This window comes from Schistocerca serialis, chromosome 6 (genome assembly GCF_023864345.2).
Source record: "Schistocerca serialis cubense isolate TAMUIC-IGC-003099 chromosome 6, iqSchSeri2.2, whole genome shotgun sequence".
Taxonomy (NCBI): Eukaryota; Metazoa; Arthropoda; class Insecta; order Orthoptera; family Acrididae; genus Schistocerca; species Schistocerca serialis.
The window spans coordinates 297,012,263-297,084,351 of NC_064643.1; positions in this window are offsets into that span (position 1 = coordinate 297,012,263).

Consider the following 72,089-nt stretch of genomic DNA (forward strand, 5'->3'; position numbering starts at 1 on the left):
GGTTTGTCGGCTACGTCTGGTTGTTTTTCTTTTATTTCTTGTTCAGTTATCATAATTAATTTTTTCTCCCTTTTGCAGCCTTTATTACATGATGATTTGACCATGATCTACTGAAGTGTCATGACAGTACCAGGTCATTCTGATAAAAAAATAATAATAATAATAAATGGCTAGCATTGTTGCCTATATTTCATGGAGTTCAGGGTTCGATTCAAAAGGGAAAAAAAAGGTAATGCGACCGCCCGCGATAAGCAGGAAATCCCAGTTCGAGTCCTGGTCTGGCACAAATTTTCATTGGCGTCATTCCATTCTACAGCTGATGGTTCTCCTTATTCGCAATTGCGAGTACATTTAATGTACACTTTTACTCAGTCTGACAGAAACAAATGGCGCAGTGGCAAAGGATTGGATGGAGCTTAGGCTCCCCGTCAGATCATCCAGGTTTTAAAGATTTCCTTAATCTCTGAATGAAAGTGCTGCGATGATTATATTTAGAAGGGCAAGGGCCATCTCTTCCCCAATCCTTTCCTAATCTCTGCTTCTGTTCTATCTCTAGTAACAGTGTCGCCGTCGGGTCGTTAACGTCTAACTTTTAAAGGCATTTCCATGTGGTTTAATATCTCTGGTTATTGGAAATTTTGGATATGTTTCGTAACAGATAAGATGAATTAACGGGCTATGGCTATTTCGGCAATGCAGCTTTATTATCATTTGAGGATTTACACATCTGACTTAAGGAAAGCTCCCATCTCCTTAAACTCCTGTTTTCTTTTTTTTTTTTCGCTGCGTCTTCAGTTTTACACTACAGTTTATAACCAATAAATTGGGGTCAGAATCCACATCTGCCTCTGCCTTACATCTGCCTCTGCCTTACATCTACCTCTGCCTTACAATTTAAAACAGGGTTTCCAAATCTCTGTCTTACCATTACATAACCTAGGCCTCTTCCACGTATACAACCTTCTCTCATGATTCTTAAATGATGTGTTAGCTATGATTAAGTTATCATCTGTGCTAAATTCTACCACGTGGCTCCCTCTTTCATTCCTTATCCCCAGTCGTATTCACCTGTTACTTTTCCTTCTCTACGTCTTCCTACTACCGAATTCCAGTCCCCCATGACTATTAAATTTTCGTCTTCCTTAACTATCTGAATAATTTCTTTTATCTCATCATACATTTCTTCAATGTCTTCTGCATATGCGTAGCTAGTTGGCATATACAATTTTACTACTGTGGTAGGCGTGGGCCTCGTGTCTATCTTCGCTACAATAATGCTTTCACTATGCTGTTCATAGTAGCTTATCAGCGTTCCTATTTTTTATTCATTACCAAACCTACTCCTGTATTACCCTTATTTGATTTTGTATTTAAAACCCTGTATTCAAATAATTTTATTAAGTATTAGTTGCACACGTTTATTAAGAAAGCATATAGAAAACTATATTGAAGGCGATACTATAATAGCCCGAATTTTGACTTTTAAGTGATGGCTCATGATTTGCAAGAATTTGGTCAGGTTTTCGTCAGGAAGACCTCTTTGCAATGTCAAAGGTATGTATCAGAAGTGAAGCTTCAAAGTTGATTCTACAATTGGTGAGAATGAGGTGAGGAACTACTTTGGCCTCTACAAAGCATTGAAACGAATGGCTGTCGCTTTCGAAAACAATGATCTTGGAGGGAAAAGGGAGTTACATTAGTGCGACTGCTAAATTCAATGTAAAAAATAAGAAAAATGTCTTGATCCCATCCTCTACGTCAACATCCACTTCGATATTCCGAAATCCACTTTACTGCTCGTGGCGGAGGACACCGCGTACCACTACATGTTATTTTCTTTCCTGTTCCACTCCTAAATAGGAGAGAAAAACTACTATCTATATGTGAGTCCTACTTTCTTTATCTTTTATTCGTGATCTTTACGCGCAATGTTTGTAGGCAACAGAGGAATCGTACGGCAGTCACCTTAAAATCCGGTTCTCTAAACTTTCTCAATAGTGTTGCTCGAAAAGAAAGTTACCTTCCCTGCAGGGATTCCCATTTGAGTTCGCGAAGTATCTCCGTGACAATTACGTGGTGTTAGAACCTACTGGGAACAAATGTAGCAGCGCGCCTCTGAATTGGTTTGATGTCTTTCTTCAGACCGAACGTAGTTCTGATCCCAAACGCTAGAGTACTTCTCAAGAATAGAACGCACTAGCGTCCTATATGCGGTCCCCTTTCCAGGTGAACTAGTCTTTCCTAAAATTCTTCCAATTAACCGAAGTCGACCGTTCGCATTCACTACCACAGTTCTCAGATTCTCGCTCCATTTCATGTCGCCTTGCAACGTTTCTCCGAGATATTAAAACGACGGTTTATTTTTTTCTACTCATCCGCATTAAGTTACATTTTTCTTCATTTACAGCTATCTGCCATTCATCACAGTGACTAGAAATTATGTCAAAGTCATTTTGTGTCCACCTACAGTCACTCAGTGACGACACCATACCGCGTAACACAGCACCGTCAGCAAATAACCGCAGATACCTGCTCACTCTGTCTGCAAATCATTTATGTATGCAGATAATAACAGTGGTCCTACAACACTTCCCTGGAGTACTGCTGACGATATCCTTGCCTCTGATGAGTTTCGCCGTCGGGGACAATATACTAGATTCTACAATTTAAGAAATCTTCGAGCCACTCGCCTGCCTGTCAACCTACTCCACATACTCGTATCTTCTTCAACAGTCTGCAGTGGGGCACCGTGTCAAACGTTTTCCGGAGATGTAGAAATTTACTGTCGCCCTTCATCCTTAGTTCGCAGTACATTATGTGAGAAAAGGGCAAGCTGCCATTTGCGAGAGCGAAGCTTTCTAAAACCATGCTGATCCGTGGATGCTAGCGTCTCTGTCCCAAGTAAATTTATTATGTTCGAACCGATAATACATTCAAGGATTTAGCAGCAAACCGATGTTAGGGATATTGGTCTGTAATTTTGCCTGTCCGTTCTTTTTTTCTCCTTATACACGGATGTGGCCTGCGGTTTTTTTCAGTCACTCGGGACTTTGGACTGGGCGAGAGAGTCATAATAAATTCAAGTTAGGTATCATACCGCCTAACAATTCTGAAGCTATACTCTGCATTCCATTACGGAGCTAACAACGTCGTGGAGAGACTGTCACATTGTTAAATGTTCTGCATCAGCAATGCAGAATGAATCTTCCATAGTGATAGTCATTCGTGGCAGCTAAACGTCATAAAGAGAATAAACAAAACGTTCATCCGTCGAAGAACCCTGATTGAGTGACAACAGGCAGCACATGATCAGCACTCTTCTTTATCCATACAACCAGAATATCATATTTTAAAGTCACATGGCGAATTTGTCACGGCGTACTTGAACTACACTGGCCATGTTTATGATATCTCGTACATACACAGTAATACAAATTATAAACAAATGCGGTATCATATTGGGAAGCCATAACTTACTGAAACTCCCTTAAGATCTTGTCTGCAGCTGCGAAGATGCTAGGCACTGTTCACCATCCGACACCTCAAGTTAACTCAACAATATCCATATACGAGGGCCATTCGGAAGGTGAAGGACGATCGGTCGGGAAATGGTAACCAAAGTGAAAATCAAAACGGTTTCATTTCCAACAGTTACCAACACCTGCCTGCTACTTCTCTATATAGTCGCCGCTCGAACTTCGCTGTCACGGCGTTATAATAACTTTCCAGTGCCCTCATCATAGAAGGCCGCCTCCTCTGCCTTCCGACAGTTTTCTGCGTGGGACTGCAGCTTGTTGTCTGCACCAAAATGTTGGCTTCATAGCCAGCGGTTCATGTGATCCAAGTCCGGATTCTATGGATTCTATCAAACACTTCACATCGAAAACGCTACCGGAGTATCTTCATTGCCCAGCAATGTGTGGATGAGAACTGTCATGAACAAGGAAATGCATGGCAATTACGTTATGTGAGGTTTCATTAATTCGGGCGAAATATCTGGCCAGACATTCATACTTGGTGGGAGACGCTATTTTCTAAGTATCTTCACGAGCTCATTGTGAGCTCAGAAGTGAGAAGAGAGACGTAGCACTATGTACGGGCGTACCAGAGAATTACCCAACTCATTTGTGCAAAGCTGCATCGGATTTTCACTGTGGTTTCCATTTCGCGACTGACCGTTTTTTACTTTCCGAGCAGCCCTTGTAACTGACGGGAATGCAACTGTGACGTCCCATAGAACCGCGATTGTCGACGACGTCACCCGGTAGCATTACCGTAAATTAACATTGTACACGCCAGGAAAACTCAGGTCTCTTAATTCACCAATAATCCGCAAAACATGATGTCCGTTGTTACCGGGAACTGTGTCCCATGCTCTTCTACTACAGAAATAGGTCGCCCTCCGTTGACATCAGATGATCAACATGTTTTCTCTCTCCACGTTCAAACGAGCGGCAGTCTGTGCCACTCAGTCAATGCATATGTGTTTTGCAGACTCCATGGTTAAGTTTCAGGCGTGTCATTACGTGGTGTATATTGTCTGGATTACCACTGTGTGGAAGGGATGAATGGATGTAACTCACTATAGGACCACCCCCTACAGGCGCTAGATGCTATCCATTCATTGTCCCACTCTTTTGATGCTTTCAAAGTTGCAACAATGTCTGAGTTCGGGGTCTTGTCTCACCGAATATTGCCAGTAACGGTTTTAACCTCGAACGCTAGGAGATAACTGTATCATCTATGATGGTAGTGTGATGTTAGCGTTGCTGCTTGTGAATCAGATAGCGTTACGGTAAAAAAAGCGGTGTTTTTGGATGTTTAGTTCGGCGCCTCCATCGTAACTGTTAATTCCCTTGTTATGATTCAGGCTTCATGACACACAAGCTCGTAAACGCATGGTCGGCAGCATTACTACTTTTCGATCAAATGGTTCAAATGGCTCTGAGTACTATGGGACTTAACTTCTGAGGTCATCAGTCCTCTAGAACTTAGAACTACTTAAATCTAACTAACCTTAGGACGTCACACACATCCATGCCCGAGGCAGGATTCGAACCTACGGTTCCAGATTGTAGCGCCTAGAACCACTAGGCTACTCTGGCCGGCACTTTTCGATCCATCATTACGATACAGTAGTTAAGGTTTCGGCATAGTCGTACATAATTATATTTTTTCCTCTTCTGTCTTAAAGTTAATGTTGCTGTTTACAGTCCAATAAATCTGAACCTGTCTCCGTCTACATTATTGTAATTGCAATACCATAATAACAACTGACATTGTAGCCCAAATATGTACAATGCGAAACCTGTTTGATTATTTTGTAATTATTCATGATTATTACTTGGTATTTATCTTGCAATGCCGTAACATTCTTCCTTGTGTAAGGGAAATTCAATAAATGAAGCACGTACTTGGACTAGACAGTGAATTGCTACAAGCAGCTGATTTTCACTTTCTCCTATTATTACGTTATCATCGACAAATATTAAAATACATCAATTACGCAATTAAAACAATTTAATTTTATGACAATCATCTCATTTTCACTTCTAAAGCACATCACTGGTATCAATAAAAGAAATGGATGAATAAGCCCACTTTCGCTCCTGGTCACACTCTTTGATTCTTTGATTATCTATTTTTTTTTTTTTTAAAAAAAACAGGCTCTCCGTCTTCAGGCCACAAGTGGCCCATTCGGACCATCCGACCGCCATGTCTTCCTCGGCTGAGGATGCGGATAGGGGTGGCGTGTGGTCAGCACACCGCTCTTCCGGTCGTTATGATGGTTTTCTTTGACCAGAGCCACTATTATTTGGTTGAGTAGCATCACGAGGCTGAGTGCACCCCGAATATCTTTCACCTCATCTGGATTTACTGGGCTTTACTTTGACGATATGAGCTTTTAATCGTCATTTTGATATGTTACAAATAGCCATTCTGACTCATTATTGGACAATTTGAACTGAGCTACTTGACTGGAAGCCTTTTTTTTACCTGTAATAGTAGTTTCGTCGACAATTATATACGTTTTTTTGTAAATTGGTCGCTGCAGTAGTTTCGTTTTCTAAAATCATCCTGATGATCTCAGAGGAGTCCTCAGCTAGAATTTGTATCCTACTACCTACTACCCATGATATTCAAGAAGGTAATGCCTCTATAATTTACAGATTCACTTCCTTCTTCTTTCTTGAACAAGAACTGTGATGCACTAATCCGGAATTTCATATCTTTGCCAGCAAACCTATTTCTCAAGGTCTCTAGTAATTGGATTGTAAACCAATTCAGCGTTTGTGTGACCACCTTTATGATCATGCTCACTTTGTAAGTCAAAGTTCTTAAGAAACTGCGGGAAACCACTGCGTACGCAGGTCTCCACATCGTAGACACCTGTCAGCTCTGAAGCCAATGTTTCTTTTCCTTATTTTGTTTTTATTCCAGTTTACACGGGTGACCGTGACAATGTATCACATTGTGTTGTAACACATTGGCATAAAAAGGAAACAAACTCAGATTATTAAACATTGAATCACGTAATTCCATAATTACAATAATATCGTTATTGGTACCTGTAGTAATAATAATAACAGTAACATCAATGGTAACAATAACCACAAATTAAAGAAATTGTCGTCATTTAAGTTGACTGTGTCCGCCATTACGTATTAGACACACCTGTAACGGCTTGGTGAAAACCAGTTTCAGCTGGTCTGCAGAGAATGGAATATCTAGACACCAGACGATGACTTTAATAAGGTTAATAACATGCTTCGACATGGCTTGTTGCGCAGCAGAACTCTTGTGAAGACCAGTAAGGAAGTAAAAATTTGCCATTGTCTGGCAAACGTGACTTGGTTGGAAACTCTGTGCCTCTCGGGTTTCGGCCTGTGTTGCTGCTTAGACCCAGTCTGGGACTCAAGTCACGCAGCGCAACCTCTGCGGAAAATCACGGCGCACCAATATCTGGTGAGGTGGGCTTCCTTCGATCTCGTTAATGGCGCATCCAATGAAATTAGCCCCCGCAACAGTAATTCCTGTGGGAGAGTACTGTATCTTTAACACTCTGAGTCCGGCAAACCCAATAGGCCTGCAATATATCAACGGTAACCAACAGGGACTGCAATGTGAGGACTGCAGGGACAAAGCCGTTGACAGCTCTGATTACCGTTGATTGTGTTGCTTAATGCCGCTACGAGAAGACAATGCAGGATAGCTACGGTGAAGACGATGATGAATTATTCCTACCGCATTCACTGTACAGTTATAGAGGAAACTCGCAGAGTTCCTCCACGAAAAAGTAATGAATTCCGCTAATGTTCATTCACAACTGTATGTAAATTGCCCCCTTTTTGTATCTGTTTGCTGGAATTGTTAAGAGACATCCGACATCGGACATCGGACACCTAGATTAGCCAGTTTCTTGAGGGGCAAACTTACTCTTACGCTAGATGCATCTATAATTAGAGTCTCAACCATGCAGGCTGCGAAAGCATGCCCTTGCTAAGACGTTCACATTATCACAAAACAGCCTCACCCAAAAGCTATTAAATTAGATAACATATTTGTACGGAACCTTCGATTTTATTCGTTTCTTGACTGCAATTCACTTTAACACGTTTCTAGTTGCACTCACACTACTCTTGCATGTACTCATCATTCACTGTATAACATGGGTTAGCCATTATCATTCGTTTCCTGCACGATCGCCTGTTCAATGTTAAACGTCTCATAATCGAAAAATTAATAAGTTTCCTTTAATTTACATCTATGGTCACAAACATTTTGTTAACAGATTACCGGTTTCGGTCTTTAATGTCCATCATCAGATCTGTTTCATAAAAACAAAGTCCCAATGTACAAAAAGTATGTGACCATAGACGTAAATTAAAGGAAACTTATTCTATATACGGGTCACTGTTCTTTCGCGACAATGTCGCAGCTTGCTACAAATTAATGTTTCTCACACAATTCTCAGGATCACGCACTCAGACATATTCGCGTCCTGCACACTTTATAGCTCCAGATATGGCTAGAGTGCGACCGACTCACTTGCTCCCGCCAACTGATCTCTAGGCGCCGAATCACACCACTCAGAGCTATGGGGCATTCTGTCGGTGATGCCGCCGCGCCTTAGCAATGACGTGCTATATGCTGCAGTGAGGAAGCGTAAGGGACAGATTCGATCCGTCGAATGCCGGACCGACAACTATACCCTAACACGAATTATTAAGTCAGTGAAGTATATTGCGCATCATAATCGTTGACAGCTCCCTTGAGAGTACAATATTGTGGCCGTGTATGACAATATAGTTTAGTTAACTGTGCATCAGTGTTACACTCTGGTACAAGTATTCAGTAATGTTGTAAAAACAGTAAGACTCTTTGAAGAGATGCAGCTGCGCTGTTAGACCAATTCTACACAGAGCTAAAAAAAGTCTTGTTATACCTCCTAATAGGGCATCGGACCTCCTTCCTCCGGCGTAGTGCAGCAGTTCGCCGCACGGAGTGGCCGCGCGGTTAGAGGCGCCATGTCACGAAGTGCGCGGTCCCTCCCACCGGTGGTTCGAGTCCCCCCTTGGGGATGGGTGTGTGTATTGTCCTTAGCATAAGTTAGTTTAAGTAGTGTGTAAGTCTAGGGACCGGTGACCTCAGCAGTTTGGTTCCTTAGAAAGTCACACACAATTGAATAACAGCAGTTCGACGTGGCATGGTCTCAGCAAGTTATAAGAAGCTCTACGCAGAAATATTGAGCCACGCTGCCTCTGTAGCCGTCGATCACTGCGAAAGGTTTTCCGGTGCAGAATTTTCTGTACGAAGTGACCTCATGTTGTGGTCTCATAAATGTTCGATGGGATTCATGTCGGATGGTCTGGGCGGTCAAATCATTCGCTCTAACTGTCCAAAATGTTCTCCAAACCAATCAAAAAACGATTATGGCCTAGTGACGTGGCGCATTATGATCCATAAAAATCCGATCGTTGCTTGAGAATATGAAGTCCATGAACAGCTAAAAATGGCCTCCAAGCAGCCGTTCGTCCATAGGACCCAACCCACTCACGTAAACACAGCCGACACCACTATGGAACCACCACCAGCTCTTGCAGCGCTTTCTTCACAACGTAGGTCCAGGGCTTCGTAGGATCTGCACCACACACGAACCCTACCATTAGCTCTTACTAACTGAAATGGGGATACATCTGACCAGATCGTGGTTTTACAGTCGACTAGGTTCCAACTGACGTGGTCACGAGACCAGGGGAGGCTGTTAATAAAGGTACATGCTACAGTCGTCTGCTTCCATAGCCCATTAGTGCCATATTTCGTAGCACTGTCCAAACGGACACGTTAGTCGTATGCCCTGCATTGATTTCCTTGGTTATTTCACGTAGCGTTGCTTCTCTGCTAGTACTCCCAGTTCTATGCTGTGGCCGGTTTGGGTGGCCGAGCGGTTCTAGGAGCTACAGTCTGGAACCGCGCGACCGTTACGGTCGCAGGTTCGAATCCTGCCTCGGGCATGGATGTGTGTCATGTCCTTAGGTTAGTTAGGTTTAAGTAGCTCTAAGTTCTAGGGGACTGATGACCACAGAAGTTAAGTCCCATACTGCTCAGAGCCATTTGAACCATCTATGCTGGGCTGTGGTGAGATGTGTTGCGTGAAATGTGGTATTCTCGGCACATTCTTGACACTGTGGATCTCGGAATACTGAATTCCCTAACGATTTCCGAAATGGAATGTCCCACACGTCTGCCTCCGACTACCATTCTGTGTTCAAAGTCTGTTAATCCGTTGCAGCTATAATCACGTCGGATACCTTTTCACATGAATTACCCGAGTACAAATGACAGCTCCGCCAGTACATTTTCCTTTAATAATTCCTCCCACTCAAAAAAAAAAAAAAAAAAAAAAAAAGAAATCATAAAACGATATGAAATCTACCTAGCTATCATTCTCATCACACTTAACTCTCTCACCAGCATCCTACATCAAATTTTAGTTTGATATTTGTCTGTTTAATAGACATAAATGTTTTAAGATAAGAGTTTAAACAGATTTTCTGTATGAGAAATGAGTGCCTCAGTTCATGACGCATATAACATGTTTTACACCAACTAATGCTAGAAAATAATAGTTCTTATTTTCCATTTAGGGACAGTAATCACTTTATATTCACAACTGGGAGAAACATATCATCTGTTGTTCTTAAATAAAATATTTTCGGTAACTTCTTATTCTTCTGAAGAAGAAAAGATTGCGGTATCGCAAGGTGGGTCAAGTCTAAAAATAGATAAAAATTAGCAGCTAATTGCCTGGGTACTTCATTAGTTGGAAACATAGTCAGAGTAGCCATGTTCACGGTTATGGAATTCTGCTTCAAGTTAAGATTTCTTTCACTTACTCAAAAATGCATATCTGTACCTCTCTCTTATCACAGTGAACTCGTGTCCCACTTCCATAGCCCTCCACTGACAACTCGCTTAAATCAGCACATCACATCTTTGTTTCAAGTCCACATTATTCCCCAGCGCAGTTCCAGTCACCCCTTTCTTCCATTCCACGAGATAATGCCTGAGAAGTGTTCTTCCTGATGTTTAAAAAATCTCAGTGACAATTCTTCTTTAAGAATAAGTTTTGATAAAAGACTTTCTGTCAGATACAGAAAAGACGTTGCACGAGAGACGCAAAAGAGAGAGTGTTGGAAAAACGTTATAATGAACAAAAAATATAAACAAGAATGTGAATTTTCATATCTGGGCATCAATGTAATTGATGATGGCCGGAGTAGAGAGGTTATAATGCCGAATGGCAATAGTAAGAAAACTATTTGTGAAAAATATGAGTTTATTAAAACCTAACATAAATTTGTGTTGCAGGTATTTCTCTGGAGTGTAGCCTTGTACAGAAATGAAATATACATGGTAAACAGTTCACCCAGAAAGAGAATTAAGTTCCTCGCCAAAGCATCAACAGGCTAATTAGTGATATGTAGCAACGCTACATTCATTCTCATTACGTTAAGTATTCATGGCTGCTTACTTCTAGTTTCTGACGTTCAAACGGGCTGTGACTGCATCGAAAATTTATAGAACAATTTATAGATGGACATGAACGAAACGCTCCTAAGTGCAGTAAAGTGAATCGTAATACACTTTGTACCTATTTTTCTTCCTCGCTTTTCTGGACCTGAAACATGTAACTGATGATGCAAAATGACAGTGCCGGATAATTCCATAATTCCTTTATCTCATTACCAATATGCATATCAGGGTATACGGAGACACACCTGCAAGAGTAAAGCGAAATTTGATCACATGAAATGTTGCTCAGCTAATTCCAATCAGCAAGGATTTTCTCTGTGTTCGTTCAGCGCGTAAATCCAACTGTCAGAAAGTTTTATCGTTATCATTTATACCAACTGTAATACAATTTCTTCTATGAGATAAACTGAGCTTCAGTGTGGAGTAGAAGGTAAGAATTAGCGTTTAGCACTGTCAAGGATTATAGAATACCGTGAAATAGTAGCCAAATGAACGAATTTCCACTGATTAACGAGTTATTGGAATCTCTTTAGAAGGATTTAGAGGCTTTATATCTTCGGAAAACAAAGACGTACGACCAGAAATAAAATGCGATGAGTATGATTAGTTGTTAAGAAGAGCGTTACTTTAGAGCCATCTGCTGAATCAGGAGAAGTTTGATAAACGTCACTGAAAGATAGCTGTCTTAAATATCTCACCATGTGAGTTAAACAATATACGAGAAACACTATATGTGTGGAAGAACCAACGTAGCTTAAAAACGTGTAAGTTTAAAAAATTACTTTGAAGATGTTTAATTACTTACAAAAACAAGAGTAGAACAACTACTAAACTGAATATGCATATTGCTTCTAACTTAACTGACTTTAAATTGAAGCAAAACGTAGTCCTTAGTAATGGTCAGCAAAAGAGAGATAATGATTAGTGGATAAACATCAAAATTTGTGATCGTGGAATACTAATAGTCACACAAAGAAAAATGGAGGAACTAAGCTATCTCAGGATGGTTGATACAAGAAAAATACAGAACACAGACTACTAAAGTAAAAAATTGAATCTTCTAGTCAATTATTCCACAAATTAAAGAATGAATCGCCAGGATTTCACGCTCGACCACAATTCTATACTATTCTTGTCCGTAGCAAAACTGTACCCGTGATCTTGGAACAGCGTCTACGACTACTCATCAAAACGTCGTCGGTCCGGATTTCGAACATACAATAAACACAGCTTAAATTTTGAATGAAAATCATCATAAATGGCGGCTAAAGACTACCGGAATATGAAATTACCCTCATTCTGCGATGGCCTCCTAAAACATAGTGGAGGAACGAACGGAGTTTCAGAACATTCTCTTGCCCGTGGGGCACGAAACTGTCCCTATAGGGCGGAACAATCAACAATGACGAACGGCTTGTCGATGCAGGAGGTAACAGACACCCCTGCACTAAAGACGTATTAGGTATATCAATAGGACATATGGCATAGGACATATGGCTTGAAACTCAAAAAGTGTCATGATGGTTTCTCCAGTAGCAAATATTCAGGATTATTCCCTCATTGACATCTCCAGTATGGGACTGCCAAGAGGGAGATAACCATGAGGGGAAGATAGACTAACCAACGAATGGGTAGCATTCTACGAGAAGAGATATGTGGAATGTCAGAACATTGAACGTGATATGTGCAAGATCCCCGAGAATTATTTCTTTCTTTGTTTTTATGAAATATGAAATGTACGGACCGGATAGTCCACAAATGTTGATTTGGACTTGTAATACTTTCTGTGATAACAAAGGAAGGCGCAACCTTCACAGTTATTCTGTGGGCAGCAAGAAGATGCCTTGGTGTTTCGGTTCGTCTTTTATCCTTCAGCTATCGCTCTGTAAGCGTCTACCTTGTTAACTCTTATCAACTAGGAAATATTTACGCATACTTAAAGCACACTTAAATTAATGTCTTTCAAATTTATCTACTCAACAATCCAAACATGTCCTTTTATGTTTATTTGTTGTAAATATCAGCTGTGTTAAAAGTTACTCGTGAAAGAAATGTAAAAGCGCTGATGTGGAGTCGGTCGGCCATTGGTGTGGTCCAAATACTGATTAGCAAAGTATCATATCTTTTATTGTGACCAAAGATTTGCAATCTCTCAGAAAGGAAGTCCAACACTCAATTAACCACACAGCATAACGTGTTTGATCGATCGCGTTATACACTCAAATTTTCAACACTGCTTTGGGCCACATATGTAGCTTTGCGTTTCTTTCCAACACCAGTCTGTACTAATAGAAATTTGCAACAAGAATTAACAAACACTAATTTCAGTTAACGGTACTAAGCTGATTTCTTGTTGGAAGCTGTAGGTAATTACGTCTTTATTGTTTACATTCTTTGTCTGCCTTCCACCTTCTCAAGCAGGCAAGTTAACATTTACATTTGACATAGGAAAGCTAGAAAACCTGAAAACGCCAATGCTTATCGGGTCAATGAAGTGAAACGGAAAGACGTCAACGATTTCTGATCAGGCGAGTCCCCTAGATTTCCTTTACATGCTCAGTTACCCTTTCAATCCCTTCATATGTTTACTGTATATCTTCATCTTCTGATTGCGATGTTGGTATGTACATCTCAACAGCAGTGTCGGCGTTGGTTTGCTGTCAGTTCACATATGAACAACCCTATCGTTGAACAATTCATAGTAACTCACACTCTGTCCTACCTTCCAATTCACAACGAATCCTAATCCCATTGCTCGAGTTTCTGTTGCTGATGAGAATAATCTCAGGGATTCGTTCAAAATAATTCATACCCTAATCTACCTTTCTATTCATAACTAATTCTACTCCCGTTATATTGTTTTCTGTCGCTGTTCTCGCCACACCTCAACATCATTTATCTCGGAATACCTGAATTCCCAAAGGATTTCCGAAATGGACTGTCCCATGCCTTAGCCCCAGCTACCATTCTGCGCTCGGCATCTGTTAATTCCCGCCATCTTGTGGTCATAGTCACGTCAGAACCGTTTTACAAAATAATGGCAGCTCCACCAATGCACCGCCTATTTATACCTTATGCACGCGATACTACGGCCATCTGTACAAGCGCATGTCGCTACCCCGTGGCTTCCGTCAACACCGCATATTTTATTGTGGTCAAGACTGTTTTCAGTCGATTCTGAAGTGTTTTAGCTTGATCGCTTAATTTCTCCAAGATGAATGTTCTCAAATACTTATTGCTAGTTTATTTGTTTGCGTTGAACGAATAAATCGGATGGATAGAGTCTTTTCCTCTGTAATATCTTCGACGTTGATGTTACTTAGCAACGAGTCCCACTGGAGCGAACGCCATCACTCGCCGGCACGATTTAAGAGCACAGAGCGGTAGTCTTGCACTAAGTTTATATGCTCATTGTTGACTCATTTGATGATGACTGGTTTGTGGGGAGCTCATCAGCGCCCGTACAAAGTCCCAATTTTTAAACAGTCCCATTCTTTTTCACAGTCCCATCTAGACACATTCACGAATGATGATGATGAAATGATAATGATAAGGACAACACAAACACCCAGTCGTGGGGCAGAGGAAACCCCCTAACCCGCCGGGAATCGAACCCAGGACCCCGTGATCCAGAGGCTGCAACTCTAGCCAGCTGACTCGTCTGGAAGCTTCGTTACAACCGCTGACCAGGGAACACGGCCGTACACCGCGCTACTACGTCTCACCACCTAGATCACACTAGCACCGTCCGCGAAAATGCTATGTGAATCGCATGTGGGGAGACCTCAGCCTGTAAGTGCAATAGTCCAAGGGGTCGGGCTTCGAATACACCGTCTACCTCTAAGGAGCTGGCAGTTGTCTACATCCTTCATGGCACCGCCATTGGAGCGCTGAAGAAAATTAATGTAGCGATAAACCTTTTAGAACACTCACTTGCTATGTACCACAGTAAACGAATTGTGTGCATGGTTGTCAAAACATGAAATTTCAACCAATTTTGTTTAACTTGCCCAGCTACATTTGCTTTTCAGTGTCTTGGCTGTATAGTCTGGCTCTGGTTGTGTTTTCATGATTATTCTCCCCATTCCAGGATGTTGGAAGGTTATACGTCACTGCCTTCACGTTCAAGTAGTGTTTTACATGCGTGCATGTGATTGTGCTTTAATATCGGCTTTAATCACAGTTTTTGATATTTCATAGTTTCAAACTTTCATGAAAGTTTATGTGGAGTTGTGTTTTACTTTACACGCCCAATGAGTAATCTCAACATTTCGGGGTTTACATGTTCTATGCAGTGCTCGATTAGCCACGCAACAAGAGCCAGCAAATGCTACGCACTCCGCGCAATGAGGTTGCCCTACGACTGGTTGTAAAAGTATGTAGATTTATATGTGAATGGTTTTCTACCTACAGCCCATATCTACAATGAGCAGTAACGATATTGCCGGCCGTTGTGGCCAAGCGGCTCTAGGTGCTTCAGTCTGGAAGCGTGGAACCGCTACGGTCGCAGATTCGAATCCTGCCTCGGGCATGGATGTGTGTGATGTCTTTAGGTTAGTTAGGTTTAAATAGTTCTAAGTTCTAGGGGACTGATGACCTCAGATGTTAAGTCCCATACTGTAACGATATTGTAGCTCATTTCTAAAAGTGAACACTGGCCACACCATGCGTTATCTTCGTGACGTAAGTTATCAACACAGCAAAACTTACATGGGAATTCCCTAATGTTTTCCGAGCTAGTAATAATAACGCAGCAGTCAGAATATGATTCTGTTAATTAGAATAAGGAACTAATTAAGAAATACAATACTTACTTTTTTAATTCTAGTGTTAAAATCGTTCATTTCTTCAACAGCGTATTTACATTACTTTCTAATAGAAATTTTGATACAATCTGTACAAAAAGAAGGTGGCTTTCGTGTTGATGATCTGCTGTTTTTATAAAGTGTCTTAGTTTCACGGTTCCTGCATTTACTTTCTGTCATTGTTTCTTTGGCGTTCACTGTGGACTAACAGTATACATCACTGCTATTTACCAACAGTAGGAGATACTAAGAGAGAGTGAAATAAAATTATATATATTGATTGCCAAATTTACTGACATGAAAAAGAGTAGCACTGAAGAATATGGTAAGCTTATTTGTTTTGTTTACTTACGCTACCAAGTTATATAAAAAAAAACAGTGGACTCTAAGGCAACGCATATAACAATGAAGATATTAATAATCGATGACTCACCAAATAGTAAAATGTTATAATTCATTTTCTTCCCAATACAGTAATAATGACGATTACTTCAAACGAAATCCTAGACTACTTACAAGCGTCAAGACTTTAATACGGGATGTGCTCTTTATGAATCGTTACACGGGTACGGCCAAACAAAGTGGTTCTCTCTGGATCAGCTAAACACGTGAAACAGTATCATCAAGGGACTACCGGTAGTGGATATGAAATACTTTGCCAATTTAAATCTTTAACAAAAAGATTTTGGAAACAACACCAATATCGTTAGTGCTTACCCTGACGATTTGGTAGGTAGTCTAAGTGATGAAATGATGCAGTTTGCTGAGCTGCTCAAAACAGTTCTGTCTGTTGCAATCGACAACAATAAGCACGAGCCCCTGGAAAACTCATAAGAGTCGCGTTTTCGAACTGCAGAGATAGTCTTACGTATTTACTTGTCTTTGATAATCACTATGCTGTGGAGTACGTTCTTCTACAAGCGCATTAAAAATGAGTTAAGAAATGCCGTGGGACAAGAACGTCTAAACAGGCTCACCTTAACGACCATATAATGTGATTTACTTAGAGACATTGATTTTACTAGCGTTATCTCTAAATCTGCACAGATTAAATCCAGAAAAGTTTTATTGTAAGGTACTGTTTTATTTTTTTTCCTTAATTTTCAGGAATAAAGCTAACCAATAACATCTACTCAGCATTTCCGATGGGCTCCACGCTGTCTTCATCCGCCACTGGCTCTTAAGTGTAATCTGAAGTTTCTGGTTCACATGCTTAATGCATAATATGTTCTCTGTTTTTATAGGTCTTTTATTGTGTATGTTTTGCCATTCCATTATCTAAGAGCGTATTTTTTTCTAACTGTTGTAATTACAATGTGTGGCCTGTTTACTGAGTGGTGATGTCAGGTTACATCTTTCTGCCAAGCAGAGTGGGCGTTCAGTCTTGGTGACAGAGGTGATAATGAATTTCCTGCAGTAACACATCTTATAAATTCACTGAGTTCAGGCGTGGCACGCATCTAGTTACTTGATTTTGTTATTAAGCCTCACGGCGATAAGCCAGTAAAGATTTTATTGTTTTGATACAGTATTGGCTTCAGAAATAAGATAAATTATTTCTTCGGATAAATATTTTCCTGGTGTGGCAACTTACACTCCCACCTACCCGCTCTCTTCCTTCTCAGTGTGTCGTCATCCAGAATTAATCATCGCCGTAGTTCAAGTGGTCATTGATATCCCCAAACCACGAAACCGTAGCGTACCGCTAGAGAAGCAAAACGACGTAGCCCATTGATATAATTGATACGAGCTGCCCATTTCGTTTCGGCTCGTCTGACGGTGTGCTGCGGAACTGTGGTCTAGAGATTTCAATTTGTGCCATGACTTATGATATATACACTCTGTGATCAATAGTATCCGTACACCCCCAAAAACATACGATTTTTGTATTAGGTGCATTGTGCTGCCACCTACTGCCAGGTACTCCGTATCAGCGACTTCACTAGTCATTGGACATCGTGAGACAGCAGAATGTAGCGCTCCGCGGAATTTACTGTCTTCGAACGTGGTCAGGTGATTGGGTGTCACTTGTGTCATACGCCTATACGAGAAATTTACACATTCCTAAACATCCCTAGGTCCACTGTTTGCGATGTGATAGTGAAGTGGAAACGTGAAGGGACACGTGCAGCACAAAAGCGTACAAGCCGACCTCATCCGTTCACTTACAGAGACCGCCGACGGTTGAAGAGGGTCGTAATGTGTAATAGGAAGACATCTATCCGGACCATCACACAGGAATCCCTCTGCATCAGGATCCACTGCAAGTACTAAGACAGACGGGAGGAGAGAAAAGTTGGATTTCACGGTCTAGCGGCTGCTCATAAGCCACACATCGCCCCGGTAAATGCCAAACGACGCCTCGCTTGGTGTAAGGAGTGTAAACATTGGACGACTTAACAATGGAAAAACGTTGTGTGGAGTGGTGAATCACGGTACACAGTGTGGCGATCCGATGGCAGGGGATGGATATGGCGAATACTCGGTGAACGTCATCTGCCAGTTTGTGTAGTGCCAACAGTAAAAAAAAAATGGCTCTGAGCACTATGGGACTTAACATCTGACGTCATCAGTCCCCTAGTTGACTCGTGTTTCTTCTTCTATCATAGGCCTTCAACGTACTGTTTCCACAATTCCTCTCTCTCGTCTGCATTTGACAGTGGCCTTACCATTACATAATTAATGTTATCGCCACTGACTTTAATTCCAGCGAGGGTTGTTTTGACTTATTTATAGGCTGAGTTATTCTCTTTGATAGTCATTTAGTTTTCGCTTTCTTCATATTTATCATGCATTCATTCGCCTTAGTTTCGTCGAACTTCTGTTTCTTTCATTTCTAAGCGACTTGTTCCTCGGTATTCCTGAATTTACCTGGACATCTTTGTACTTCCCTCATTCACAGATCAACTGAATTATTTCTTCTATTATCTACGGTTCCTTCGCAGTTACTTTCTTTGCATCTAGGTTTTTCTTTCTATTTTCTGTGGCTACACTTTTTATAGATCATTCCTCTGCAACTGACCTGCCTACTGAGCTGTTCTGTATCACAGTATCTATCGCCTCAGATACCTTCATGCACACTTCATTCCTTAGTACTTCGTATCCCACTTCTGAGCATTGATTCTTCCTGGCTAGTCCCTTAAACATCAGCCTATTCTTCATCATCACTAAATTGTGATGTCTTACAATCCAATATCTGATTTTGAAATCTATAACAGGCAACGATGTAATCTACCTGGATTCTTACCATATCTTCCTGCCTTTTATAGGTATTCCTCCCGATCTTGTGATGCCCAAGCTCATGTTCTTCCGTAACCCTTTCTTCTGCTCCGTTCCATACAAGCGCCTTCCAATCTTCCATGACTATGAGATATTCCTCTCGCTTTACATACTAAACTACCCGTTCATATACTATCTCCAAGTCTTCATCCTCTATTAGCGACGTTGGCTTGTTTACCTGAACTAGCATTGTCGATGTTGATTCGTTGTCGATTTTCATGAATACTACCTTGCCACTGAACTGCTCACAACACTTTACTCTCTGTCTTATTTTCGTATTCATAAAGAATCGTATCCCCGTTAAACCATTTTCTGTTGCTGTCAACATTGCCCTGTACTCTTCTGATCGTAAATTCTTGTCTTCTATAAATTTGAGTTCACTTGTGTCTTGATTGAACCTTAGCATTTCCATTTTCAGATTTTCTACCTTCCCTAAGACGTTCAAATTTCTGACATTCCTCTCCCTAACGTTACCCATTCTTTGATTATTCCATCTCTTTCTCATGGTCACCTTCCCCTTGGTAATCAACTCCCGGAGATTCGAATGGGGTACTAGTTCTGAAAATTCTGACAATGACAAATCATCACGACTCTTTTTCAATTACATGCCACATTCCAGTGGGTCCACATTATGTGACTTTAATGCAGTAGTTTCCTTTCCATTCTCAAGCCGTTGATCATTCTTCCCCCTTTTAGGGGAAGTTTCTCATCCCAAGATCAAGACAGTGCTATGATCCTCTGTCCGATCCTCCACCCTCTTTGACAAGGCCGGTGGCAGAACCAAAGTGATTTCTTATGCTGGAAGTCTTCGCATGATATTTCGTATGACTTAATCAAAATTTAAGCGGTGGCGGCATTCAAACCCAGGACAGAAGGCGTCTTTTGTTAATAGTCAAAGACGCTAGCCCTAGACTAAGGATGCAGACACATAATAAGTATCGGATTGTTGTGTTTACCATATATTTGGCACTATGTGTTTTGAGTCAAATTATTTTGTTATGCTACGTTTCTGAGAATATCGAATTCGTTCAGTACCGCCGCTTGTTGTAATTGTAGGTCCATCAGTCTGGTATGGTCATTTGAAACGTTATTCGTTGTGTGTTTACTATAGATTTCGAAATTATGTGTGTTGTGAATGTTTTTTTTTATTTTTTGTGTCCAGAAGTAAGATTGTTTTCATTGTTTTCTTGTTCCATTGTGAATTTCATGTTCACATGTGGTTCATTTAATGTTTTGTGGATATTTATTTCGCTTTGAAGAAGCTGAGAACATCGAAATTCTTTTAACAAAAGAGAGAAAGAATTATTGCTTACTAAGGCGGACTGAGACAGACGGTCAATCTTACGGTTCAGTTCCCGCTGTAAATAAAACAGCAAACACCTCTTTATTAAAACGACGCCATTAATTCGCCGTATTTTCCTGAGAGCATCATCATAGCCTCCCCATGCACTAACAAACGCTCCTAGGAATTATTAGGAAATCTGAAAATGAAAAGATTAGTGAAGGTTTTCCTCTGGGAGTGTTATTTATCGAGATTAAGAGGCGCTTTATTCTATGTCATTGAAACCGCTTATCTAAACCGGTTGCGTGGAAAAATACGGAGCGCTGTGCGCCTGGTGGAACAGCAAGCTGCAACCCTTCCGGCAGCAGAGTTTGGCGGATCCACTGCTGGGAATGTCTAGGTCATCTAGTCTAAACCCAGTCCCCGGTCACAACGTTGCCACCATATTAGTGTCCCCCTGCTTAGCTGGGAGGTAACCTGTTCGCCTCCCATGCAAGAGAACCCGGGTTTGGTTCCCTGCAGGATTGGAGATTTTCTCCGCTCGGGTACTAGATGTTAAGTTTTCCTCATCGTCTTTCCATTCGCATCACCGTCGCGCAAGTCGCCCAGTATGGGGTGAACTGAAATAAGACCTGCACTTGGCAGCCGAACTTTCCCGCATAGGGGCCTCCCGGCAAACGATGCCATACGCTCATTTCCGTTTTCCATATTAGTTCCTGTATATGTGGTCCTCTTCAGATTCAAAATAAGTCAGAATTAAGAATGCTGTCCAATACTATGACATTGTATCGTTCAAATGGCTCTGAGCACTGTGGGACTTAACATCTGAGGTCATCAGTCCCCTAGAACGTAGAACTACTTAAACCTAAGTAACCTAAGTAACCTAAGGACATCGCACACATCCATGCCCGAGGCAGGATTCGAATGTGTCCGGTTCCAGACTGAAGCGCCTAGAAGCGCTCCACCACAACTGCCGGCTACGACATTTTATTTCATTCCGAACTAGTATTATCACTTATTGTCTTCTATAAATTAGATTCTGTATAATAATGTTTCCAAATTAGTTACAGTCGTAGAAAGTGATCTGCTTCCTAGATTTGTTACACAGAAGGAATATTCTTTTGAATATTATTTTCTGCTTAAAACTGAGTCACATTTCTTTGGAACTCTGCGTACCATTAATTTGATAAACCCTTGATAAGTTTCACGAAGCAGGTGACACAAGATGTTTACCCACAGATAACGTAATTCCTGTAAATAATGTGCCGTGTTTTGTAAACGCTGAATTGTCGCCCGATAGCGTCTCAGAGGTGTTCCATCATATTAATCGATGACGAAGACATTAACGTGAGTCCACTATCGGGCTTCGTAAACCATTGTAACACTATCCTGGTCTTGTGACACGGACATTATTCCAGGTAGACGCCCAGTATGGTGCCCTCGATTTCTACTACAGGTCACATGGAAGCCAACTTGAAGCCCATAGCATATACCAACCAAACCAGCCTGTGTCCATGGCGCAGTGCGTGTTTCGAGCAACCGTTCGCCTGAATGACGGCATATCCGTACATGACCATCAATCCTCTGCCCCAAGGAGTATTCATTTTCCGGCCAGGAACACGTTTCCTTTGATCCACGTTCTCATATAGAGGACCCTTTACCCAGCGCTGTCGTAATTTACGATCTCGTTGGGTGAACACGGGAGCAGTAAGAGACGTCTACTCTGCGCCCAATGTTCGACATGTTCGCTGAACGACGGGCTCCTTGACACATGAGCCTGCACCACCACTGTATTCTGATCTGCAACAAATAATCGCCTAAGGTGATGTACAGAGTTCATAAGCTATCGATCTCCAATTTATATTAGGTGAATGTCCAACATCCTGCCGTGTAATCGTGGTTTCACTGTACTTCAGCCATTGTTTAGACATGCCTACGATAGTAGCATGCAAACACCCGAGCCACCTTGTCGATTCCGATATGCTCGTTCCCAGGCGCCGGGCCAGAACAAGCTGCCGACTGTCAATGTCGATGGATTTCTCCAGTTGCAGCCCGTATCTTTGGTACAGGGAAATGGAAATGAAGCTCCCATGCTTCGTGATAGAGCGTAGGGGAACGATTCGGCAGACTCGCACTACTGTATTAGGTAAGGTCCTAATGGAGGTGGTTATTCGTTGGTACAAGACAAGCAAAGAGGAGGTTCTCCGAAGGATAGACGAAAATCTGAACTCTTACAAAACACTGATAAGAGGAGGGACAGGATGATAAGACATTTTATATGACGACAGGGAATAATTTTTATGGTACCAGAAGGAGCTATACAGGGTGAGAGAGATGGAGCCCCTCCACGCCCGCACCAACGTGGTGACCAAACCGAAAGTTCTACTGTCACCTCCGTAAACATGTTAGTTGTCTAGTAAGTGGATCACAGGATGCTGGGCTGTGATGTTGTCCGTGCGTGTGGGTAAGGCTACGCATTAACACGGTCCATCAGGTGATAGATAGTGGACGAAACGCGAGTGAGGGTAGCGATTTGAAGAGCAGAGGGAAAAAAGTGCCATGGCTCGTGCCGTGGGAAAAAAACCTCTGCGACAGTGGGATGGGTAGTAAGAGCAGTAGTGGCTTACTAGCTGCGATAGCTCATGCAAGGTTGGATTTGTTAGTATAGGTATCATGCATCATTACCATGACAAGCGATGGCGATGTGTCCCAGTTGCTGCTGCTGCTGCATTCCTGGAACAATCAAGATCGTTATACAGTAGTGGGAGATCGGCCATAGATCATCTGACTGTGTGGGGGATGTGTGGGGCTTGTTTGCATGCAGTGTACGGTACGGCTTCCCTGTGTGGTGCCAGTTATTCGGCAGTGTATTCCAGCTGGATATCCAGTAATGGCGTCTGATTATCAGGGGCAATCCTGTGCCGTTATGTTTGCGTATGCTTGGCCATAGATGTTATGTCCTTACAAGTATGTCTTTTGGTCTTTTATGTTTCCATCTATGGTTGTGGTCGTAGTTCCCCAGATTCAGAATAAACGGGTTCTGCGAATGTCTGGAGTTTCTGTATAGTCTTGTGGTGAGTTTGTGGATTACCTCCGTGAGAGTCTCAAGTAAGTATTCCCGGTGAAGGTCCGCGATGCGTGTGTATCGTGGAGCATTGTTTATGATTTTGAGTACTTTGTTTTGTATGAGCTGCAGACGGCGCAGGCGTGTAGGCGCAGCGTATCCCCAGACAGGAGCCGCGTACGTCATCAGGGGTCGGATAAGTGCCATGTACATGGACCTCGACACCCTTCTGTTCAGTGTGCTACGCCTGTTGAACATAGGATAGAGCTGTTTGAGCCTCGCGCTAGCTCGGTTGGTCTTGTGTTGTATGTGGTCCCCCCAGAGAAATTTCCGGTTCAGCCAGACACCGAGGTATTTGACTTTCTCGCGGAAACGTATTGGACGTGCAAGTAGAGTTATTGGTCTGCAGTAGCGGTGTTTGCACAGTTGCTTCGGTCTTCTAGTGAACAGAACGGCTTCGCACTTGTCGACGTTTACTCTAACACGCCATTTCTCCAACCAAGGCTCGGCCACTCTGAGTGCAGTCTGTAGGCGTGACGTAATGTTTGATGGTTTCCAATCTTGCGCAAGGATGGCTGTGTCATCCGCGTAGATTGCCATCATTGTGTTGTGTGTGGTTGGGAGATCGTTTATGTAGAGGTTAAACAGTAGGGGCCCTAGGATGCTTCCCTGGGGTACTCCCGCGTGTATACCGTGTCGTGTTGATTGTTTTCGCTGCACGTCAGTGTTGAAACTCCTGTCTGTGAGGTATGAGTGTATTAGACGCAGCAGCACGTCAGGGAATCCCGCGTCGCTGAGTTTGCGGATGAGGCCGTTGTGCCATAGACGGTCGAAAGCCTTTTCGATGTCCAGGAACACTGCCCCTGTAGCTTTGTTTATGTTGAAGCCATGTGTTATATGTTCAACGACCCGTAGGAGTTGCTCTGTTGTGGAGTGGTGATTCCTGAAGCCGAATTGCTCCCATCTCAGGATGTCATTTGTTATGCAGTGCCTAGTGATGCGTTTGAGAATCACCTTCTCAACAATCTTACTGAGCGAGCTCAGAAGGCTGATGGGTCGGTAATTTTGTGGGAGGCTGTGTTCTTTCACCGGCTTCCTGAACATTAGGACCTTGGCCGTCTTCCAAAAGGCGGGGAAGTGCTGGTGTTTTAGTATGGCATTCGTTATGTGTGTTAGGTACTCAGTTGCTTTATCCGTGAACTCCTGGAGGACACGGTTTTGAATGCCATCATGACCAGGGGCTTTCCTAGCAGCGGAATGCATTATAGCCCAGGAGACTTCGGCTGTGCTAGCATGTCGAATGTCATCGCGCGATGGTTGGGCTAGAATGCGTGTAACCTCTTGGTCAGTAGCAAGTGTGAACACTGGATCTGATGGTACCAGGTTCGGCGTGAATGACGCTGCGAGTGTTCGAGCCATTAATTCTGCTTTCTCTTCCGCTGAGTATGCAGGTCCGTCAGGCCCTTGAAGCTTTGGGATGTATATTTTCTCCCTGGTGAAGTGTCGGGCTAGCTGCCACACGCCAGGTCGTGCGGTGTCCAGCCCTTCGAGTTTTTGATTCCACTGTTGTGTTCTATGTGTTTGTATTTTATCGTGTATGATGCCCTGTAGTCTTTTAATGTGCCGTTTGAAGTACGGACGCCTGGTGCGCTGCCATTGTCTCCTGAGGCGATTCCTCATTGAGATTAGGCCCAGGATTTCCTGGGGCAGGGCCGCACTGCGTTGTTGTGAGGTGCGATCAGGTATGGTGCCTGCCATTGCGTCCCGGACGGCGTTAGTGAGGGTTTCTACTGCCTCGTCAATTTGTCCTGTTTCATTAATTTCGCGTATAGGTGGGATGTGGCTATCAACCGTTTGCTTGAACAATGTCCAATTCGCGCGCCCGTAGTCCAACATCTTGCGTTGTTCCGTGTGCTGCAGTGTTTCCCCCATGTATAGTATTATAGGTTGGTGGTTTGAGGGCAGATCGTTTTCAACGGCAACGTTGAGTGTCGCTGTATCCCCTTGATGAGAGCCATGTCTATCACGTCTGGCCTGTGGCCCATCTGATAGGGAATGTGCGTCGGTTCAGTCGGCGCTAGTATAATGTAGTTTCTGCCTAGCGAATGTTCGTACAGTTTTTTGCCGTTGGGATTTCGTATGCGTGAATTCCATTCTGGGTGTTTTGCGTTCAGATATCCAGCGACTATTACTCGAGGTGAAATGTTGAGTAATGTGCTGATATCGCGTGTTGAGATGCCTACAGGGCTGTTGTATACCGATATCAGTGTGGTGTAGGCTCCCTTGAACTTGACTCTGACGGTCGTTCCAGTTCAGGGAACTCTATGTTTGTGTGCTCAATGTCTTTGTGTATGACGATTGCAGTTCCACCTGCCACGGCGTCGCCCGGTCGGTCGGTACGATAGACACAATAGCCAGGAAAGTTTAATTGTTTGTGCGGTTTAAGTTTAGTCTCGCTCAGTAGCGCGACAAGGATTCCCTTGCGCTCCATGATCGCGGCAAATTCTGCCCTTTTGTTGTGGATCGAGTCTGCATTCCAGAACAGGATCTGTGATAGTGTATGCGGGTCTGCGTTATGGGCCGGGTGTGGTGTATTATTCATGTAAGAGTGTGAAAGAGTGTTGTGATGGCAGTGTGCATGACAGCCCAGTATTGCCCGGGTTCGGCGCTCATGAGCTGGGTGATGAGTGTAGTGACGGCCGTCAGCACCTTGGTAAGGATTTGAACGGTCGTGTGTCGGGGGAATAGTGTTTCCAGTATTCCCCCAGGTGGTGTGTTGGTGTTGGGTGTGGCAGCCTGTGGTGCTGTTGTGGAGATAGCGGCCGCTTGTGCGGGTATTGGTGTGTTGTTAGGAGCGGCATTTGTGCTTTGTGACAGAGGTTGTGGCGCCTGTGTTACTTCTGTGGTGAGGGGGGTCTGTTTTCCTGTGTGTTGCTGTTCTGTTGTTGCTGTGTGGCCTGTTGTGGTGATTTAGTGTTCCCCGCCCTGTGTTTGCGTGTACGTCTATTCCTCCTCTGGGCTTGGGGTTCGGGGGGTTCTTGTGTGGGTGTGTTTTCCTGTATATGGTGCGTTTCTTCGCAGCACGTTATTTCTGGGAGTGGGGTCGTGTTGTTTGGGGGCATAGGTGTTGGTACCGATGCTTGTTGGGTTTCAGGTGTTGCCTGTGGCTGTTGTGTATCTGTTGCAGCGGTTGTTTCACGTGTGTGTGTAGGCGCTGAGGTTCCGCAGCCTGTGCCGTTCCGCCAGGGCGTGCAACCGTGGCAAACGTTACGCCGTTCCTTACTGGGTTCGGCGCTGGCCTTGGACGTGGTATGCTGTACAGTACCCTACATTTGTCTTGTTTTCGCTTCAGCGCCTATTTGTGTGAGTTGCACTGTCTGAAGTTTGCCACATGGGACCCACCGCAGTTCGCACAGCGTCGCTGGTTTGGTTGTGTTTGTGTGCAAGTGTTGGATCTGTGGTTGCCAGCGCATCCGCGGCAGCGAGTTGCCAGGCCGCAGCGGAGGGCCGAGTGGCCTAACCGCTGGCAGTTGTTGCATTGTTGGGGACGTTGGGTGGTTCGTAAAGTTCTACACGTACGTCCATCCGCAGAAAGCTCTTTATCTGCAGGATGGCGCGGGAATCAGCCGAGTCGGCTAACTCAACCATGTAGTGTGGTAACGGTGCGTGTGTACGGAACCCTGTCATCCGGGAGGCACTTTTACAGTCGAATCCCAGATAACAAAGGGCCGCATGTACTGTCTCGTTGGGGGTACTGGGATCCACTCCCTTGATCACGTACTGCTGGGTTCTCTCGTCCAGCGTTCTGTACGTGTAATTTTCGATCTTCCGATCTTTGAGGAAGGTCAGAAGATCTTTATATTCGTTGTCTGTGGCAACATACAGTGAGGCCCTATCCCCCGAGTACTTTGCATGTAATGTGCTGTTTATGTGCCTCTCCGCGAATGCAGTGTTAAGGGCACTAAGGTTCCCATAGTTTTGTATAAAAACTGGGGGGAAACCAGTCTTGTGTTGTGTGGGCACTGCTGTGGCTTTGTGTGCTTTGTTGTTGTTCGCCACAGCTGTGTTTGCGTTTTGTGACAGGGAATAATTTTTATGGTACCAGAAGGAGCTATACAGGGTAAATACCGTGGGATAAGGCAATGACTGGAATGCAATAAGCGAATAAATGAGGGCTTAGACTGATAAAAGAGTGGAATTTGTGGCGGGCCGCATCATCCCAGTCTGAAGAAGACTGGAAGAAAGGGCAATAAAACTGAACAACGCCTCCAGATTGAGCCGTGCCAGGACTGGTGCCCGGGCTATCTTTGGTTAGGCACTATCGATTCCCTCTGTCTTTGGAGCCTGGGCCGGCTCAGGATATAGCAGGCAGTACGGAGTGGAAAGGAACAACAACGTTGGGCACGGCACACGGAAGTGCGCGTATTAGCGAGACGTTGGAGAGACGACAGCGAGCACGGTGTGCCTGAGTACGGGCGGCAGTCAGCGCTTCATCGTACTGGGGTCAGTAACGGCGGGCCGGCGCTGTGGCTTCTTGGCAACCTCGTGAAGCTCTGCATGTGATCGCTTCCGTGAAGGAACACGCTGTTACTATCGGACTAAGCATGCTCTGTGTCTTCACCACATCGATCCAGCAGCTGGCATCAAGTTAAGTAATTCAAGTCCTACCGATGATCAGTGAAATATCATGATGATTGCTCTTGAGGCAGCAAAGCGTTGCAAGGACTGTGATGTGATATTTCATGCCTCTTATTAAGTATGTGTTCGCTCCTTAATAATATCGTTCTTTCTTCAGCTGGCAAGTGAAGTGGGCGCAGCCTTACCGAACGATCTATATTCTCTGTCTAAAGATGGCCGTGCGGTACCTTACAGGCCCACATAAGGTGCTCCATGTGATGCTTGGGTTTTAATGAGCCAGTTCCGTTTGCATCATTCGTGTACGTGGTTCTACTTAAAGGAATGAAATCAGTTTTATTATTGTCAATTTTATCGAAGTAGTTTCGTGTATAAGTTTGATTATTAAGGTGAAGAAAGGGTTGTTTGGTTCCCTGTTGTCGCTTCTGATTTAAGTTTCAGAGATTGGAAGTAGTGGGCCGCCGAAGTGCAGGGCCTCCTCTTTTAAATTACTAGCGGGCGTACTGGTGGTGGACTTCGCCTGAGTTTGCGTGTGCTGTTTGGTTCCGATTTCGGTGTTCTGAACGGGGTGGAAGTACAAACGGAGTCCACGTCTCCATTTGAAGATGAGTACTAAGTCGCTTCCACCGTTCGTGGCCAAGTCCCGGCCTCACAGTATCGGGCCTCAGTTATTGTACAAGCTGTGGTGGCTCTGCAAGGTTGCCCGAGTTAAATATTTTAAGTATTTGACTTAAGAATTTTGAAGGATTTCTGGAAGAATTTGTCTTAAGTGAACCGTTTTCTAAAATTGCGGTGCAATTCAGCCTTAGTGGCGTATGTCAATTTTAATGGGGAAATAACTGGCTTATTATTGTTCAAACTGTCTATAACCTTGTAAAGTTGTTTGGTGATATCTCGTCCGCTAGGGGCGGTTTTCAATCTATGTGGAAATAATAATTGATTTCCTGGTTATTTGATATATAGATTATTTTAAATGATTTACTTGGCTCGAGTTTCGGTTTTTTAAATGTTTGCAAAGAGATTAATTCGCTTGTGGTTTCATATAACAAGCAGTTTGTAAAATTGGCACGAGTGGCGGGTTTTAAATGTTTTTAAAGAGATTAATTCGTTTGTGGTTTTATATAACAAACAGTTTGTAAAGTTTGCCTGAATGGCGTTTCTTAAAGAAATTATTATCTGATCGCTGATCGTAATTTTCTTAATAATATATATATATATATATATACATATATATATACATATATATATATATATATATATATATATATATATATATATATATATATATATGATACAAATAAATATGTTGAAATGAAATGGTCATTGTATGGGACAAGTCCTTCCACTCCCTTTATATTAAAGGTTAAGGAAATTGCATTTCAAAATAGAAATAACTTACCACAGATGACACTTTTTTCATCGTGATGATCAGTTGTTAGAATGTTTTCGTTCACCAGAGTATATTAACATTCTATTATGCAACTCCCTCTAGCTTATGGCACTGATTTTCTTTCCACTTAAATTCAAAACTTGTCTAAGGGGTCTCTATTCTACCACATGTAGCCCCCTACCCTAGTAGTCGCCTCCTGCGTACAGTGCACTTCTGACCTGGAAAGTGTCCGACAATTCTTCACTCGTAATGGAGGACTAGAAATCCGTATCCAAGATCGTCACAAAATGATATCTGAAAAATAACACCTCGACTTTTACCCTACGCTCTATATTCAGAAAGCCAGCCAGCTGCCTGTAGAAACCTTTCCTCTTAAGACAGGTGGCAAGCATCATTCGTCTGAATCTGAGACACGATTTGTAGCCTGCTGCATCCTGTACGCTCAAAATTTCCACCAGCAGAGCCTTCTCCACATCTCGGATGATACTGTGTGGTAACCACACAGAGGGGACGCTGTTCGTCTTTCCTAAATAAACTACTGCTTACCAATAGGGCTCCGTCACCCGCCTAAAGTTGGAGCTCCCAAAGTCCTGCAAACTCTCTTTCTGCGACTGTCCACACATTCCAGGAAATCCATCATCCATAGTATGACTTTGATGGTTTCCATCATTCCTTAATTGATTCCAACTTACCTATAATTAACTTATCTATAGTTAATACTTACTCTGTGACAGTAGTCACATTCATGCAAACATGTGTAACATTTCATTTGTATTGGGCCATTCCTCACCAGCTCAATATTAGATATGAATGAAGTTCTACACTTTCAAAATGATGCTATTTTCATCGGTAATATTAACCACATAAGAATACATGTAGTGTAAAATAACCACATTACCATAATAGATGAATAACAGAGCGGTGAGTATTAATTATTGGTTTTGAAAGTAAAAGTGACTTTTGAAAAAAAGAGAAAGAGTTGTATGAATATCAATCAATAGCTAAGGTGACAAGCCAGCACTAAATGAAAAATAGGAAGCTTACAGTGGGAAGGAATTTAGAAAAGATCTAAATCAAGGAACTACACTTAAAGGCAATATTGTATAGGGGGTACAGGAAGTCGATGAAAATGAGTTGCGAGATATGGCATTTCGAGAAGAATTTGACGGGATGCATTCTGTCTTGAAAAGAAGATATAAAATGAACATCTGAAAAAGTTATACAAGAGTAAAGGAATGTAGTCAAATTGAGTCCGGTGATGCTGAGTGAATTACATTAGGAAATGCGACATTATAAATAATATATTAATTTTGCTCCTTGGGCAAAAAATACCTGATAATTGCCGAAGATTCAAACTGAGAGAAGCAAGAAAATTTGCGAAAAAGAAAAATTTATTAATATCATGTAGGTTTAAACGTTAGAATGCATTTTCTGAAGGTATATGTGTGCAGTGAAGTTTCTACGTAAGTGAAACATGGGAGATAAGCGGGACAGACAAGAAAGAAATTGTTGAAAAGTGAGATGAGCTGGTCAGATCGAAAATTAATTAACGGAATTTGAGAAAATTCTATAGTATAACTCGAGTAAATGAAGCGATAATTTGACAATTTTTGAGGCATCTCAGCCTGGTCGGTTTGGTTAATGTGGGAAGAACGAAAAGTAAGAATTGTAGGCGTATACCAAGGCTACAACAGAAAATACTGTAGTGAGGTTCAAATAGGTGTAGGCTGCAGTACTTATGGAGGGATGAAGAGACTTGTACAGGAAAACTGTAGTAAACCAGTCTTCGCACCGGAAGCCCCAGCTACGACATTAAAACCTAAGTAAGCAATGATTAAAGATGCACAAAAATGTGTATGGTTTTGGTGGACACACGTGAATTACTTTGAGAATTACCACCACATTAATCACCTGGCTACAATTAAAACGTTTTCGCTGCATTAAATTTTTGGTTTGTGGTAGCATATTCGAACTCTATAATGACTTTCAATGAACGCCGGAAAACGTTTCTTGTGCGAGTCATGATTAGTAATTTTTACATTATTACGATAATGCTATAAATAATCAGGTGGTGAAGAAATCAGTGTTTGTGAATGTCTTGTATAAGAATGTCAGACGATTCGATCTCATTATCACTATTCCGAAATTGGATGAATGTCAGTGACTGAAGGAACCACCCTAAACAGTTGGGTTATTCAGATTTCCAGAAGCTAGCCTAAATACATTTCATTCAAATACTACGCTTATGGCCCCGGTAGAAACAAAGTGAAAGGTGTGTATCGAATTGTCTGTGTTCCGAAAAGTCACCATTGTCCTTCAGACGGAAATTAGTAGTCTATACGGGGTTATTCTTCGGAATACCAAGACAGCCATATTTATCTTTTAATAAAGTCCTCCCGGTGGAGAGAAAACAGTACTGTATGAGTATATTGCGTTTTAGATGTGAGACATTTATAAGACGAGAGTGACGTTATGTTTTGTGTGTTGTGGGCGGTTTGCAGCATCCGGCTTCTGCTTGCTGTCCGTGTTGCTGAGTGTGCGGTCCGATGGAGGAACACCGCGCCCAAGGCAGCGCGGCCAGCGGCGTTGGTGTTGCAGCTTTCGTCGGCAATATCGTCGGGTTCTACTTTCTGCTGACTACGCTGTTCAATTTTTTCTTTCTTTGCTTCGACGTAGGTAGTTACAGTGGCGCTGACGACCATTACTTCTTCATCTAGTGCACAGGGCGTCTGGAACAATCAAGTTGGCAGTTTCGTTCTTTATCGTCATACATCTGGCTTACTAACAAAGAATCCCATGCAGTGTCAATGGAAGGTATAATTGATTCTTAGGTAAGCATCAGTATCTCATGGAGTCTAGACAGCATTAATGCCACCGCGGCCATATCATAGAAGACGGGGTGATACTATTATTACAACTTGAATATGAGACGCAAGTAGGCCTATGACATTATAAATTCATTTCGTTTAACCAACACAGACTTCGAATTTATTAAAATTCCATCGTCTCTTCTTACGTAGATAGGCTTATCAAAAAATCGTCTTTCTTTTCCACTCCATTACACATCATTCTCGTCAGTAGCTTTGATGCTTGAGCTGTCAGGCTCACTGTGCGATCTCACATTAATCTTCCCCTACTGTTTCAGAAAACCCGATAATATGTCTTGTGTTTATTTGATATTTCGCACTAATATCGATAACCATTTGGTTGCCACCTGCCCCAAAGATTTCAGTTTCTCCAAAGTATATTCCCTCTTCCCTGTCTGATCGCATATTGTCCAAAGGTCTGTCAAAGTCCGGTTCTAATCATGAATCGCTAACGTTTCTCACATTGCTATTCGTTTCTTACTGCATTTCGTCAGTAGACAGTTCTCTCCCCCATCGTACAAGCCTACACTGTATTCTTGCCAGGTATGCAGTCTCTCCTCTGTGTTAAATTGGAATTTCTTCTTGTACTCTTGATATTTTCAGCATCACTTTTCGTTCAGTGAAATATATTTTAACATCCAGTGGCCATTTCCTCTTCAATTTTCATTTTTGTAGCAGACAGTTGGCTTTCGGTTCTCTGATCTTCCTATGAAGTTTTATTCCGAAGTATCCTTTATTTCATTCTTCTCCTGAATTTTTTTCTATTTTCTTCTTTCATCGATCAACCGACATTTTCTTCCCTTATTTAAGCGCCCTCGCATTTACCTTCTCTGCAGTTATACTGTAATATACAATCCAGCTTCTGTGATTACTCTTTATACGGTTCAAAATTTCAGAAGGGTCAGCGGTCAGTGGGCAGTAATTGATAGATACCGCACTAGACGTACTTCTCTGTGGTATTCCTTGTGCGTTGTTTGGTCAGTGCGCTTCCAAAGGCGGTCGTACCCTTTTTTGTTTACGGCCGACTTATTTGTAGCTTTTTGTACTTATACTATTAGTTGTTATTTGCGGTGTTTTCCGTTCTTTTTGCTTGATTCCTGTTTAATGGTTTACTGTCTGCCCCGTCGTATGTATCTACATGGGGTTGTCAGGATACCTTACAGCCTGTTATGGCAGTTTGTTCTTTAGTATATTCACTGGTAATGCTAATAAAGGAAACATCGCTTCACCGACAAGCTAAATTACCAAAAGTAGTGCCACGAACATTGCCAAAATGTAAACCTATTGAGTCACTGGTTACTGTTTCACAAGTCGTCTATCAGGTCAGGATTACATTTACAAGTATATGCCGAATTATCGAAACTTATGTTTTAGAGATTTCATCAGGTCGGAGCTATTTTACTTCAGTCTCATATTTCCACTATCTTGTAACTTCACTTGATTCAGGTAGTGTGTTTCTCAAATGTCGAAATTCATATGCATGCAGAGAAATATATAATTAAAATATGCTAAGGAAGTAGGTAGTACTACTAAGATTTGGCGATATGATCCTTGGAGTTAGCAAGATTTCATGTTCACGAACGCTAATAACATAGGAAACATGGAAGAGCTTCAGAAGAATATGATCAGCTGCAGCTTCCCTTATGGTTGCACCAAAGTGTGGCGAGTCGAGATAACTAATTTCTTGTGAAACTAGGGTCACCTGCCGAAGATTTATATGGATAGTAATGTTATTTAATCCAGAACGCAGTTTTGCCAACTATTCACAGGTAAGACTAAAGGTGGGCTTGATTTTGTGACACCCTCAGTTGAAATTATCAAGGTACTGTTATCAGTGGATGGATTGGGATTACATACCGTTAGCCTATATGACGTGTATATCGGAAGAATATATTCAGTCAGTATTGACAGCTTATGGCAGTGTGTTGTCCGAACCAAACAATAGATGTGGCCAACGAACACCTGCTAGAATGTTTTAATGGTGTTCGAGTGATCTGCACTGATAAAAAAAAATATCCTGTTGTTACTTGGCAGGTTTTCTCTTTAACTGTCACGCAACATATTTCACACTATTATACGCACACTCAGTTGATCAATGTAGTCATTCTCTAACCCTGCTTCTTAATTTCACCCTATTTTCAGTATCATCAGTAGCTGTCCTATTTATTGACTTCTGATCACTTCTCTTTTATTACCTAAGGGACATAAGAACTGAGATCCTACGAGCTGGCTGGCAAAAGATGCGAGCTTATGTAAAAGGAACAAGCAGGGCCGTCAACTTGTCACCCAGGACTGCATCTCAGCCTCAGGCAGCCACCACACATTCACGTGCCCCCTCCCCCCGTCCCCACTCCCCCCTCCCCCCTCCACACACACCCACACTCTTCGAAGGCTATTTTCCGTTGATGTGTCCTTCTTCATGCGGGAGATCTCTTTTTTGTCGGCTAGAGATTCATATCAAGCAGTGAAAGATGTCTCCTGGTGACTTCTTCACATCACAAAGCTATTGGTTTACAATAGCGAAATCTGCAAGAGTAGAAGTTTGTTTTATGTTATCACAAAAAAAAAATGAAATGATCCTATGGCATCGCTGGCCGAGAGGCCCCGTCCAGAGAACTTCGGCCGCCGTGTTGCAAGTCTTACTTCATGTGACGCCACATTGGGTGACTTGCGCGTCGATGATGATGAGTACCACACAGCACCCAGTTCACGAGCGGAGAAAATCCGCAACCCGGCCGGGAATCGAAAGCGGTCCCGCTGCCTGGGAGGCAATCACGTTAAAACTCAGCTAAGCAGGCTGACAGTATCACTAAAATTTTGTTGTACTGAAATCTCTGTGTCTGCTTCTATTGGCTGGCGAGATTCCTGCTCCGACAGAAACCACCAACCTGCAGAGAATTAACACAGAGACATTTGCTGCTAGGAGATGGATGAGAAATTACTTGACGCTAGGCTACAGAATGGACGTGTCCATCTCAGCACTTAGTAAAGAGAGTGAATTGCACTCAGTGTCTACATCCAGTACCGCCGCTCTCTTGCGCACTGACACTACGTCAGTTTAGTAAGTTACACCAGCTTAGCAAAGACCAATGTGGTAGGTAGTTTAAGTTAGTTCTCTTCCTTCAGTTCTAACGTTTCACAGCTAGCTATTTTCTCTCATTATGCCTGTCGTTGATCATTATGGTGTTCATACCTATTTTTCCGTGTTCTTTCTGCAAGCAACTAGCCATTCTTGCAATCAAATGGTTCAGATGTCTCTGAGCACAATGGGAATGCTGTGGTCATCGGTCCCCTAGAACTTAGAACTACTTAAACCTAACTAACCTAAGGACACCACACACATCCATACCCGAAGCAGGATTCAAACCTGCGACCGTAGCGGTCGCTCGGATCCAGACTGTAGCGCCTAGAACCGCTCGGCCACTCCGGCCGGCTTCTTGCAATCATTCCGTTACACCCGTGAAATATTCTTACAGCAATACAATTATCGCTCCCAACCACCTCTGCTATAATTTATTGTCCAGTTACTAAATATTCATTCAAGTATATCACTGGGTAACTCATATGTTAATGTTTAAGACAATACACCTGATTGTTGTACTAACTACTTATTTCTGTGTTAGATAGATGAGTTCTCCTCTCATTAACGTATCTATGCATGTGGAATGATACGCATAATTTCATGTTTTATTGGGCCACTCTATCAGTTATCATCTCAGTAAGACGTTTCTTTTTGCGTGACATTAACATTTGTTCTAAATTAATTTGCTTGATCATGTGGGTTGCTTCCTTTTTCTGTAGGTCACCAGAGATCATAGTATCGAGGGGTGTACTGAACACCACAACTGACATCCCACACGGTCTTAGAGTAATATGAAAAGTTTTAGACCTTGGCTGTATATCAAGTGAACCCAAAACGTGTGCTGTTTGTAGGAAACTTGATCACTTTCGGGCGCAATGTGCTCTCATTCGTAGAGCCCTTCAACTGAAGATGGAACACAGCCTTTCGAAACTGCGTTGTAACAGGATGTAATCATAATATTATTTTTGGACGGCACTTTTAGCAGACATCATATGGAGATCAGACGTCGTAGTGACGAACAAGAACACACAACAAAGATTGATCTAAGCGGATGTTTACCAATGAAGAGGCCCTTATCCTGGTGTCATCAATGATGCTAGTTCCACGTGTTATTCTAGATGCTCAGTTTAACTGTGAAGCATTTGAACAAATGCTTCATGGATTTTTTGGCCCTGCTTCATTTGTCAGTCTTGAACTTTTGGCGACATGCTCTGACGTCATCATCAGAAGACCAGATTTCAATAGTTCATGAGGTGCTTAAGTTGCCCGAAATAAGTAACATATGACGAAGACTTGGAACCTCCATGTACCATGATAAACTATGTCACCATCTGTTAATCAAGAATACTGGTAGAGAATAAAATTTCGTTACCTGGTGGAAGAATCAGTTTATTCCTGTGCTGACTTTCAGAATCAAATGCCCATTTCTGTGCACCACTAAGGCTGTAGCCAGTGTTCCAGTTAAGGCTATTGTTACACATTCTCATTTCAAAGTTTCTTTAGTGACAGAATCCCAGTAAGTTTACATGTGCGATAATATTTATGTTTAATCAAGCTAAGTCGTATAATGTTCTTGAAGCTGTGTCTCGTTCTCCGTTGATCACCATTATCCATTGATCATCATTATTCATTGACTTTCATTCGCTACCTAACACCATGCAGGGTAACGATGATAAGATATTTTCACATCTCACTTATGTAGTCTACTGCCTCGTCCTTAATTTTAGTGACAAATGCATGCACATAACATTAAAAGCACCTCTAGTAAATTTCTTCTGTCTGTAAAGGATACTTTAATGACGCAATAATATCATAATATGCCTTACAGGGGACTTATTGTTATCCAATGTGTAACAGCAGAAGATGATATTGTTTTGTACTGTGCTATTCGTAGCAATTCTGATCATATTGCTATGGTAAGCGAATTCCAATATCTATGATGAATTGCTCTTTGCCTTGTCATTGTGTAACTTGTTAATTCACAGTGTACTTGAGACATGTAAGTTAAATCGGGAGTGGTGCTCTAGATGAATTTAGTGTTATCAATAAGCGAACTGTTTTTATTTTAACAAGTCATCTGTGCATAATATTTAATTTGAGTGTTCTTCGCATTTACAGAGTGTGGTAGGAATGTCGCTGTTTCAGATTTAGACACAAGCTTAAGACATGAAGGTAACATTGGTATTTGTCCGAGCATTTTATGTTGAAAGTTAGGTCTGTAATTGTGCTCATATGTGTGTTTATGCAAAGAAATTTTAGATTTTTAAATGAATTAGATATGTGGTACAAAGATCGAATTACAGTCCTCTATAGACCTATAATGTATTCAAGTAGTGCCAATAAGCGAGCTACATGTATTTTGATAAGCAAAACGGACAAAGGAGATGTGGAAGAATTTAATTTGGAGCCTCATTGTGCTTTCGAAGTGAGTGGAACCTCACATTTACAGAGAAATAATACAATATTTTTTTTTCGTAGAGATCTGTAATTCATTAGAATAATCAGCCATCAGTTGCACAAATAAATTTTATTCCTTTACCAATTTCAGGCGTCTAGTGCCCTTCTTCAGAAGGTTATAATCATCGCACTACTTGCAAGCATCGAAAGTAAGATGTAAGCAATCATGTTTTTCATAGTGCCAGTACAAAAGCGATATACAATTTTTGTAGAGGTACTATGAACCAAATGACCACAGCAATATGTTGCATACGAGGAACGTCTTAGACTAAAGAGCCAATGAAACTGGTACACCTGCTTAATATCGTGCAGGGATTCCGCGAGCACGCAAAAGTACCCCAACACGACGTAACATGGACTCGACTAATGTCTGAAATAGTGCTGGAGGAAACTAACACTATGAATCCTGCAGAGCTGTACATAAATGCGTAAGAGTACGAGGGGGTGGAGATCTTTTCTCAACAGCATGTTACAGGGCATCCCAGATATGCTCAATATTGTTAATGTCTGCGAGTCTGGTGTCCGGTGGGAGTGTTTAAATTCAGAATAGTGCTCCTGGAACCACTCAGTAGCAATTCTGGACGTGTGGGGTGTCGCATTGTCCTGCAGAAATTGCCCAGATTCCTCGGAATGCACAATGGACATGAATGGATGCAGGTGATTAGACAGGACGCTTACGTGTGAAGGCCCATATCTATGATGATTTGTTGAATGGTTCGCACGCTGACACTTGTTGATGGCCCAGCACTGAAATCTGCAACAGTTTGCGGAAAGGTTGCACTTCCGACCCTCTGAAAGAGTCTCTTCAGTCGTCGTTTGGCTCGTTCTTGAAGGATCTTTTTCCGGCCAGTGCCATGTCGGAGATTTGATGTTTTACCGGATTCCTGACATTCACAGTACATTCGTGAAACAGTCGTACGGGAAAATCCCCACACCTACTTCGCTACCTCGGAGATGCCGTGTCTCTTCGCTCGTGCGCCGACTATAACATCACGTTCAAACTCAATTAAGTCTTGATAACCTGCCATTTTAGCAGTAGTAACCACTGCGCCAGACTCTTGTTGCCTTAGGTAGGCGTTACCGACCGCAGCGCCGTATTCTGCCTGTTTACATATCTCTGTATTTGGATACGCATGCCTATAAGAGTTTCTTTGGCGCTTCAGTGTACATTTGATTCTCCCATATAATGCGATGGTTCATGTGGTTCATAGTGCCTGTAGATAAATGATATATCACTTTTGTACAGGCACTATGAACCACATGACCACAGCTTACACCAAAATGGCTTACTTCAACCCTTGGTACATGGGCTAGTGGAACTTACATTGAAAAGGAAGGAGACAGTCAAAGAATTATAGATTTTACAGTTGGTCTAAGCAAAGGATACAGGCCAAATTTAGTCCCAGATCTGTATGAAAAGAAAATCAGGGATAACGGTGGCCTTGATCTTAACGAAAGTACCATAATTAGATAAGAGGAGAAACTGAACAAGAACAGAGTTGGAATTTAATGGAAATTTGTGGTAAGGTCTTATGGGACCAAACTACTTAGGTCATCGGTCCCTAAGCCTTCACACTAGTTAATCTAACTTAAACTAACTCACGCTATGGAGAACACACACACACCCATTCTCGAGGGAGGGCTCCAACCTCCGACAGGGGGAGCCGCACGAATCGTGACAAGGCCCCCCAAGACCGCACGGCTACCAGGCGTGTCGAATAGATTTGCTACCATTCCTTATTCAGGTACTGTCTCAGACAATACCGCCAAAGTATTTGACAAAACCGATGTTCAGGAAGGTGTCTACACCAGTAATAAATTAGGCAAAATCTTCAGACATACTACAAATAATATACGTGACACATGTAAGAAGTACTTTATAGAACACACTGTGCACTCTTTTCACAAGAGGTTTAGCGAACACGTTAGGAAAACAGAGAGCTGCACATCTACTTTCGGCAAGCATTCAAGAGAGAAAATTCAGCAAGTCAAAGTGTTTAATGAGGCTTTGCAAATTGTGCATATACTATACATAAACAAGGAAATGATTACATTAGGGGAAATAGATATGTACAGGGTGTTTCACAACTCATATTACACACTTCTGGGGTTGCAGAGGGGACTTACTAGATCATGTTTTGCATAGGAACCGATCTCCGAAAACGACATCCAGCGATACTGTAGGGAAGCAAGCCTACTCACGCCGTATAAAATTCACATCAGTCTTTCCATTGTGTGCCAGCCAGTCCGCTGTAACTATCTCTGACGTAATAGATGTTGCACAGTACTTAAAAAATCAAGTAAATAATCTGAAACGTTTCTAGCATGTCAGGAGTAATACTAAATCAATAAGTGTTGAATATCAGATCAATAACTTTGACTATTTTCGAAATTTAGACGTTTTTCTGTAAAAATCATTGGCGCAACAGAAAAGAGCTAGAAACTTAAAAATTTATATTTAGATTTTAGTTGAAATTCATGATTTTCTGGTTTTTGTCTTAAAACTTAAGGAAGCAAGAGAGATTAAGTAGGCGAATAAATAAAGCTAGGACGTTTAACTTTATGTAGAAGGGAGATCCGCTATAATCATAAAGATGTGAGAAGTTTCAACTGAATAACTATAGATATAGCGTATCTCCAAAGAGCAAGTTCAGAGCTCGTCTACTGTGTGTGGTGTAATTAAATTAATTCTCTCGCCCAAAATATTTTACTTAGCCACGTCAGACTTTTATTATGATTACTTACCTGTGTGCTGATTGCACATTTAAATTGAGAGCTTCATCGGCCATCAGCAAAGGAAGCAATAATTTATTCGATAACCTGAAGTGGTGCATTACTAGCCCAGTGGCTAGTTGGGAGAGCGGATTTGATCAGGCGTTCCCTTAGCCTGCCGCACCGTGGCTTTATATATAAGAACGCTGCACGAGAAAGAAAGGCCCCAGTTCTCTCCAGACGCTGATTAGCGCACCACCTGTGCCGGGAGTCGCGTTGCGTTGGTATCATTGCTATAAACAGCCTCGGATGCCATAATAAGTTACTCGAGAAACGGGTAACCATGAAATCGTTTTCGAGTGAAGTGTTAATTCTGGGATGACTTTAATGATCTATCTTCAGTTTGCATATGTCGTATTTTCACGTGCCGCTGCGGGACAGACATTCTACCATTATTTAGCGTGGCGTTTGATGAACATTATCATCAATTTATGGCGAGAATTCACTTAAACTTTTAGTTTGAACAGTTATAGTTGCATCAGCGTATTAGACCCTGAACTGCGCTGTTAGTTGGATTGTGTGGATTCCCTTTGGTCTGTGACTTTCAGAATATAGTGAACATTTTAGAGAAAATGGTTTTTGATTATGAATCCCAGACAATCTCCTAATTCCTCAGAGCTGTAAGCTGTAACTATAAATGTATTTCTCAGATGAAGTGGGCACTAGGAATTCTAATTAGAGGCTTCATGTTTTGCTAATCCCTTTCTGGTTGCCAATATTGTAGTTAGAGAGCCAGTGTTGAGAACGGCAAACAACAGCATAAAATAAATAAATAAATAACTGGAACATTTTATGACAATTAATCCACCCACTGCTCCACATATGTTGCTAATCAGCCGGGAAAAACAAAACAGATAAACAATAATTCCACCTGCCGCCCCACATATGGTGCATCGGCTGGGAAAAACAAAACATTTATAACAAATATTACACCCACCACCCCACTTATTGTGCATCGGCCGGGAATAACAAAACATTTATAACAAATATTCCACCCGCCGCGCCACATATGGTGAATCGGTCAGGAAAGAAACTGAGTAAAAGTGAAAGTGATTATTAAATATTCGGATTCAGGAGTGAAATGCGACACGCAACTGAGTAATACAACAGTGATAGTGTTACGTGTGCATGTGGTCGACGCAATTAGATTAACAACGCATCTGGATTGACAGAGCTGGCACTGAGTCTAGCGGCGCTGCCAGCATTTCGAGAGGTCAGTTTCGCCTCACGGCAGCAACCGGAGCCGCGCCTGCAGTTGCGGGTCACGCAAACACACAGCAGCCTTTGAAGTGCCGACAACGCCATACGTTGTGCAGAAGGAACTAAGTTAAGTGAAAAGCTGTAAAAAATTTTACTAACCTGCACTAAAAGGCTGTCAGCGATGGAACTGACAGAAGAAACCGAGGTTAAACTTAAATCAGAACCGATGTCTGTTGAGGGAACTGTAAATCCAGACAACGGTTCAAGTGTAAATATGCATGAAAATAATAATGTTAAAGTGAAATATGAAGTATTGTCTCCTGACAGTAGTGCGAAAAGGGCAGTGATTCAATAATAGAGACCCCTGTAGTAAAGCAGAAATTAGAAATTGTTAATTTGTTGGATGATAGTTTATCTGATGAGTTAAAAACGAAACAGTCATCAGAGGTGGTAGAGTTTAAAAAGGATAAGTTAGATATGACTGTTCAATCTGAAGTTTCATTTAGTTTTGATGATTCTGGTATTGGAGCTAGTTTTTCGACACCTGAATGTGATAAAAAGCCAGCTAGTGAGCAACCCAAAGATACTGGGGCTATTGATTTAAATGTAATATTACAAGCAATAGCTGCCAGTAAAGCAAAAATGTCAGCCAGTAATTCTAAAATGACAGCTGAATTAAAGTATGAGATTGTGGCCAGCCAAACTAATTTTAATAAACGGTTTGAGACAATGGGCAATAAATTAAAATCCAATAAAGCTGAATTAAAGTCTGAAATAACTGAGTTCAAAAGCAGTAATGCTGAATTAAAATATGAGATTGTGGCCAGCCAAACCAATTTTAATAAACGGTTTGAGACAATGGACAATAAATTAGAATCCAATAAAGCTGAATTAAAGTCTGAAATAACTGAGGTCAAAAGCAGTAATGCTGAATTAAAATATGAGATTGTGGCCAGCCAAACCAATTTTAATAAACGATTGGAGGTAATGGACAATACCATCAAGGCTGGTTGCAATAAGTTGAAAGAGGATCTGGACAGTTTGAATTATAAAATTGATTACAATCATGAGGATATTAAGAAAAAGGTTACTCAACAATTTTCTGAAATGTATAAAAAAGTAAAATCCGAAGTTGCTGAGGTTCGCAAAGTCTTCCAAATCGAAGATGCGAAGCTGGAGCACAAGTTAACAGAAAAGCTAGAGGCGGAATCTGAACTGTGATCAGATAGGTTTAAAGATGTTAATATAAAAGTAAACATATGTCAAGCAGAAATAGATGCAATCAAAACTGATACTACTCATATTGTACAAAGAGTAGATAATGTTGAAATGAGAGTAGAAAATATTAGTACTAACATTGCTAACATTGAGAGTAAAGTAGCTTCAGTAACTTCTCATAATGGTAGTATACAACAAGTTGTAGCTACAAACGCCGCTTTTATCGGGTGTCGGCAGTTCTTGCGGTTCGATCGAGATAAAAATATCCACCCGCTAGATTTCTGGAACGATTTTGAAGATGTGATTCCACCAACTTGGTCTGAACGAGAGAAAATCTCATTTATTAGAAGCCATTTAGCAGGTGACGCCATGCGTTGGTCAGCTGATGTTATGCTGAAGTATAAAACAACTTTCATTAATGAGTATTGTTCTAGAAATAAGGAAAATGAAGTGTCGAGAGAATTTTGGAGTGGAAAACGCTTCAATGTAGGCAAGGAATCTATTAAAGAGTTTGCTAGGTCTTGAAGCCAAACTGTCATGGTATTGGCAAACTAGAATTATATCTGCCCCTAGAGACAATCTGGATCGTTTCATTGAATATTTGGAACGTGTAGAGCGTGTTGCTGCCAATGAGGAGCAAGCACGTAATAACAGAAATGGTAATAACACTAGTAGTAATTTTAAGAACGAGCAGAATGGCAATGTAAACATCAGAACAGTAGGTGTTTGCCATCCTAAGAGAGGTAGGAGTTGGAGAAATAATTATCAGAACTAACAATGGCATCCAAATGATAGTAATTTTGTTCTCAACAAAATTATGCAGGTAAAGAATAGTGCAGAAAGCAATGCTGTGCCAGTTAACTATAATGGAAATAAAGGAAACAGTAGTAGGCCGAGGCAGGAAAACTAGTTCCCGTCTATGAGGACACTGGCGCTCAGCAGGCGATTACATTTCCTAAGCCAGTAATTACAGTAATTGGTAAGACAGGTCAGAATATTCAAAGTGAACATGTGGATGAAGGGTCGGTAGCATCTAAGGATACAGCAGAGATATTAGATCACTCACAGTATTTGATAGATACCGTGTTAGTGACGCTTTCTGAGTGGGCGCAGCAGTGTAACGGTAGGGAAGAGCTACAAAATACTGAATTGTCAGGTGAAGAAGCAGAAGAAATTCATGCTTATATTTACGATTAGGATGATGTGCTCTTATCTAAAGTGCCTGTGCAGGATGTTCATACTGTTCTAATAGATTTAGGACAGGAGGTAAGTGAGAATGTAGAGGAGAGCCTGTTGGGGATCGATGAACCCAGTAGCTGTGACCAGTTGTAACTGGAGAAGGAACCCGACGATAATAGTGAAAGTGGTTTAGCTGTAACTAGTGTTATGCCCGGTCTGGAGGCGAAGGATCTCTCAGAGTACAGTAATTTGGGTCATGTTCGGCAAACTAAATGTAATGAAGTCGTGCGGTGTTTCGATTTGAAATTAATAGACCGACTGGAAAAGGCAGCTGAAAATGTAATTCAGGAAACCGCTACACACTTTGACCTAAATGTAATGAAGACAGATGTCGATCACTTTAGTTGGAGACAAATCCAAAAGGAACTATTGGATGAGTTTGAGGAACCACCTGTACAACCTAGAATAAGCCACCCTATAATAATAGTGAATATGTTGGGTATCAATGTACGTTGTCTCTTAGACAGTGGAAGTGAGGTGAGTGCGATATCTCAGTCCTTCTTTGATGCATTACCTGGTAAAGACAAGCTTACAGTAATGAGGGTATCAGGACTAAGAAAAATTGGTGCTACTGGCCAGGTGTCAAAAACGGTAAAGCAAGAAGCTTTCCTGCCCTTTGATATTAATGGTAATTTAATTGATCATCCATGCTTAATTGTATATAATCTCAGTATTGAGGTTTTAATTGGCGTAGATTTCTTGTCAAAATATCAGAGTGTTGTTGACTTTGAAAGAAGCCAGTTAAAAATGGTCTTGCCGATAACCGGAGTAATTACGGTACCTTTTATTGATAAACATGTAGTAACTAATGATGAAACTTGGGAGCTGCCTATACGAGTTCTGAAAAATAGGAGATATTGGGACGAAGGTGTTAATCTTAGTAAAAGTAAGCTAAACACAGAAGAAGAAGAAGCAATTATTTTGGACAAAATAGGAGCTAAATTGCTGGAAATCGATAAAATTTCAGCTAATCAGAAGGAAGAACTGAGACAGGTTTTAAAAAGGCGTCATAAGGTATTTTCAAATCGACCTGGCGTGGTCAAAGGTTATGAATGTCAATTAAAGGTGAAACCTGGCCAAGTGTTTTTCAGGAAGCCATACCAAATACATGTAGCTAGGAAGGAGGCGGTTCGAAAGGAGATACAGAGAATGCTAGAGTGCGGTGTGATTGAAAAAGCGGTCAGTCAGTACAATAATCCTCTTGTTGTTGTACCAAAAAGAGACAGGAGTGTCAGATTGGTCTTGGACGCTCGTTGGTTGAATGAAATAGTGGTTAGGGAAAGTGATAGACCGCAGAACATGGACGAGTTATTGCAAAAGTTCCAGGGAGTAAAATTCTTAACTTCTATGGACATCACGTGTGGATATTGGAATTTGCCACTGGCGGAAAGTTCAAGGAAGTACACAGCCTTATTGTAAGAAGGAGTTTGTTACCAATACCGTGTTGTACCTTTCGGATTTAATATCTCTGTTTGTGCTTTCGTACGTGTGATGTGCCATGTTTTAGGACCAGCCTTAAGTAATAAAATAACAGTCTACGTAGATGATCTGTTAATAGCAACTACTACCTGGGAAGAACACATAGTTTTATTAGAGGAAGTGTTAGAAGCTACTGGGAGAGGTGGCATGAAACTAAAGATTGAAAAGACAGAGTGCGTTAAAGAGGAAATAGGTTTCTTGGGATATATGATAAGTGGAAAAGGTATTCTGCATGACCCAGGCAAGCTAGCAGTCACTGAAAAATTTGAGGCTCCCAGAAACAAGAGGCAGTTGAGATCGATGTTCGGTCTTTTCGGCTTCAATAGGCGTTTTGTTAGTGATCAGGCTTTTAATGCGCCCTGTCTTCACCTCCTGCTGAAAGGAATACCCCTTGGGTTTGGACAGCAGAATGTCAACAGGCGTTCGAGGTGCTTAAAAAATCTTTAATTAATGATCCTATTTTACATCAGCCTGATTTTGAAAAACCATTCTGTATGTCTGTTGATGCTAGAGGCTATGGTATAGCTGTGGAGATATTCCAAGTAGGAATAGACAACGAACAAGAAGTGCACAATACTATAGCTTTCGCAAGTCGATCTTTACAGGCAGCAGAGAGAAATTATGGCATCTCTGAACTGGAAGCATTGGCAATTGTATTAGGGGTACAGAAATTTGAGCAGTATCTATTAGGTCACAATATAATTGTTTACAGTGACCATAAGGCGTTGACCTTTTTAAAGACCTGTAAGTTGAGGAATGCTCGTTTGGTAAGATGGTCATTGTATCTCCAGCAGTTTGACCTTGAGGTTAGCTATATTCAAGGGAAAGATAATTTGGTAGCTGATGGGTTATCTAGAAGTGCGGAGCTCTGTGATGACGCGGGAATTACAGCAACAGACCTAAGTGAAGTTCGAATGTTTGCACTGCACGAAGTAAAGGACGAAAGTGCATTAAAGAGGGTGATTATGAACTTGAGACGTGAGCAGAATGCAGATGACCATCTGAAATTAGTAAAGAGCTATTTGGGAGATGCGAACTATCATAAGGTTTCGCAATACTACTGTCTGCATAAAGGTATTCTGTTTAGGAGGAAAAAGGTAGGTGGTTCTGAGTGGAAACTGTGCTTTCCCTCACAACATGTAGACTTACTAATCGACTATGTACACCTGAGGTATGGGCACTATGGTGCAAAGAAGTGCATTGCAAAATTAAAAGAGAAAGTTGTGTTTGACAACATGTACCGCCGTGTTGCCAAGCGTCTAGCATCTTGTGTAGTGTGCCAGAAAATCCGTGCTGTTAACACCAGAATACAAGGGGATATGCATTCAGTAGAGCCAACTGAAACCCTAGAATTACTGGCTTGTGATTTGTTTGGCCCTCTTCCTGCTTCGAGAGGTGGGTGCACCCATGTTTTGGTTCTTGTGGATTGATTTGGTAAATATGTTAAGCTATACCCGATTAAAAGAGCAAATGCAAAAACATTGGTAGAAAAGTTGGAAAAAGATTTCTTCGTGAACGTTGGCGTTCCGAAGAATTTGCTGTCAGACAATGGGCCTCAATTTACTTCTGATAGATTTAAAGAATGTCTGGATAAGGCCGGAGTGAAACATCTGAAAATATCTGCGTATTTCCCCCAAAGAAATATGAGTGAAGTATTATGAGAGAATTAAATAGGCTTTGCAGGACTTATTGTGCTCGGAAACACTCAAGTTGGGCAGAGCACATGAAGTATTTTGAGAATGTAATTAACAACTTAAGGCATGATGCAACTGGTTTTGCGCCTTGCGAATTGATGTTTGGCCAAGAACCGCACAATGTGATTGCAGATATGGTAGAATTCCCCATTTTAACGTAAATATCCGCGGACGAGAAGAAGTTAAAGGCTAGGGCAAACATAAGAAAAAGAGCATTGGAAAGGAAGAAGCGTCATGACGCTAAAACTGTACCCACCAGTTTTGAAATAGGTCAGTTAGTCCTTGTCAAAACCAAGGAAAAATCAAAGAAAATAAATGCAGAAACAAAGAAATTCATGTTCGTATACTAAGGACCTTTCAGGATCATAGGAAAACCACATGCCAATGCATATAGGCTACAGTACCCTAAGAGTAAAAAGCTATTAGGTCTCAGGAACGTGATCGACCTAAGGAAGTTGTATAGGTAGTGAATGAATTCTGTAGGGAGGAGGTTGTTCTGTAACCTCTACACAATGTGGCAGCTGTGCAGTCCCAGCTGTGTGAGATCTTCTTTCCTTTTCAGGTCTCACTCATTCTTCATGTTTCCTATCCACCAAAATTTCGGCTCTTACTCTCAAATACTAAAATCTTCCGGTATGACTATCAAGCCAGCATTAAGCTAATGAATTCTGCAGGGAGGAGGTTGTTCTGTAACCTCTACACAGTGTGCCAGCTGTGCAGTGCCAGCTGTGTGAGATCTTCTTTCCTATTTCAGGTCTCACTCACTCTTCATCTTTTCTATCCACCTAAAATTCCGACCTCTTCTTTCCAACACATTAAATTTTCCGTTATGGTTATCAAGCCAATAATAAGTGAATGAATTCTGTAGGTAGGAGGTTGTTCTGTAACCTCTACACAGTGTGGCAGCTGTGCAGTCCCAGCTGTGTGAGGTCTTCTTTCCTTTTCAGGTCTCACTCATTCTTCATCTTTCCCATCCACCAAAGTTTCGACTCCTTCTTTTCAATACAAAAATTTTCTGTCATGGCTATGAAGCCGTGAGTTCTGTAACCATTCTATCCACCGATTAGAGAAAAAAAACCTAATGTGACAAACCTAAGAGTGACATAAACAACAGAGAAGTATGATATAATTAAGATACAAAGGTAATTGAGTAACAAGTATGTATAGAATCCTGGTAATATTATAAGTACAAAGTTGTTGTTTTATTGGAAATGGTCCACCGACAGTAATTTAAAAAAGATGTGCAAATTCGTGTACAAGCAGGATCTGAAGTGGCAGTGAAACCTATTGTATGCTGCTGAGCTAACTAATTAATAGTGAAAGAGATTGCTTAGTGTTATGAAAAATATGCAGATAAGTTGTAAGAATGAACTCACCTTGTGTAGCAAGGAATGGCAGTGTAATAGAATTGAGTAGTGTTTGTGGTTGAGACGTGAAGGACACGTCCTTGAAATATTTATAAGGTTGGAGCTGGCCGTTATTTAGTGTAGTGTGTGACAGGACACACCTACACGTATTGAGGTTATGAGTTGGAGGCGTGAATGCGACCATAGGTACCCTTATGTTAGATGAGACAGAGCAGCTCATGGTGTCCTATACGTTTAAGGAATTTAGCATTACGCTCGGCCATAATTACTTAATGTACTTTAGTGGTAGGTCGAGAGAGACTACCTGTGGTTTCAGCGTCCGATCGTGTGGAAATGGATTAACATGTGTGCAAACTGATCAGCTGCAATACACTATAGATATGAACTTAAAAATTTATACTTAGATTTTAGTTGAAATTCATGATTTTCTGGTTTTTGTCTTAAAACTTAAGGAAGCAAGATGGATTAAGTAGGCGAATAAATAAAGCTAGGACGTTTAAATTTAAGTAGAAGGGAGATCCACTATAATCATAAAGATGTGAGAAGTTTCAACTGAATAACTATAAAACTATAGATATAGCGTATCTCCAAAGAGCAAGTTCAGAGCTTGTCTACTGCGTGTAGTGTAATTAAATTAATTCTCTCGCACAAAATATTTGACTTAGCCACGTCAGACTTTTATTATGATTACTTACCTGTGTGCTGATTGCACATTTAAATTGAGAGCTTCATCGGCCATCAGCAAAGGAAGCAATAATTTATTTGATAACTTGAAGTGGTGCATTACTAGCCCAGTGGCTAGTCGGGAGAGCAGATTTGATCAGGCGTTCCAATAGCCGTCCGCACCATGGCTTTATATATAAGAACGCTGCACGAGAAAGAAAGGCCCCAGTTCTCTCCAGATGCTGATTAGCGCACCACCTGTGCCGGGAGTCGCGTCGCATTGGTATCATTGCTATAAACAGCCTCAGATGCCGTAATAAGTTACTCGAGAAACGCGTAACCATGAAATCGTTTTCGAGTGAAGTATTAATTCTGGGATGACTTTAATGATCTATCTTCAGTATCCTGATGTCGTATTTTCACGTGCCGCCGCAGGACAGACATTCTACCATTATTTAGCGTGGCGTTTGATGAACATTATCATCAAATTATGGCGAGCATTCACTTAAACTTTTAGTTTGAACAGTTATAGTTGCATCAGCGTTTTATACTCTGAACTGCTCTGGTATTTGGATTGTGTGGATTCTTTTTAGTCTGTGACTTTCACAATATAGTGAACATTTTGGTGAAAATGGTTTTTGATTATGAATCACAGACAATCTCCTAATTCCTCAGAGCTATAAGCTGTAACTATAAATGTATTTCTCAGATGAAGTGGGCACTAGGAATTCTAATTACAGGCTTCACGTTTTGCTAATCACTTTCTGGTTGCCAATATTGTAGTTAGAGAGCCAGTGTTGAGAACGGCAAACAACAGCATTAAATAAATAAATAATAGCAACATTTTATAGCAATTAATCCACTCGCTGCCCCACATACGTTGCTAATCGGCCGGGAGAAACAAATCAAATAAACAATAATTCCACCTGCCGCCCCACATATGGTGCATCGGCCGGGAAATACAAAACATTTATAACAAATATTCCACCCACCGCCCCACAATACTCCACAGCGTCAAGTCATGAGCACCAGCCACTGTATGTTTATGTGTATATACAGGGTGATTCCGTGATGATGTTACCGTATCACTTTGAGGCGAGCGTCCCTGTACCGGAAATTAATGGGTCGAAAGTTATAAGCGAAACCATTATGATACCTCCGACATTGGAATACATGCTCTGGTACCGTTGTTGCTAAGACTGTAGTGTAGGCATCTTTTAGAGATGGTAGTATGGACCAAAACAAGAAAGAAAAGTCAAATAATCATGGGCTCTACAATGCATACCTGAGAAGCTGTGAGCACTTGTTCATCTTAGCTACTGTGAGACACATCTCCTCTGTTGAACCTATAACTTTGACACTCTGTACCTCGTTGGATGAAGTTTCCATACACGGGTTCCTATGTAAAACTTTATCTACTAAGACATCTCTTCACATCTAGAAGTGTGTAACACAAATCGTGAAACACTCTGCATAATTGTGTGATTAACTCTCCAGACGATCTAGTGATTGATCAACTTACACTAGACTTAGATGATTTCAGGTTTATTCTGTTTAAGCAAAGATTTCAGTAAATCTTTGAGTGCTCTTCCAGAGAGTACTTGAGCAAAACATATCGTGTCATTATTAATGTAGCATATAGCCTGTCATACACGTATTTGTAGGTCACTATTGCATGATATCTTACAGTGTGAATCTTCCCCCCCCCCCCCCACACACATTTACATACTATACTACAGTGTTCTGTATTTTAGTAGGTATATTGGGTCTTCAGTAATATCTAATTTAATGGATATGAGCAAGTGTAGATGAGATCTGTAGATATTGTATAGTTAAACACCATGCCCCTTGCTTTTCCCCTTCCCCCCCCCCCCCCTCCGTGAGGTCCCCCTTTCATAGCCAATAACCTTTCTTAATCATAGAACTAAAAAGTCTATCGTGATGTAGTTGAAAGTCCATATTGTCTGAATAAAGCGCCACTGAACTTGTGACTGTATGCTAGAACTAGTAAGGCAGTATTGGAAAAGCCAATACTAACCCATTTCCACAATGCTGAATGTGACCTAAAGGACCATCTAACAGCGTTATTAATTTTCTCGTGAATTCTGAATCTTTTAATTTTTTCTGATGAATTTAATTTATCTCTTACTTACCTACTCTAAAATGAATGTAATTATAACGAATTTTAAAAATTAAAAATGTTTATGATACAAATTATGTAAACTTCAGATATCAAGACCACATCAGTGTTATATGTATTTTCTATTAATATGACACATAAATTAGTATGATATTCTACGAATATGTGTAAGCCTTCCCCCACCAATTTCTACATAAAGCACTACAGTGTACTACATTGTAGCCATATTGGGTTTGTACTAATATGTAACTTAATATGTTTAAGAAAGGATGTCCCTGTAAATGATTAAGTACACTGTACTGTTAACCACTGTGATCCCCCTTGTCGTTCCCTCACCCCCCCCCCCCTCATTCCCCACCCACAAAGTTAGTATTACTGTACCATTCTCATAATGCATGCAAGTGTCCTAAACGATCTTTTAATCTCTTAGTATTTTAATTTTTCTTTAGTCCACAAATAATCTTAATACCTATCTTATTCAGTGTTTGTAAGATGAATGTATTCACATGAAATTCCAAGAATTTAAGACATTTATGGAAAAATTTGCGTTCGCCTCAGATCTCCACACCTTAGCATTATTAAGGGATCATCAATGTAAAATCGGATAAAAATCGTTATTTTTGCGATACTGCAATATATAATGATTTCCACAGTGTGAAATGTCAACGTGTCATCTTCTTTATGGAGCAAACTTGTGTGCTTTAGATCTCCTTTTCATGAACGTATTAAGGCCATATTTATATGAAAATGAATGATTATATAATATTGCCATGTATCGGTACACTCAAGTATACCAATGTACCACCTCCTACCATGCCTTCTACTACAGCTGCACTATCACATCTCTAAACCCTGATCTTCTTTCTTAGGTAGTTGGGTTACATACTCCACTTAATTGTAATATCAAGACCATGTTTCCTTTAGTGACAATACTGAAATTTTACCACATAGCGTAAGTTTCTCTTAATGCACTACTTCAAAGTAGACTTAGATGACGCTTCAGCAACAGCTGGTAATTTCAGAATTTTAATAACTCCTACTTATTTTAGATGGACTCCAAATCTGTAAAAGGAATATATAGATATGTAACCCTAAAAATGTATATAGAACCCATTATGTTTGGTTCAAATTTTCACAGGCTTTAAGTAGTGAGGCTACATTAATATATAATTAATAATGTTCATGTGATATCGCAGCATGTGGTTTAGGTACATAATATAGCATACTGGTGTGCCATCTTGGAAATGTATGAAGAATCTGTGGCCTTTGGTTCAGGTCTCTATGTGCTATAAGTAGTGAGTGTACATCAGTATGAATATAATGGACATCATGTAATAATAAAGTATTGGCCTGGTATATCATATAATTCACAGATGTATAACGCTGTCAACCTCCCTCTACCTCCCCCCAGGCACACCTCTTAATCTGTTCCATCTTTCAACCATTGCAACACTCCCCACTCTCCCGCAACTGTCCTCTTCTTCTCCCTCTCCTCAACCCTCACACTCTGTCATCAGCCCTCCCCTTGCCAACCTCTCACCTTCCCCCCGCCTCTCCTTCTACTAATCTGTCTTGTCTGATGTGGGGCTTTCCTGTTTTAGGAATCTGTAGCGAATGTCACTGAACGGTTGTGAGGCATTACCACCATTTCACATGGGTCGTGCAACAGATACCTTTACAAAGCTGTTTTGAAGGTGTATTACAAGGACATGTTAGGCATTTAGGTAAATAAATATCCACCTTCCATTTCCGTGGAATACCTCCGCTAAGGCAAAAATCCTGTGACTCACACAGTGGTGCTGCTTTCTTAGGCTCTCTGCCACTGTTTTGACATATACGAGGTTTGGAACTTTAATAGTGGCAACTACTTATTTACAGCTCCTACAAAATAGATACGTGTTTCAAAGTCTTACAGACCTTCAAAGGAGTCATCAGTATTGCGTGTAACCCGTTGACAGCGATGTGGAAGTCGTAGGATACTCTTAGCAGTGCCACTTGTGTTGACAATTCGAGCGGCACGGTCTATTGCCCGACAAAAATTTGCAGCAGTTCTGAAGCGAATGCCGTGAAGTGTTTCCTTCATTTTAGAAATCGAGTTGAACTCACTAGGACTTAAATCAGGGGAGTGCTGTAGGTGGTGTGACACTTAGCAGTCCAATCAGTCAAACAAATCAGGAATAGCTTGCACAGTACGTGCTTGAGCATTGTCCTGAAAAATGATGGTCAGGTCCTTCAGAAAGTGTCATCACTTCTGCCTCTAGGTTGTGTTCCAAACATGAACAGCATAGAGAGAGAAGTGTTGACACTTTCTGCAAGACCTTACCATCATTTTTCAGGACAATGCTCAAGCACTTACAGTGCAAGCTGTCACTGAAGAAAATAATTCACGGCATTCGCTTCAGAATTGCTACAAATTCGTCGGGCAATAGACCGCGCCGCTCGAAGTGTCAACACAACTGGCACTGCTAAGAGTATCCTACGACTTCCACATCCCTGGTAACGCGTTACACACAATGCTGGTGACTACTCAGAAGGTAAGTAAAACTTCAAAACACGTATCTATTTTGTAGGAGCTTTTAATAAATAGTTGCCAATATTAAAGTTCCAACCCTCGTATTAACGTCCGTTGATGAACAGAAGTGACAGATGCAACTCAAAGCAATGTATTGGCTGTTAAATACGCCATAATGTGTGTTAATGGTTTTTCACTGTGCCCCATGTCACCCATATAATATATCTTCGTTATGTACTTCTATCCTGTAACACGACAACTGAAGTCCATAAATACTTTTTTTCGAGATATGTCACAGACAGGTCAGACGTATTTTAACGTGTATGTAATGTCTTCAGCCACGTAAAAAAACGCTTGTTTCAATGCCCTGCACTGTATGGTATGTACACTTTGAAAATTTTCAGTTCGACATGCATCTGAGAATGACAATAAAGCGGAAATAATGACTGTGAAAAATAAATGTGAATAGTCAAACAGCGGAAATTTGTTTAAAAAATGATGACTTTAAGCCAACAACAAAGCCGGATTTTTGAAACACGCTGTGTAATAATCAAGTACCACTTACACTACACAATCCCTCAAATTACAGAATACGATCCCCTATTTCGCAAGCAGGATTTTAAACCCTGTCGTTTCTTCTCTTCTCCACCGTCGGAGCCACAAGCGTTTGCCAATTCTCTGGTGCTCGTATAAAGTAATCCGTATTTCTCAGTTGCTGTGACAATCGACGAGATTTTATACGTCCACATCACATCAAATAACGTGGTAGCTGGAAGCTGGCCTGCTCCATAAGGGAGAATATTTGGCATCCTGTGGCAGGGTGACGACAGAGATCAATGTTGGTGCAGGTACAAGTGTTATTTTAAATCGCGGGAAACTTCAATAAAAAGTGTCTTAGCACCATTGCGGTTCTTTTGGCTCAAAATGCAGACGCAAATGCTTCGGAGCATACCGTCCAGGGCACATTTTTGAACATGGAGCTCCCCATCAGACGATACCCTATGTACTACCAGGTTGACCCAGCGACATCTTCAGTTACAATTTTAGTAAGTCCGAGATCGTAGAAATTTAATCATTAATCGATGGAAACGTGTTTCCTGGTCAGACGAATCACCTATTGTGTTACATAGGGTCGGTAGTCGTATCTGGATACCATATCATCCAGAGGCGAACGGCTACTCGAAATATGCTCCGCACCACGATGCAGGGCGGTGAAGGCAGTATTGTGCTTTGAGGGACGCTGACCTAGGCTTGTGTCAGACCTGTTTTTCTAGTATAGGGCTACATAGCAGCTGTGCACTACGTGAACAACATTGCGGACCATTTGCATCTCCCTTGATGTCTTACCTGACACTGACTGCAGGGTAACTGCCCGTCAGAAGGCCAGGATCATGACTTAAGAAGCATTACAGTGTACTCACGTTGATGTTTTGGCATCAAATTTGCTTAACTGAACCATATGAACACATCTTAGACGCTGTCGGACACGGCCCCTCGGCCACAAGCCATAGGACAGTAAAAAAAAAAAAAAAAAAAGTGACGAGGGCCTCCCGTTGTGCAGACCGCTCGCCTGGTGCCCGTCTTTCGCTTTGACGCCACTTCGGCGACTTGCGAATCGATGGAGATGAAATGATGAAGATTAGGACAACACAACAGCCAGTCCCTGAGCGGAGAAAATCTCCGACCCAGCCGGAAATCGAACCCGGGCCCTTACGATTGACAATCTGTCGCGCTGACCACTCAGCTACCGGGAGCAGACAGTAATTTACTGGAATTGCGTGTCCTATTAGATCAGAAAGATAAATCACAAAAACTCTGTGACATCCGACATAGAACGAATACCATGGCAGTCCTGTAGCAATAAGAATCCAAGTATAGTATGTTGTCAAAAGTGTTTGACGAACTAGATATTGCCGGCCGGGGTGGCCGTGTGGTTCTAGGCGCTACAGTCTGGAACCGCGCGACCGCTACGGCAGCAGGTTCGAATCCTGCCTCGGGCATGGGTGTGTGTGATGTCCTTAGGTTAGTTAGGTTTAAGTAGTTCTAAGGTCTAGGGGACTGAGGGATGACCTCAGAAGTTAAGTCCCATAGTGCTCAGAGCCATTTGAACCATTTTTGAACTAGATATTGTCAGCACTTTAAACTGCGTGCATATTTTTTTGCTGGGTCTCACACGAAAATAGCAGCTGGCTTTAAGTGAACGAGTGGGATAGGACATCAGCAGAACGTGATTTGTGTTTTATAATTGTGGTATTATATGTTTGACATGTTAATGCTCCTTGCTACTTTTTATTGTGAAGTGACGCAACGTCATTATATGGCTTGCAAGTTTGTAAGGATCATGAACTTCTGTTAATGTGCTAAAAGATCAGATGCTGACAGCACAGATCTGTCCAAACTGACAATCAGTTGAAAAGAGCTACAGGCTATAATGGTGGACCTGATTTTGTAGAATAATATAATAACATACATCTGGTACAAGATCTGCGTCCTATACAGCAAATATAATAGAGTGTGGGCAGGCACCTCACACCATCAGTTACTAACACGCATTGATCTACTCACTGCCTGTGACTAGTTGTTAGATAATGCAGATTTTAGCAGCCACCGGGTTATAGTACCTGCTAAGTCTCTCATGCTGACTGGCAGAGAGAACTCTATACACATCATGGGCTTAATATCACTCAGTGCATCTGAAAGACAAAGAACACCGACACATTAGAGACATGACCGGGAGCTTGGCTATGGAGTGGTAAGTTGCTGGGCTTCAATAAAATCCGTAGTATTTCAAACCAATTTATTGAAATATTGGGAACACCACACTGTGGAAACATCTTTATCCTTTTGTTTTACAATATGTTACTAATGAAAACATTATGCAACTTAAAAAAATCCTCAACCAATTAAAGCTCATGCATGAACTTTGAGAAAACAAACCTTCACTGATCAAAAGATGTTCTTTAAATAAAACAGAACACATGGTTTACAACTGTGATTTCCAGGACCCGTGGCCATGGAAGCTCTGCTGTACAAAGCGAAGGCGCCAGTTTCAACCACCTTTGTTCACTGTAGCGTACGCCAAGGCCCCCACGTAAACGCTTAACAGTTTTGAGTCTTTCGCAGTACAGTAAATAAGCTACTCGTAATACATGCAAACGCCGTTAACAGACATATACATAAAAATGATCCGTCCTATCTTTAACAGCCAAAAGCACTTACAACTTGAGAACAATATCAACTACGTTACACAACGACCAAAGCAGAATGAGCCACCATCTTTGAAGTATTTTTCTTGCAATAATTTTCCAACGACTCAAGAAATGTACAAACTAGGAACAAGGCAGAACTGATTAACCTCTACTACAAGAACCATATCAGCACTCGCCCCTCACTCCGGTCACAATTACACACCAACCTTTGGCACATGGCAGCAGTTTCAGACGTGCAAGGTAGCGGAACTCAAATTACTTGATGTTACACATTGTTCAAAATACATCCTAGATTACAAAATACTCACAGTGAACTCTCATTAAAACATCAGGCAACAGACTGGGAACCAAAATCATATAGACTAGTAGGCTCCCCAGACGTAGTGGGAACTTCTTGATATAACGTAGTAAAGGAATATGCTCACCATTCTAACACAGACGCATTTCGCTGATAGTAAGATGTTGGAAAACCATTGTAGGAACCACAGCGTGACCAAGTGCAGGTTTGAATATTCGTACAAACTGCCAAGCTATTCTCTCAAACGCTCCTCCCAAGGCAGACCAATGTAAAGCTAAATCCGCCTTCTATGCCCCTGGTTAACCACCCCTACCGAAGAATATACGCTTCCTGACGAGAGACGGAGCCCTGTTTCTTACTGCCGGCAATCAGCTGCACTACATGCTGCACAAACTTCTCCTGCTCTAGGCCACACCCAGAAACACAGCTGAGCGTTCTTGTAGAGAACACCATGCTCACAATGCTTGCACAGAAAAGTACTAATTACTTATTACCGCTCTAAGAGCATTGTCACCAGAGAGCTCTAACCACGCGTGCGCCCAGCTATATCCCAGCGTCTTCCGCTTGCATCCTTGTGGCAAACGGCCGAAGATACCACCTATCGACCAAGGCATGATCGATAAATCGTGCCATTAGGCTCAATTAAAGGCAATATCCAAGACCTACAGATTCCAGAGCCTGAAGTGCGCTCAGCTCAGTAGGCCCACAGTAAATGACGCACTTTCAAGTCCACTGTCGACATGGGGCCAAACATTTACCTGTGGCCGACGAGCGTCAGCAACACATGTCGCTTTGCCCACAGTCGTCTCACTCAGCTCTCTACACTGGCGATAGATGCTCTTCAGCAGGATAGTAAAGCTTCGTTAGCCAACAGCATACCACAGGAAGCAGTGCCAACCTTAGAAACACAGGCAAAAAAGTGCCGTACTTGGCGTAGTGCGGACACAGTATAGTAGGACGAATAAAGTGTAAATTTTGTTAGTGATATGTCGTTAGGAAGGGGGAAAAATGTAGTATACAGAACTGCCACCTGTGACTGCAGCGAAGGCTCTAATTACGCTGCACTTTGAATCGAACAGAGTTTGAATGACAGACAGGAGTAAGTCAAACTTAAATTACAGATACGGTTACGTCTTTCCGTACCATTCCAGCTTTATGGCATAATTTATTAACAGTCGTCACAGCCGAGTGGTGGCACAATTTGTCTCCCGGCAACTCATGAAATGACAACAGTTCACGAGCCACTGTATCGAAGTAGGTCAAGACATCAATGGCAACGTGAGACCTTCTTTTATATTGTCGAAACGTAACGTCACAAAGACATCGAAGACAGAAACAACCATCAGTCTGAAAACGTCACAAATGAAACAGCTGTTCTCCAAATTGTCGGCTTTCCGAATCAAAGGTGATTGCATTGTGCACCTGTCGGCATTAAATACAATCACAGGAGGTGCTGTGCCCTCATAACGACGGACGAATGCATCCTGACAGTGTTAGTTCACCTCGTATATTCCCTCACGGTTAAATCCAGCTTCATTCAATACGCGTAACTAGTATTGGTCTGACGTGAAGCTACTGTGTACAGTGTTGTCGCTGAGCATACAGTTTCAGACGCACCTCTATACTACAACGTCGAGGATAGCTCCAGCAATGGTCGCCATGCTCAGAGTGTGGATACATGCCTTGCTGCAGATTTGCCCATTCCCTGACGGATGATGTGTTATATGTCTGTATGATCCTGCGAGTCCGCGTGAACAATACAGATATGCTATCGGGCGCTAGTAACGTGTGGCCCTTTTGAATCCATCGATTCGATACACACCATCGATAATCATGGAATCCCGGAGAAAGCTACCAGCCACGTCACCCCAACTATAAATCGCAGTCTCAGTAGCCCACGACCGTGACGTTGTCGATGTACTGGTATACATCTCTGCTCTTACAAGCTTCAGAAATAACCAGCCTTGAAGTCCGATTTCTAACTGAGAAACGTACATTCAAAATGTAGAACACGTTACTCGCATCTATTTCGTAAAATTGCGCTTTAGATGATACATGGCTGAAACAGACAATATTTATATGATTGATGTTAACTTGCCAGCCGCTGTTGCCGAGCGGTTCTAGGCGCTTCAGTCCGGAAACGCGGTGCTGCTACGGTCGCAGGTTCGAATCCTGCCTGAGGCATAGAGGTTAGTTAGGTTTAAGTAGTTCTAAGTCTAGGGGACTGATGACCTCAGATGTTAAGTATCATAGTGCTTAGAGCCATTTGAACCATTTGATGTTAACCTACTTTCAAAATTGCTAATGAATGTATTTATGGAATGTTGACGACCTAATAATAATCCCTGGTCGCCAGTCACTAGGATAAACTAATAAAGGGGAACTTTGATTCAAGTCACGTAATTACAATTTTTAAGATAAGTTTTTAGAGTATTAATGTTATTCAGTGTCCACAATTTGATTGCTGGAGCACAAAAGAAACTTTGTGCATTATAATAATGTTAATAATATTCGGATATGTATGTGTGCCCCCCCCCCCCCCCCCCCGTGAACCATGTACCTTGCCGTTGGTGGGGAGGCTTGCGTGCCTCAACGACACAGATAGCCGTACCGTAGGTGCAACACCAACGGAGGGGTATCTGTTGAGAGGCCAGACAAACGTGTGGTTCCTGAAGAGGGGCAGCAAACTTTTCAGTAGTTGCAGGGGCAACAGTCTGGATGATTGACTGATCTGGCATTGTAACACTAACCAAAACGGCCTGTGCTGGTACTGCGAACGGCTGAAAGCAAGGGGAAACTACAGCCGTAATTTCTCCTGAGGGCATGCAGCTTTACTGTATGATTAAATGATGATGGCGTCCTCTTGGGTAAAATATTTAGGAGGTAAAATAGTCCCCCATTCGGATCTCCGGGCGGGGACTACTCAGGAGGACGTCGTTATCAGGAGAATGAAAACTGGCGTTCTACAGATCGGAGAGTGGAATGACAGATCCCTTAATCGGGCAGGTAGGTTAGAAAATTCAAAAAGGGGAAGGGATAGGTTAAAGTTAGATATAGTGGGGATTAGTGAAGTTCGGTGGCAGAAGGAACAAGACTGTTGGTCAAGTGAATACAGGGTAATGCAGGTGGAGGTTTAATAATGAATAAAAAAATAGGAGTTCGGGTAAGCTACTACAAAAGGCATAGTGAACGCGTTATTGTGGCCAAGATAGACACGAAGCCCACGCCTACTACAGTAGTACAAGTTAATATGCCAACGAATTCTGCAGATTATGAAGAAACTGATGAAATGCATGATGAGATAAAAGACATTTTTCAGATGGTGAAAGGAGACGAAAATTTAATAGTCATGGGTGAAAAGGAAGAGAAGGAAACTTAGTCGGTGAATATGGATTGGGGCTAAGAAATGAAAGAGGAAGCCGCCTGGTAGAATTTTGCACAGAGCATAACTTAATCATAGCTAACACTTGGTTCAAGAATCATGAAAGAAGGTTGTATACATGGAAGAACCCTGGAGATCCTAAAAGGTATGAGATAGATTATATAATGGTAAGACAGAGATTTAGCAACCAGGTTTTAAATTGTAAGACATTTCCAGGGGCAGATGTGGACTCTGACCACAATCTATTGGTTATGAACTGTAGATTAAAACGGAAAAATGCAAAAAAGGTGAGAATTTAAGGAGATGTGACCTGGATAAACTGAAAGAACCAGAGGCTGTACAGAGTTTCAGGGAGAGCATAAGGGAACAATTGACAGGAATGGGGGAAAGAAATACAGTAGAAGAAGAATGGGTACCTTTGAGGAATGAAATAGTGAAGGCAGCAGAATATCAAGTAGGTAAAAAGACGAGGGCTAGTAGAAATCCTTTGGTAACAGAAGAGATACTGAATTTAGTTGATGAAAGGAGAAAATACAAAAATCCAGTAAGTGAAGCAGGCAAAAATGAATACAAACGTCTCAAAAATGAGGTCGACAGGAAGTGCAAAATTGCTTAGCAGGGATGGCTAGAGGACAAATGTAAGGATGTAGAGGCTTATCTCACGAGGGGTAATATAGATACCGCCTACAGGAAAATTAAAGAGACCTTTGGAGAAAAGAGAACCACTTGCATGAATATAAAAAGCTCAAATGGGATCCCAGTTCTAAGCAAAGAAGGGAAAGCAGAAAGGTGGAAAGAGTATAAAGGGGGTTTATACAGGGGCGATGTTCTTGAGGACAATATCATGGAAATGGAAGAGGATGTAGATGAAGATGAAATGGGAGATATGATACTGCTTGAAGAGTTTGACAGAGCATTGAAAGACCTAAGTCGAAACAAGGCCCCAGGAGTAGACAACATTCCATTAGAAATTCTGACAGCCTTGGGAGAGCCAGTCCTGACAAAACTGTATCACCTGGTGAGAAAGATGTATGAGACAGGCGAAATACCCTCAGACTGCAAGAAGAATATAATAATTCCAAACCTAAGGAAAGGAGGTGTTGACAGATGTGAAAATTACCGAACTATCAGTTTAATAAGTCACAGCTGCAAAATACTAACGCGAATTCTTTAGAGAAGAATGGAAAAACTGGTAGAAGCCGACCTCGGGGAAGATCAGTTAGGATTCTGTAGAAATTTTGGAACACGTGAGGCAATACTGACTATACGACTTATCTTAGAAGAAAGATTAAAGAAAGGCAAACCTACGTTTCTAGCATTTGTAGACTTAGAGAAAGCTTTTGACAATGGTGACTAGAATACACTCTTTCAAATTCTGAAGGTGGCAGGAGTAAAATACAGGGAGCAAAAGGCTATTTACAACTTGTACAGAAGCCAGATGGCAGTTATAAGAGTCGAGGGACATGAAAGGGAAGCAGCAGTTGGGAAGGGAGTGAGACAGGGTTCTAGCCTCTCCCCGATGTTATTCAATCTGTAGACTGAGCAAGCAGCAAAGCAAACAAAAGAAAAATTCGGAGTAGGCATTAATATCCATGGAGGAGAAATAAAAACTTTGAGGTTCACCGATGACATTGTAATTCTGTCAGAGACAGCAAAGGTCTTGAAAGAGCAGTTGAATGGAATGGACAGTGTCGTGAAAGGAGGATATAAGACGAACATCAACAAAAGCAAAACGAGGATAATGGAATGTAGTCGAACTAAGTCGGTTGATGCTGAGTGAATTAGATTAGGAAATGAGACACTTAAAGTAGTCAAGGAGTTTTGCTACTTGGGGAGCAAAATAACTGATGATGGTCGAAGTAGAGAGGATATAAAATGTAGACTGGCAATGACAAGAAAAGCGTTTCTGAAGAAGTGAAATTTGTTAACATCGAGTATAGATTTAAGTGTCAAGAAGTCGTTTCTGAAAGTATTTGTATGGAGTGTAGCCATGCATGGAAGTGAAACATGGACGATAAATAGTTTGGACAAGAAGAGAATAGAAGCTTTCGAAATGTTGTGCTACAGAAGAATGCTGAAGATTAGATGGGTAGATCACATAACTGATGAGGAGGTATTGAATAGAATTGGGGAGAAGAGGAGTTTGTGGCACAACTTGACAAGAAGGGACCGGTTGGTAGGACATGTTCTGAGGCATCAAGGGATCACCAATTTAGTACTGGAGGGCAGCGTGGAGGGTAAAAATCGTAGAGGGAGACAAAGAGATGAGTACACTGAGCAGATTCAGAAGGATGTAGGCTGCAGTAGGTACTGGGAGATGAAGAAGCTTGCACAGGATAGAGTTGCGTGGAGAGCTGCATCAAACCAGTCTCAGGACTGACAACAACAACATGTATGTGTGGTTAAACGTAATCTGTGGGAAGATAGGTAGTACTGTAGTGCCAAATGAGCTACGTAACATATGCTCAGACACAAGATTACGTAAGCTTCTCTTTTAAAGGATCACTATAAAGAGTATCCAACGCAAATACCTTCAGGTAATATCTCAGTGACATCCAGCGCGACATGATGTCAATGCCAACTCACGCTAAAACGCTAACTGTTTGAACAACTACGCATTGACTACAATTCACGATAGTGTGACGTTATTTGCATGCCGCGTTACTTGTGCAGTTTTAATGGCCAATTTCTTCAGAAACAAAGCGTAAGAGGAAATAATTAAGATGCTATTCATCACATTGCGATGATTTAATTAGTCAAATTATTAATACCACTTATACTATAAGGCATCGCTTTCAATGGTAAATTCTACTTTACGTATCCGTTACGCAATTTCAGAAGTGAACGTTACAACGTCGCTGCATCTTCATTCAAGTTAACGCATAGGAATGAATTCCCGCGTCGAGTGATTGCTGTACTGCTTTTTTTTTTTTTTTTTTTTTTTTCTCCGACTCAGAGTGATGGAACCAGCATCATCAGACATGGGCATTTGTTTCCATCCGACCTTCTCGCGGAAGTCAAAAGACAATGGAACCTGTCCTGTTGCTTTCATTTCAGTACAGCTCGAGATGGAAGTGCTTTCTGCGATGCTTATTTTCCTGAATATTCAGCCGACGAGAATCAGAAAGATGACTGAATTTAAAAACGTATCTATAATATTATTATCAGGAGACTGTGTAAACAATAATACTAACAGTAACAATAATAAAAGCAACTTATACCCAGCATTATAACAAATCTGAGATTTCTGCTTAACATTTGGATAGGTTGTTTCCAACTTCAATAAAATCTTTTCTCCGAATTTTGCTGCAAATTATTAACACGATATTGATGAAAATATACCATCTCAGGACGAAATCACTGTCTTTTTTCCGCACTCCTTTTTCTTTATTTCCAAGTCAGAAATCTTCATTTTTGTTAAATAAGCACAATAAAATTCAAAATAACGCTACAGCACAGTCTTGAGATTTCTGTTTTAAATATTCTAAAACTGTCTCACTTTTAAGAAGGGTATGACGTCGATGTTGGGTAGAGTACAACAATATATTGGTAACTGAAATCACTCACAGGTCAGCTACAGATTCTCGAAATAATCATTAGAGTACTACAAATATAGTACGATGTTGGAAGGCAGGATTAGTCGTACTAAAACTGAATCTGCTGACAATATTACGGAGCGATGGTCTGGTAATACAGGCAGCTTTGGAGTCCTTATTAAACAATTTCCCAAATTCATTAGGCGAACCCAATTGTGTTCCCCCTCCAACTCCTGAGACACACACACACACTCGCGCAAAATTCAAACACAATAACACACATAACGGAATACACACGATTTGCTGATTTCACACGAGAGTTCCTTACCTTAAAGTGAATGTTTGGATGACGGATGCATTTGTGAAGAGACCCTGTTCATACATATGTAGAAGGAAAAAGATATTAGAAATGTTACTTATTTCACATACGTGAAGACATGTAATGTTAAGTATTCTCAACAAGAAGAAGAGATTTTCGAGAGCTACAGTGAGGTAATGAAGACATGGGATAGCGAAATACACATATACAGGTGGCGGTAGTATCGCATACACGAGGTGTAAAACGACAGTGCATTGACGAAGCGATTTCCGAAGTTACTATGCCCGTGCGACGGGACTTGACGGACTTCGAAGGGCAATGGTAACTGGACCTAGACGCAATGGGACATTCCATTTCGGTAACTGTTAAGTGACTTAATATTGCGAGATAGTCAGTGACAAGAATGTGCCGAGAACACCAAATTTCAGGCATTACTTCTCACCACGAATAGGGGCCGACGGCCTTACTTAACGACCGAGGGCAGCTTCGTATGCGAAGAGATTTCAGTGCTAACACACAAACAACACTGAGTGCAATAACCGCAGATATCAATGTGGAACTTACAACGAACGTATCCTTTAGGACAGGGCGGCGAAATTTGGCGTTAACGGGGTTGGTTCTGAGCACTATGGGACTTAACTGCTGAGGTCATCAGTCCCCTAGAACTTAGAACTACTTAAACTTAACTAACCTAAGGACATCACACACATCCATGCCCGAGGCAGGATTCGAACCTGTGACCGCATCGATCGCGCTGTTCAGACTGTAGCGCCTAGAACTGCTTGGTCACTCCGGACGGCGTTAACGGGGTGTAGCAGCAAATAACCGACGCGAGTACCATTGCTAACGGCACGACATCGCCTGCAACCGCCTACCTGGGACCTACCTAAGGACATCAGACACATCCATGCCAGAGGCAGGATTCGAACCTGCGACCGTAGCGGTCGCGCGGTTCCGGACTGAAGCGCCTAGAACCGCTTGGCCACTGTGGCAGTTCCAGTATCATATCAGTGTGGGTGGAGTGCGGTGACTGGAGGGGAGGTGGTGAAGATTTCGAGTGTCTTACGGACATCCCTCCGTCGTGGTTGCTCAATGAACCTGCAGACTTTTATCTAGCGAAGCTCTTAGCAGCATGTAGTGCTCAGAGATAAGAACGACTGTGCAGAACAAAGTATTACAGTTGGGATCACATTGATCAAAAGAGCTTTGTCAAACTGGATCGAAACATTCGAACAAGAGAGTTGTTCCATTCAATAAGAGTGATTCACGTTTCTTGATAAGGGATCGCTGGCCACATTAGAATATGGGATGGAGATTGATATTTTGGGAGAACTTTTATCATAAGCACTGGTTTACCTGGAGGTTGTCCCTTTTGAACAGACCCAACGAATTTAGATTGTTCATGTCAAAGTTGTACACATGTAGTGAAAAAGTAAAAATTCTCTTGCAACAATTAGTTGCTTAATGAGAAACTGTTTGGGATCCTCTACCACATATATCACTTTCAGACCTATGATTTGAGAAACACTGTATGAAGCCGTTCCCAAGACTGGGTGGGATAAAACACTAGAAGTACTACGTGGGTCATTTTTGACCTATGAGAGTACTGTGAGCGCCCTACCCCGCTCCGAAATCATTACAGGACCAAACGCTCTAGTATCTTCTCGTCATTAAAGGGATTGTGCAATTCATCAAAATTTCGTCTCTCTAACTCACCAAGAAGTGTGAAACATTTACCTGTTGTTCCAATAGTACCATGTGGGTCATTCTTGACCCATATGCATTTTAACGCAGTTCGATATCAGTAACACCAGTTTTCAGGCATTAAATAGTTTCTGGGTGTGCCTCGACGTTATTCACGAGATCTTGGAGTACATTACGACACTTCGGGCCATAAAGAACGTGAAATACGAAAAATTCAGAGGTCGGGAGATACTTCTATATCGGATCGGCTTTCTGTTTTCTAAGGACTGCAGTCATGGAGACCTACGAAGTGACACTGGGAAGCCACAGAATAACGTATTACACTTTAGGGAAGCCACCCCTCCCCCCTCCTGCAACGCTGTCGGTGGGACTGCTAGTAGTTCTCTTAACAGCAGACATAAGGCGCGTCGCCCTTGTGGAAGTTTCCTGTCTCTATATCTTCGTCTGTGGTCAAGACAAGTGCCGCGCGGGGTTAGCCGAGCGGTCTAGGCGCTGCAGTCATGGACTGTGCGGCTGGTCCCGGTGGAGGTTCGAGTCCTCCCTCGGGCATGGGTGTGTGTGTGTTTGTCCTTAGGGTAATTTAGGTTAAGTAGTGTGTAAGCTTAGGGACTGATGACCTTAGCAGTTAAGTCCCATAAGATTTCACACACACTTGAACATTTTTTTCAAGACAAGCCAGTTGAGACAGACCTGATGGCAGTGAAGTGAGCTTGCAGTTCATTTTCGCGCTTTCGCGTCATTGAAGCTACGAAGGAAAGATGACGTGGCCTTACAGGGGCTTGGATTCTCTATCTGGAGAACATTTCACAGACCCAATCGGCTGAAGAATACGGGAGTGAGATATATGCGTAGGAGGAAGACGATTTTGTTCCAATGGAAACTGCTGACTCAAGTGATTCAGATCCATGAAATGACCATCTAGCATGCTATGATCCATCTGACGGTGATCTCCCTCTTGCTCGATGTAAGCATGAACCATTCTGCCTATGTTCATGAACCAATGAGAGCACAGTTACTGCATGGCTTTCTTTCGTCTATTCTTTAGGTAACGGATTTGCAGATTCTACCCGAGAGCATGGACATTCTTCCAAGAGACGAACCAAACGTGTCTCCCATACAGGAGGGAGCCTTCGACCAGGTCGAGGACGGTGCGGTAGAGAAGCCATCGGTCAGTAAACTGATGGAGTCGGTAACTCGTTGATAAATAAATCTTTAGTCAAAACACGAACGCAATATCAATGATCATTTAATGTAATCGTGTAAGTCAAACTGGATAGTTCCCGTGGTCTAGGGGTAGCGTCTTTAATCCTTAATCAAAACGTCTTCGGTCCCGGGTTCGATCCCCGCCACTGTCTAAATTTTGATAAATAATCAGCATTGGCGGCCGAAGACTTCCGGCATAAGAAGTCAACCTCATTCTGCCAACGGCCTTGTCAAAGAGGGCGGAGGAGCGGATAGTGGTTCAGGGCACTCTCTTGTCCTAGGGGTGGGAAATTGCCCCTAAATGCGGAAGAATCAGCAATGATCAACGACATGAGGATGCGGAAGGCAATGGAAACCACTGCATTAAAGACACGTAACGTGTATCCCCAGGACATGTGGCCTGTAATTGAAGAAGTGTCATGATGATCTCTCCATTGGCAAAAGATTCCGGAATAGTCCCCCATTCGGATCTCCGGGAGGGGACTGCCAAGGGGGAGGTTACCATGAGAAAAAGATTAAATAATCAACGAAAGAATAACGTTCTACGAGTAGGGGCGTGGAATGTCAGAAGCTTGAACGTGGTAGGGAAACTAGAAAATCTGAAAAGGAAAATGCCAAGGCTCAATCTAAATATGGTAGGGGTCAGTGAAGTGAAGTGGAAGGAAGACAAGGATTTCTGGTCAGATGAGTATCGGGTAATATCAACAGCAGTAGAAAATGGTATAACAGGTGTAGGATTCGTTATGAATAGGAAGGTAGGGCAGAGGGTGTGTTACTGTGAACAGTTCAATGACCGGGTTGTTCTAATCAGAATCGACAGCAGACCAGCACCGACAACGATAGTTCAGGTATACATGCCGACGTCGCAAGCTGAAGATGAACACATAGAGAAAGTGTATGAGGATATTGAAAGGGTAATGCAGTATGTAAAGGGGGACGAAAATCTAATAGTGATGGGCGACTGGAATGCAGTTGTAGGGGAAGGAGTAGAAGAAAAGGTTACAGGAGAATATGGGCTTGGGACAAGGAATGAAAGAGGAGAAAGACTAATTGAGTTCTGTAACAAGTTTCAGCTAGTAATAGCGAATACCCTGTTCAAGAATCACAAGAGGAGGAGGAATACTTGGAAAAGGCCGGGAGATACGGGAAGATTTCAATTAGATTACATCATGGTCAGACAGAGATTCAGAAATCAGATACTGGATTGTAAGGCGTACCCGGGAGCAGATATAGACTCAGATCACAATATAGTAGTGATGAAGAGTAGGCTGAAGTTCAAAACATTAGTCAGGAAGAATCAATACGCAAAGAAGTGGGATACGGAAGTACTAAGGAATGACGAGATACGTTTGAAGTTCTCTAACGCTATAGATACAGCAATAAGGAATAGCGCAGTAGGCAGTACAGTTGAAGAGGAATGGACATCTCTAAAAAGGACCATCACAGAAGTTGGGAAGGAAATCATTGGTACAAAGAATGTAGCTGCAAAGAAACCATGGGTAACAGAAGAAATACTTCAGTTGATTGATGAAAGGAGGAAGTACAAACATGTTCCGGGAAAATCAGGAATACAGAAATACAAGTCGCTGAGGAATGAAATAAATAGGAAGTGCAGGGAAGCTAAGACGAAATGGCTGCAGGAAAAATGTGAAGACATCGAAAAAGATATGATTGTCGGAAGGACAGACTCAGCATACAGGAAAGTCAAAACAACCTTTGGTGACACTAAAAGCAACGGTGGTAACATTAAGAGTGCAACGGGAATTCCACTGTTAAATGCAGAGGAGAGAGCAGATAGGTGGAAAGAATACATTGAAATCCTCTATGAGGGTGAAGATTTGTCTGATGTGATAGAAGAAGAAACAGGAGTCGATTTAGAAGAGATAGGGGATCCAGTATTAGAATCGGAATTTAAAAGAGCTTTGGAGGACTTACGGTCAAATAAGGCAGAAGGGATAGATAACATTCCATCAGAATTTCTAAAATTATTGGGGGAAGTGGCAACAAAACGACTATTCACGTTGGTGTGTAGAATATATGAGTCTGGCGACATACTTTCTGACTTTCGGAAAAGCATCATCCACACAATTCCGAAGACGGCAAGAGCGGACATGTGCGAGAATTATCGCATAATCAGTTTAACAGCTCATGCATCGAAGCTGCTTACAAGAATAATATACAGAAGAATGGAAAAGAAAATTGAGAATGAGCTAGGTGACGATCAGTTTGGCTTTAGGAAAAATAAAGGGACGAGAGAGGCAATTCTGGCGTTACGGCTAATAATGGATGCAAGGCTAAAGAAAAATCCAGACACTTTCATAGGATTTGTCGACCTGGAAAAAGCGTTCGACAATATAAAATGGTGCAAGCTGTTCGAGATTCTGAAAAAAGTAGGGGTAAGCTATAGGGAGAGACGGGTCATATACAATATGTACAACAACCAAGAGGGAATAGTAAGAGTGGACGATCAAGAACGAAGTGCTCGTGTTAAGAAGGGTGTAAGACAAGGCTGTAGCCTTTCGCCCCTACTCTTCAATCTGTACATCGAGGAAGCAAGGATGGAAATAAAAGAAAGGTTCAGGAGTGGAATAGAAATACAAGGTGAAAGGATATCAATGATACGATTCGCTGATGACATTACTATCATGAGTGAAAGTGAAGATGAGTTAAATGATCTGCTGAATGGAATGAACAGTCTAATGAGTACACAGTATGGTTTGAGAGTAGATCGGAGAAAGACGAAGGTAATGAGAGGTAGTAGAAATGAGATCAGCGAGAAAATTAACATCAGGATTGATGGTCACGAAGTCAATGAAGTTAAGGAATTATGCTACCTAGGCAGTAAAATAACCAATGACGGGCGGAGCAAGGAGGACATCAAAAGCAGACTCGCTATGGCAAAAAAGGCATTTCTGGCCAAGAGAAGTCTACTAATATCAAATGCCGGCCTTAATTTGAGGAAGAAATTTCTGAGGATGTACGTCTGGAGTACAGCATTGTATGGTAGTGAAACATGGACCGTGGGAAAACCGGAACAGAAGAGAATCGAAGCATTTGAGATGTGGTGCTATAGACGAATGTTGAAAATTAGGTGGACTGATAAGGTAAGGAATGAGGAGGTTCTACGCAGAATCGGAGAGGAAAGGAATATGTGGAAAACACTGATAAGGAGAAGGGACAGGATGATAGGACATCTGCTAAGACATGAGGGAATGTTTTCCATGGTACTAGAGGGAGCTGTAGAGGGCAAAAACTGTAGAGGAAGACAGAGATTGGAATACGTCAAGCAAATAATTGAGGACGTAGGTTGCAGGTGCTACTCTGAGATGAAGAGGTTAGCACAGGAAAGGAATTCATGGCGGGCCGCATCAAACCAGTCAGTAGACTGATGACCTAAAAAAAAAAAAAAAAAGTCAATCTGCTTCATGGCTGGTTTTTTTGCCGTCATTCTCTGTCTCTCTAGCTACAATTAATTTTGATATATGATTCGATTTACATCTCACAATGGCGATGATCCAGTTGTTGTGGACCACCCACAAGAAGGCGATGTCAAGACGATTGAGATCATAGTGCCGAGAGGTGGATGTGGACGTGGTAGATTTAGTGCCAGATGTGGTGCGGCAGTTTATCATGGACGAGGAAGAGGAAACACCGTGAGGCATGTTCTCGCTGATGAGTAAGTGGAGAATACCAATGACACCAATTGGACACGAATTCAGCCACGCAACGTGGCAGGTAGGCGTAGCGCGCAGAATGTTTTGCAGGAGATAATCGGGCCAACGGTACAAGCCAAACGAAGAGTTGTAGACGATTCACCACTCTCTGTGTTTCGCCTATATGTCAGAGACCCTCTCCTGAAGCTAAAGTACAGTGAAGAAAAGTCTCACAGCACAGTTTTTAATGAGTGGTTCCTACGGCTGGAAGAAGTAGACAGATTACTCTACAGTCGTGTAGCATTTGGCGCTCGGGTTATTTCATACAAAGACTTATGGAGCAGTAAGTTTGGACCTTCTTTTTTTCAAAGCACCATCGACCCTAAAAGTGCAAGTGCCCATTCATACAGTACAGACCGAGGAAATCTGTTAAGTATGGGATAAAATACTGGCTTCTTTCTGATGCTGGCAAGTGCTACATCCTGAATGGATTCCCTTACTGCAGCAAAGATGAAACTCGTGATCCAAGCAAGGATCTTGGTCACCATGTCGTTACGAAGGTGGCACAGCCATTCCTCACGACTGACAACTTCTTCATCTCCG